Source organism: Moschus berezovskii, chromosome 1 (assembly GCF_049115385.1).
Source record: "Moschus berezovskii isolate FMDL1 chromosome 1, NW_MosBer_1.0, whole genome shotgun sequence".
Taxonomy (NCBI): Eukaryota; Metazoa; Chordata; class Mammalia; order Artiodactyla; family Moschidae; genus Moschus; species Moschus berezovskii.
Genome location: NC_142460.1, coordinates 75,333,549 through 75,405,637, shown reverse-complemented (window position 1 = coordinate 75,405,637; position 72,089 = coordinate 75,333,549).

Here is a 72,089-nt window from a genome sequence, read left to right as displayed (position 1 = left end):
AATGGAAGCTCATTTGCATGGAGCACCTTAATTTGTATCAGCATTTCTTTTTGAGGAGTCCATAACTGCTTTGTTATGTCAACTTTGAGACCAAGAGTGAACTTCTGCTAATTTTCTAAAGTTATGTAAATCATCTTAAAAAAAAAAAAAGAACACAAGGCAAGACTACTTATGAACATCACCAGATAGTCGTACTGAAATCAGATAGATTATATTCTTTGCAGTCAAAGATGGAGAAGCTCTATACAGTCAGCAAAAACAAGACTGGGAGCTGACTATCGTTCAGATCGTGAACTCCTTATTGCCAAATTCAGACTTAAATTGAAGAAAGTAGGGAAAACCATTAGACCATTCAAGTATGACTTAAATAAAATCCCCTTCAATCATACAGTGGAAGTGATAAATAGATTCAAGGGATTAGATCTGAAAGACAGAGTGCCTGAAGAACTATGGTGGAGGGTCATGACATTGCACACGAGGCAGTGATCAAGACCATCCGCGAGAGAAAGAAATACAAACTGGTTGTCTGATGAGGCCTTACAAATAGGTGAGAAGAAAAGTGAAAGGCAAAGGAGAAAAGGAAAGATATAAGCACCTGAATGCAGAGTTCCAAAGAATAACAAGGAGAGATAAGAAAGCCTTCCTCAGCAATCAATGCAAAGAAACAGAGGAAAACAGTAGAATGGGAAAGACTAGAGATCTCTTCAAGAAAATTAGAGATACCAAGGGAACACTTCATCCAAAGATGAGCAAAATAAAGGACAGAAATGGTATGGACCTAACAGAAGCAGAAGATATTAAGAAGAGATGGCAAGAATACACAGAAGAATTATACAAAAAAGATCTTCATGAGCCAGATAACCACAATGGTGTGATCACTCACCTAGAGCCAGACATCCTGGAATGTGAAGCCAAGTGGGCCTTAGGAAGCATCACTACAATCAAAGCCAGAGAAGGTGATGGAATTCCAGCTGAGTTATTTCAAATCCTAAGAGATGATGCTGTGAAAAAAGCTGCACTCAATATGCCAGCAAAACTGGAGAACTCAGCAGTGGCCACAAGATTAGAAAAGGTCAGATTTCATTCCAATCTCAAAGAAAGGCAATGTCAAAAAACGTTCAAACTACTGCACAATTGCACTCCTCTCACATGCTAGCAAAGTAATGCTCAAAATCCTCCAAGCCAGGCTTCAACAGTACGTGAACCATGAAATTCCAGATGTTCAAGTTGGATTTAGAAAATGCAGATGAACCAGAGATCAAACTGCCAACATCTGTTGGATCATCAAAAAAGCAAGAGTTCCAGAAAAATATCTACTTTTCTTTATTGCCTACCTAAAAGCCTTTGACTGTGTGGATCACAGCAAGCTGTGTGGAAAATTCTTAAAGAGGTGGGAATACCAGACTACCTGACCTGCTTCTTGAGAAATCTGTTTGCAGATCAGGAAGCAACAGTTAGAACTGGACATGGAACAACAGATTGGTTGCAAATCGGGAAAGGAGTACATCAAGGCTGTATATTGTCACTCTGCTTATTTTACATATATGCAGAGTATATCATGAGAAATGACAGGCTGGATGAAGCACAAGCTGGAATCAAGATTCCCAGGAGAAATATCAATAACCTCATATATATATGCAGATGACACCACCCTTATGGCAGAAAGTGTAGAACAACTAAAGAGCCTCTTGATGAAAGTGAAAGAGGAGAGTGAAAAAGCTGGCTTAAAACTTGACATTCAAAAAACTAAGATCATAGCATCCAGTCCTATCACTTCAGGGCAAATAGATGGGGAAGCAATGGAAATAGTGAGATACTTTATTTAGGGAGGCTCCAAAATCATTGCAGATGATGAATACAGCCTTGAAATTAAAAGAGGCTTGCTTCTTGGAAGAAAAGCTATGACCAATGTAGACAGCATATTAAAGAGAAGAGATATTGCTTTACCAACAAAGGTCCGTCAAGTCAAAGCTATGGTTTTTCCAGTAGTCATGTACGGATGTGAGAGTTGGACCATAAAGAAAGCTGAGCACTGAAGAATTGATGCTTTTGAAGTGTAGTTGTTGGAGAAGACTCTTGAGAGTCCTTTGGACAGTAAGGAGATCCAACCAGTCAATCCTAAAGGAAATCAGTCCTGAATATTCATTGGAAGGATTGATGCTGATGCTGAAACTCCACTACTTTGACCACATGATGTGAAGAACTGACTCATTGGAGAAGACCGTAATGCTAGGAAAGATTGAAGGCAGGAGGAGAAGGGGACGACAAAGGATGAGATGGCTGGATGCCATCACCAACACGATGGATGTGAGTTTGAGTAGGCTCTGGGAGTGGGTGACAGACAGGGAAGCCTGGCACAGTGCAGTCGACAGGGTCTCTAAGAGTCGTACACGACTGAGTGCCTGAACTCTACTGAATAATGAAAATTATTGTTGTTGTTGTTCAATCACTAAGTCATTTCTGACTGAGTTACCACATGACTGTAGCATGCCATGCTCCTCTATCCTCCAATATCTCGAAGTTTGCTCAAACTCATGTCCATTGAACTGGTGATGCTCTTTAACCATTTCATCCTCTGTTGCCCCCTCCTCCTTTTGCCTTCAGTCTTTCCCAGCATCAGGGTCTTTTCCAATGAGTTCACTGTTCACATCAGTTGGTCAAAGTATTGGAGCTTCAACCCTAGCATCAGTCCTTCTAATGAATAGTCCATGTTGATTTCCTTTAGGATTGACTGGCTTAATCTCTTTGCAGTCCAAGGGACTCTCAGGAGTCTTCTCAAGCACCACAGTTAGAAAATATCCATCCTTCAGCATGGTACAGTTCTCACATCCTTACATGACTATTGGAAAAACTATAGTTTTTTCCATGTGAACTATTTGCATTGCTTAATTTTTATTTGTCTAAAGCCCCAGTCTCAGTCAGGGGCAAATTTATGCCTCAGAGGACATCTGACATTGTCTGGTGACATTTTTGTTGTTGCACTCTTTACACGGAGGGAGGGGTGTGCTCCACTGCAATCTAGTGAGTGGAGACCAGGGATGCTGCTATACAACACACAGGACTGTCCCCCATGGCAAAGTATTCTCTGGCCCAAATCAATCTCTGATCTAGGTTAAGAATTTGTGCTTTTTTTTTTTTTCTAATATCTTCTCTGATCTGATTCAGGTCATAGATTGGAAAGCTTAGAAAAATAATGTGCAAAGTCCTAAACCTTCTTTCACCTAAGGTAGATTTAAAGATGATTTGCAAACAGAAGTGAAGAGGGAAACTGTACTGGTCATCAGCTCTCCTGGGAAGATGAAGGCACTCAGCTGTCTTTATGGTCCAACTCTAAGAAGTTACTAAGAAGTTCAGTGGCTATGGTCACAGGGAAGGGATTTGGCCATTATCTAGTTATAACTGGTCTGTATGTCACTTTTCATGCGTACATGTTGGCTTTCTATAAACCAGTGAAGAGGCTAAGATTTTTCATAGCCCTTTTAGAAAAAAAAAAAAATCACAATTTCAAAGTAGGTGCCAAAATAGTCATAAAAAATGGCAGAGAGTTCTCCCAACTTAAAGCTGTATGGTAGTGAACAATGTGCTTAATCTCTTTGTTCATACAGACCTGAGTTGAAGATTAAAATTGAGATAACACATGATGATGAGAATGAATTACCTTCTGCCCAAGTGTCCTTGTTATTCAATACACTGATGCCAACTATTTTCCTACCCCAAACCCAACATTAAGACTGTTTTAGGGATATCAGATATTCACTCAGTGTAAGAATAAAGTGAATTAGGGAGAAGGACTGGGTGAATTAGGAAGATATGGAAAGAAGACAGTGGTCAGAGAAAGCTCCAATCTGGTACAGAGTGGGAACCACTATTTCAAAGCCCAGAGAAACAGAATAGAGACATGTAAGAATGTTTTATCCAGATTCAACATGAATATGACTGATGACTACATGGAATGTTACATAGGACCAGGCAGTTCTACATGAGCATTTCATTACACTGATTTCAGAAACTAAGGATTGTGAATATGCTTAGAGTGGTTGCATAGACGACATGCCGTTTTGTAAGAATAGTAGGCAACCAAAGTTACCATGTTATGTCTCAACTCCTGCAGCTCAATTCCAGAAAAATAAATGACCCAATCAAAAAATGAGCCAAAGAACTAAACAGACATTTCTCCAAAGAAGACATACAGATGGCTAACAAACACATGAAAAGATGCTCAACATAACTCATAATCAGAGAAATGCAAATTAAAACCACAATAAGGTACCATCTCACGCCAGTCATAAGGACTGCTATCCAAAAGTCTACAAGCAAGAGGGGGTGTGGAGAAAAGGGAACTCTCTTACACTGATGGTGGGAATGCAAACTAGTACAGCCACTATGGAGAACAGTGTGGAGACTCCTTAAAAAACTGGAAAGAGAACTGCCATATGATCCAGCAATCCCACTGCTGGGCATACACACTGAGGAAACCAGAATTGAAAGAGACATGTGTACCGCAATATTCGTCACAGCACTGTTTATAATAGCCAGGACATGGAAGCAACCTAGATGTCCATCAGCAGACGAATGGATAAGAAAGCTGTGGTACATTTACACAATGGAGTACTACTCAGCAATTAAAAAGAATACATTTGAATTAGTTCTAATGAGGTGGATGAAACTGGAGACTATTATACAGAGTGAAGTAAGCCAGAAAGAAAAACACCAGTACAGTATATTAAGGCATATATATAGGATAAAGCAAGAGGATAACGATAACCCTCTATTGAGACAACAGCAGAAACTCGGATGTGTGGAGCAGTCTTTCGGACTCTGTGGGAGAGGGCGAGGGTGGGATAATTTGGGAGAATGGATTGAAACATGTATATTATCATATGTGAAATGAATCTGACGTGGTTGGCGGTTCCCCACCTCAACACTCTGTGGATTTAAGAGGCCGTTCCTTCCCAAAGTGTATAAATTAGCCTGGGATAGAACCTGCACATTGAATTTCAGTTCAGTTCAGTCGCTCAGTCGTGTCCGACTCTCCACGACCCCATGAATCACAGCACGCCAGGCCTCCCTGTCCATCACCAACTCCCGGAGTTCACTCAAACTCATGTCCACAGAGTCGATGATGCCATCCAGCCATCTCATTCTCTGTCGTCCCCTTCTCCTCCCGCCCCCAACCTTTCCCAGCATCAGAGTCTTTTCCAGTGAGTCAACTCGTCGCATGAGGTGGCCAAAGTATTGCAATTTCAGCTTTAGCATCAGTCCTTCCAATGAACACCCAGGATTGATCTCCTTTAGAATGGACTGGTTGGATCTCCTTGCACACTGAATTTACTAATTAAGAAATGAGAAACCAGAACTATAAAGGTGGCATAGAAATACAAGAAACCATTCTTAAGTAATCTTTTAAAACTTTGAACAGAGTTACAGATTTTACCATTTGTTATAAACTGGTATATATAATTTAACCAGAACCATAGGAAAATTAGTATTGTGTGAATTCTGAAGCACTTTCAACATGTTGTAGGAATAACATTCTTGAGTTTTACACATTCATAAGTAAATGGTCTGTATCTTGTGCCTTTGTTGGTTTTCTGTGAGCTGTAGTTTCTGGGAAGTGAGCAGCTCTCATTCCTGTAACTCTTGTAATCCAGTCATTCATGTGCCTCCTTCATGTGGATTCAGTATGGCTGTAGTGCTGTTATCCCTCTGATAGGAACTCTAACTCAGTGTAAAGTCCCAAAGGTCTGTTACTTATTTTTATTTTATATTGTACTATATTTTATTTACAGTTTTGTGTTTGTTTCAGGTGTATAGCAAAGTGATACAGTCATATATATATCATTTGGTGAAATTTTAACTGTTAATGTTTTCGGCATTGTGCTTTGTACCATTTATTAAATAAAAATTAAAATAAATTAAAAAAAAAACAAAGTTACCATTAATGTCTCAATTTTATCAACACACAAAATCACTAGAGTAACAAAAAGGAGTATATATGTTGGGAATTTTATTTTTTTAATTTAACTGATAATGTGTTTATAAAAATTAACAGTTTGAACTAGGGAAAGATGTAACAGTGGATTCTTTGAAATGTAGATTATATAGATTTGAAAGTAAAAAAAAAAATAATTGGACATGGGCATCTGCAAAACTAAATAACAGGATTCAAAATGTGCTGTAATGTGCTTGTAAAAATTGATATAGCTATGGCTGGGGAGGAGTGCTGTCCCAGTAGATTCCTTGGGATGTAGAATACGTAGGTTTGAAATGAAGAGCAATTGAATGTGGTTGTATCTGGAGAGCTAACTGACAGGATTCAGATGCTTAATAGGTTTTCCAAAGCTTTAACCTAGCCAAAATAGCTGAGATGGATGCTGCATGCCAGGGCTGCTAGGGATTCCTGGAGAGGCTGTCACTTTCAGGGAGGACCAGGTGAACTGGGCACAGTACTAAGAACAAAAGAGATTCTAAGAAGGATGCTGCTGCTGCTGCTAAGTCACTTCAGTGGTGTCTGACTCTGTGCGACCACATAGACAGCAGCCCACCAGGCTCCCCCGTCCCTGGGATTCTCCAGGCAAGAACACTGGAGTGGGTTGCCATTTCTAAGAAGGATGGTGGAGACCAAAAACAAAACTGTACTGAGAAAGGACAGAAGTCAGTGTGTGTGCCCTGCCATCAGATGGAGTCCCCATATGGCTCCATGTCAAGGAGTGATGACTAGAACAGGACATTGAACATTTAAAAAGAAAGATCTTACAGTGGCACCAGGCTTAGTAAAAAAGTGGTTTAAGGCTGGTGATTGAATTTTTCACTACAGGAGAGAATGCGGTTCATGGCTCAACTATATCAGAAGAATTACCTGGGTATACATTTAAAGCTTAGGTAGATGAGCTCCACAACCAGTCTGAGTCAGCAGCTCCTTGCTGTGTATTGTAAAAAGCTTTTACAAGTTTCCAGTGTGACTGATGTGCACACTCAAGAATGAGATGTACCTTAGATGAGAAAGACCACAGAGTGGTCAGTGGTCCAAGACCTACATGAGCTGGTCAAGGATAGAGCCAGAGGGGATCTGAAGCCTCTACTTTTGGGGCACTACATGAATCCCTGACCATCAAGGTCCTCCCAGGAGCCTGGTGAGAATCATACCTTATATAAGTGATTTTTTCAGTTTATTTTTTTTATGTTACAATACAATGTAATGTGAAATAGAAAGTATCTCATAACCATGCCATTTTAGAGGCCATAACGTAATTTAATGACTTGATTTCATGAGTTTTCTTTTCTTTAGAAAGCATATATCTGGAATATATGCTATCTTCTACGTTGTCGTTGTTTTCTAACGTTCTATGTTTTTTCCATTTCCTAGATAGACTGTAAGTTTCTTGAGGGAAAGAATATGCTAATATTTCTCTACACTCAAAATAAGCTCAATAAATACTTGTCTGAAAGAACTAACAGTATTAGAGAAAATTATGGAAGAAAAAGAAGATGCCTGGTTAAAAAATAATACAATGTAAAGGATGGAACACTATCTTATATTCAAATCAGTTCAGTTCAGTTCAGTTCATTTCAGTCGCTCAGTCGTGTCTGACTCTTAGCGACCCCATGAACCACAGCACGCCAGGCCTCCCTGTCCATCACCAACTCCCGGAGTTCACTCAAACTCATGTCCATCGAGTCAGTGATGCCATCCAGCCATCTCATTCTCTGTCGTCCCCTTCTCCTCCTACCCTCAATCGCTCCCAGCATCAGAGTCTTTTCCAGTGAGTCAACTCGTCGCATGAGGTGGGCAAAATATTGGAGCTTCAGCTTTAGCATCAGTCCTTCCAATGTTCACCCAGGACTGATTTCCTCTAGAATGGACTGGTTGGATCTCCTTGCAGTCCAAGGGACTCTCAAGAGTCTTCTCCAGCATCACAGTTCAAAAGCATCAATTCTTCGGCGATCAGCTTTCTTCACAGTCCAACTCTCACATCCATACATGACCATGGGAAAAACCATAGCCTTGACTAGACGGGCCTTGGTTGACAAAGTAATGTCTCTGCTTTTTAATATGCTATCTAGGCTGGTCATAACTTTCCTTCCAAGGAGTAAGCGTCTTTTAATTTCATGGCTGCAATCAGCATCCGCAGTGATTTTGGAGCCCAAAAAAATAAAGTCTGACACTGTTTCCACTGTTTCCCCATCTATTTCCTATGAAGTGATGGGACCAGATGCCATGATCTTTGTTTTATGAATGTTGAGCTTCAAGCCAACCTTTTCACTCTCCTCTTTCACTTTCATCAAGAGGCCGTTGAGTTCCTCTTCACTTTCTGCCATAAGGGTGGTGTCATCTGCATATCTGAGGTTATTGATATTTCTCCCGGCAATCTTGATTCCAGCTTGTGATTCTTCCAGCCCAGCGTTCCTCATGATGTACTCTGCATAGAAGTTAAATAAGCAGGGTGAAAATATACAACCTTGACATACTCCTTTTCCTATTTGGAACCAGACTGTTGTTCCATGTCCAGTTCTAACTGTTGCTTCCTGACCTGCATACAGGTTTCTCAAGAGGCAGGTCAGGTGGTCTGGGATTCCCATCTCTTTCAGAATTTTCCACAGTTTATTGTGATCCACACAGTCAAAGGACTTGGCATAGTCAATGAAGCAGAAATAGATGTTTTTCTGGAACTCTCTTGCTTTCTCCATAATCCAGCGGATGTTGGCAATTTGATCTCTGGTTCCTCTGCCTTTTCTAAAACCTGCTTGAACATCAGGAAGTTCACGATTCACATCAAATAAGAACCAGTTAATAAATAGGAAAATTTTCATTCAAAAGTATAAGAAGGAAATCAAACCAAAAAATAATAATAATCTAAGATAAAAAATGTTCAGACCTTTTGTGAAGAAAAAGTCAACATTCTAATAAGAAGAATAAAAAATGATTAATAGAAGGATATCTTATTCTTAGTAAGATATAGTATTAAAAACTTATAAATGTCACCAATCCTAACAAAAACTGCAAATAGGTCTCTACTTTTTTTATCTTTCCTAGAAACAGCTTTATTATGGTCAGATATATATAACATAAAATTCACCAATTTAACCATTTTTAAGTATATGGTTCACTGGCATTACGTACATTTACAGTTATGTGCAACCATCATCACCATCCACCTTCAGAACTTTTATTTTCTCAAACTAAAATGTATTAAACATAATTCTACATTTTTCTGCACCTTCCAACCCCTAGCATCTCCCATTATACTTTCTCTCTTTATTAATTTGACTTATTCTAGGTATCTCAATGAAGTGGAATCATATACAATATTTGTCATTTTGCCACTGACTTATTCCACCTAGCATAAAATGTTCAAGGTTTATCCATGTCGTAGTATGTGTCAGAATTTTCTTCCTTATTAAAGATGAAATATTCCATTGTATGTATATACCACATTTTTTTTACCCATCCATCGATGGACACTTGGGATATTTCTGACTTTTGGCTATTGTGAATAATGTTGTTATGAACATCTATGCAAAACTATCCGTTTGAGCCCTGCTTTCTATTCCTTGTGGTGTATACCCAGAAATGAAATGGTCAGATCATATGTTAATTCTATTACCTTCAGAATAATCAATTTCAGATTAATGAATTCATTTTTTAAGGAACCATCATACCATTTTGCCAGTGGCTGAACCACTTTATATTCCCAAAAGCAATGCATAAGGGTTCCAATTTCTCCAAATCTTCAACAACATTTGCATCTTCTGTTTTTCATAGTAGCCATCTGAATGGATGTGAAGTTGTATCTCACCATAGTTTTGATTCGCATTTCCCTAATTATACCTGATATTGAACATCTTTTCATGTTCTTATTGCCCATTTATATACTTCTTTTGGAGAAAAGTCTGTTCACATTCTTTAATCAGTTTGGTTCAGTCGCTAAGTTGTGTCCAACTCCCTGTGACCCATGGATTACAGCACTCCAGGCTTCCCTGTCCATCACCAACTCCCAGAGCTTGCTCAAAGTCACATCCATTGAGTCGGTATGATATCCGGCCATCACATCCTCTGTCATCCTCTTCTCCTGCCTTCACCTTTCCCAGCATCAGGGTCTTTTCCAGTGAGTCAGTTCTTCACATCAGGTGGCCAAAGTACTGGAATTTCACCTTCAGTTTAAGTCCTTCCAATGGATATTCAGAACTGACTTCCTTTAGGATTGACTGGTTGGATCTCCTTGCAGTCCAAAGGACTCAAGAGTTTTCTCCAACAACATAGTTCAAAAGCATCTGTTCTTCAGCACTGAGTTTTCTTTATACTCCAATTCTCACATCCATACATGACTACTGCAAAATCCATATCTTTGACTGGACGGACCTTTGTAGGCAAAGTAATGTCTTTACTTTTTAATATGCTGTCTCTGTTCAGTTTAGTCGCTCAGTCGTGTCCAACTCTTTGCAACCCCATTAACTGCAGAACACCAGGCCTCCCTGTCCATCACCAACTCCCAGAGCCTATACAAACTCATGTCCTTCGAGCCGGTGATACCATCCAACCATCTCACCCTCATCCATCTCATCCTTCTTCTCCTGCCCTCAATCTTTCCCAGCATCAGGGTCTTTTCAAATGAGTCAGCCCTTCCCAACAGGTGGCCAAAGTATTGGAGTTTCAGCTCCAACATCAGTCCTTCCAATGAACACCCAGGACTGATCTCCTTTAGGATGGACTGGTTGGATATCCTTGCAGTCCAAGGGACTCTCAAGAGTCTTCTCCAACACCACAGTTCAAAAGCATCAAATATTCGGCGCTAGCTTTCTTTATGGCCCAACTCTCACATCCATACATGACTACTGGAAAAACCATTGCCCTGACTAGATGGAACTTTGTTGGCAAAGTAATTTCTCTGCTTTTTAATGTGCTGTCTAGGTTGGTCACAACTTTTCTCCCAAGGAGTAAGTGTCTTTTAATTTCATGACTGCAATCACCATCTGCAGTGACTTTGGAGCACCAAAAAATAAAATCAGACACTGTTTCCACTGTTTCCCCGTCTATTTGCCATGAAGTGATGGGACCGGTTGCCATGATCTTACATTTCTGAATGTAGAACCTTAAGCCAACTTTTTCACTTTTCACTTTCACTTTCATCAAGAGGCTCTTTAGTTCTTCTTCACTTTTTGCCATTAGGGTGGTGTCATCTGCATATCTGAGGTTATTGATATTTCTCCCGGCAATCTTGATTCCAGCTTGTGCTTCTTCCAGCCTGGCTTTTCTCATGATGTACTCTGCATATAAGTTAAATAAGCAGGGTGACAACATACAACCTTGCCGTACTCCTTTTCCTATTTGGAACCAGTCTGTTGTTCCATGTCCAGTTCTAACTGTTGCTTCCTGATCTGCATACAGGTTTCTCAGGAGGCAGGTCAGGTGGTCTGGGATTCCCATCTCTTCCAGAATGTTCCACAGTTTGTTGTGATCCACACAGTCAAAGGCTTTGGCATAGTCAATGAAGCAGAAATAGATGTTTTTCTGGAACTCTCTTGCTTAATCCATGATCCAGCGGATGTTGGCAATTTGATCTCTAGTGCCTCTGCCTTTTCTAAAACCAGCTTGAACATCTAGAAGTTCATGGTTCACATATTGCTAAAGTCTGGCTTGGAGAATTTTGAGCATGACTTTACTAGCATGTGAGATGACTGCAACTGTGCAGTAGTTTGAGCATTCTTTGGCATTGACTTTCTTTGGGATTGGAATGAAAACTGCCCTTTTCCAATCCTGTGGCCACTGCTGAGTTTTCCAAATTCGCTGGCATATTGAGTGCAACACTTTCACAGCATCATCTTTCAGGATTTGAAATAGCTCAACTGGAATTTCATCACCTCTACTAGCTTTGTTCAAACATCAAAAAGGTTTTGATAAATATCAAAAAGGTTTAGAACACTCAGTCAGATAGGATTATAGGTAATTGTCAAACAATAGCTATTCACTTAGCCAAAGTAACAATAAAGGATTTTATAACAGGTCATTTAAGAAATAAAAAAACTTAAATCTATTGTCAAAGAAAGTTCAATATTGAAGAAAAGATGTCCTCTTAACAGAGAGAAAAGCTAAATTCAAGTTTTTGCACCCGCTTACTTTATTAAAAGGTCAACATAATTTATTTTAAGTTTGGTCCTAACCATGTACAAAGCTCTTTCCTCATGGTTCACTGTTCACAAACCTTATCACTTTCTGTACCCATTAGAGTGTTCTTCCATCCTAAAAAGCAACCTGTAAGTCAAGCTTACTTCCTTTTCCTTAAACAAAATGCAATTCCATTTCTCATACCTTCTTTACCAAAGGCACACTTCCTAATTCCCTTAGGCCACCAAAAACTGACTTTTATATTAGCATTTTATATATTTGTGAGCATAAATTCCACTGACAATTTCTAAAATCTTTGTTTCCTTAGAAAGAACATTTTATAATGGCACCAAACATCATTTATTTTTGATCCCAAATCTCTTTAGGTTCTCTGTAAGAGGAAATCAGTGTTTAGTAGCAAATGTTTCAAAATCTTATTTTATTTGGAAATGATTTAGCTATTCAAGAGAATTCCAACACTTAGTTCAGCACAACCCTTAGAATTTCAAGTTACCTCAATCTGGAGAGACTATTTTAGACACATATTCCTAAAAAGCATAATTATTTTTAATAAAATCTATCTAAAGACTCATATCTTATTTACATTTTTTGTAGAAGTTTTTGAAGAAGTTTCTATTGAAGAAGTTTCTTCATTTGAGGTAATTTCCTTGCTGACAAATGTAATAGATATAATAATATTTAACTTATATTAAACCTGCTGCTGCTGCCGCTGCTAAGTCGCTTCAGTCGTGTCCGACTCTGTGCGACCCCATAGACGGCAGTCTACCAGGCTTCTGCGTTCCTGGGATTCTCCAGGCAAAAACACTGGAGTGGGTTACCATTTCCTCTCCAATGCATGAAAGTGAAAAGTGAAGTCATTCAGTTGTGTCCCACTTGTAGCGACCCCATGGACTGCAGCCTATCAGGCTCCTCTGCCCATGGGATTTTCCAGGCAAGAGTACTCGAGTTGGGTGCCATTGCCTTCTCCGATACTAAACCTAAGTGCAATGAAAATATTCTGCTTAATGTTAATTACTCTTAGACATGTCTACATTAGTTAGATCAACAAACAAACATAAATATCAGGTATTTAATACTGAATATTTCCCAGTTCATGTGAACCTGAAATTCGTTTAGGTTAATTTCTCTTGTATTTAGAATTATTTGATCTGTATGTACTTACTTTAAAAAATGTAGAGCTCATTTACAAAGTAATCCCAGCAATCAGCAATATTATTAAAAAAAAAAAAAGACACATTGAGACATACATATATCCAAATAGACACTTGAGATCCTATAGTTTTGTTTTCCAAACTTAGTTATGAATGAAAAATGGTTGGAATAAGATTTTAAAAGGCTTAGTTCCCCCTTTTTTTCCCTTTTGGTTTCAGGAATTAGAGATGGTCTAGATAAGTGATCCAGAGGGCTCTGGTCTAAAGGTATAGGAGGAGTTATTTCCTCAGGGCAAGAATTATTAAAGAGATAATTTTTTCCTTCAAGCTCCCTCTGCATTCTAAAGAATAGTGTGGCTTTGTAGTAGAGCCTGAAGTCCGGCAGGTTGATTCCCCCAGTTCCATTCTTCTTCCTCAAGATTGCTTTGGCTATTCAAAGTTTTTTGTATTTCCATACAAATTGTGAGATTATTTGTTCTAGCTCTGTGAAAAATATTGTTGGTAGCTTGATAGGGATTGCATTGAATGTATAAATTACTTTGGATAGTATACTCATTTTCATAATATTCATTCTTCCAATCCATGAACATGGTATATTTCTCCATCTATCAATGTCCTCTTTGATTACTTTCAGCAGTGTTTTATAGTTTTCTATGTACAGGTCTTTTGTTTCCTTAGGTAGATATATTCCTAAGTATTTAATTCTTTTCATTGCAACAGTGAATGGTATAGCTTCCTTAATTTCTCTTTCTATTTTCTCCTTATTAGTGTATAGGAAGGCAAGGGATTTCTGTGTGTTGATTTTATATCCTGCAACTTTACTGTATTCATTGATTAGCTCTAGTAGTTTTCTGGTAGAGTCTTTAGATGGTATGGTACTGGCATAAAGACAGAAATATAGAACAAGTGGTGCTGGGAAAACTGGTCAGCCACTTGTAGAAGAATGAAACTAGATCACTTCCTAACACCATACACCAAAATAAACTCAAAATGAATTAAAGAGCTAAATGTAAGACCAGAAACTATAAAACTCCTAGAGAACATAGGCAAAACACTCTCCAACATAAATCACAGCAGAATCCTCCATGACCCACCTCCCAGAATAATGGAAATAAAAGCGAAAATAAATGAATGGGACCTAATTAAAATCAAAAGCTTCTGCACAGCAAAGGAAACTATAAGCAAGGTGAAAAGACAGCCTTCAGAATGGGAGAAAATAATAGCAAATGAAAAACTGACAAAGAATTAAACTCCAAAATTTACAAGCAGTTCTTGCAGCTCAATTCCAGAAAAATAAACGACCCAATCAAAAAATGGGCCGAAGAACTAAACAGACATTTCTCCAAAGAAGACATACAGATGGCTAACAAACACATGAAAAAATACTCAACATCCGTCATAATCAGAGACATGCAAATCAAAACCACAATGAGGTACCATTACACACCAGTCAGAATGGCTGCTATCCAAAAGTCTACATGCAATAAATGCTGGAGAGGGTGTGGAGAAAAGGGAACCCTCTTACACTATTGGTGGGAATGTAAACTAGTACAGCCACTATGGAGAACAGTGTGGAGATTCCTCAAAAAACTGGAAATAGAACTGCCATATGACCCAGCAATCGCACTCCTGGGCATACACACCGAGGAAACCAGAATTGAAAGAAACACATGTACTCCAATGTTCACTGAAGCATTGTTTATAATAGCAAGGACATGAAAGCAACCTAGATGTCCATCTGCAGACGAATGGATGAGAAGGCTTTGGTACATATACACAATGGAGTATTACCCAGCCATTAAAAAGAATACATTTGAATCAGTTATAATGAGGTGGATGAAACTGGAGCCTATTATACAGGGTGAAGTAAGCCAGAAAGAAAAACACCAATACAGTATACTAACGCATATATATGGAATTTAGAAAGATGGTAACCTTAACCCTGCATTCGAGACAGCAAAAGAGACACAGGTGTATAGAACAGTCTTTGGGACTCTGTGGGAGAAGGTGAGGGTGGGATGATTTGAGAGAATGGCATTGAAACATGTATATTATCATATGTGAAACGAATCACCAGTCCAGGCTCGACGCATGATACAGGATGCTCGAGGCTGGTGCACTGGGATGAACCAGAGGGATGGGATGGGGAGGGAGGTGGGAGGGGGGTTCAAGATGAGGAACGCATGTACACCCGGGGCAGATTCATGTCAATGTATGGCAAAACCAACCAATAAAATATTGTAAAGTAATTAGCCTCCAATAAAGAAAATTTTTAAAAAATAAAGAATAGTGTGACCATATTGTCAAAAATCCTATTTTTTTGTGACCATAGTTTTATAGCCAAAATTTAGACCAGATTGTGCTCAACTTGGCCCTGATAACAAGGGCAGATTGGTCCCAGCAGGGATTGTCCCTCTGGGGAAGTAGGGGTCTTAGTTTGATCAGCCCCAGGCTGTTGATTACAGGAGGAAGTCCCAGACATAAGGGAATTTCAGTCCATTTTACTATCCTATGTCAATAAAGATCAAATATTTTTAGGCCATTTTTCTTGTCATTGGATCATAGCTATAAATTTACCAGCTATAGATCCCCCTCCCCGCCCCCACGCAAAGGGTTCCCAGGTGGAGTGTGGAACCTTAGAGTGAGCAATCCCCATATTAACTTGAGTAGTTTGTACCAGGTGTCTGTGCACTCAAACCAAACCAATAAAACCAAACTGAACCAGAACTTCACCAGGCAGGAATCATACTCCAAATGAAACAAAAGGCAATGATAGGCCAAGAAACCAAAAGCCAAGTGGCAAGAGTGCCCACAAAAGATGGTAAAGTGATGCCCAGAAATCAAAAGCCAAGTGGCATAAATGCCAAAAGTGACTTCCCAGTTCCACTAGACCTGTGACCTGGCAAAAGTCAGTGTTAGCAGTCTTTTTTTAGTTCTGATAAGGTTTCAAGCAATTTCTTGTTGGTTTCCTGCGAAGTTACTCTATCATTTCCAGTTTTGGAAACTTCTAGATACCAGTCAAAGTAAGCATGACTGGCATTTTCTGATTGTGCATGCAAAAATATCAATTTTGGAATATCAAAAGAACCCCAATTTGGCCATTTTAGATTGAGATCTCTTTTAGTATAATTTCTCCAATTAACTAGGTACTTATAAAGTATGAGCTCCATATGTATTGCACACGAATCTGACTGAAGTGTTAGTGGGAGGCTGGCTTTCTGACACCTCTTTGTTTCTGTTTTTGAGAGATTCTGTTTCCCATTTTAAGCTGAATTTGTCTGTGATAAAAATCACTAGTAAACTTGTGTAGTGGGCCCATGTGCTGCTTGTGAGCCTAACTCCTCCAGCAATCACCCCATATTCATTTCAGCTCATCTTACGTGTCTCAGATTCTGTCTCTAGCAATCTAAGACCACCGTGGCTGCTCAGGTCGCTGAATGGCCAGTTCTTATGTGCGACCCCTGGAGGAGCAAGTATTTTAATTAATGAGTGGATTTCCCTACGGGACCACTGCACGGGATGAGGAATAGGCCTCCACCACTCCTTTAAGTTTCTCAGTCACCTGAGAAAACCAAAACCGGCCAGGAAGAGTCTTGTCCCTTTTTCTTCAGAGCAAAGCTCTCATATATTTTCCTCACTTTTATCCTGACAAATTCTATAATAGCAGTCAAATTGAGGAAAAGTGTCAGATAAGCCTCTTACTTAACCACTCAGCCAAGACTATTCAGTACCCTATAACAGAGCGACCTTGGCATCTTTCAGCCGAGCCCCAGGTATTCCTTGATTTTTTCCCAATCGAGCCCCGCTACCTAGTACCTTTCCACTGGGTGGGCAATTCTCCTGGCATTTTTCAGTCAGCCCCCAAACCAGTACCTTTTGACTGGGTAGGAATTTCTCCGTATCTTTCAACCGAGCCCCACTCATTGTCTAGACCATTAGTGGGTATGCCCTGGATGTTTCACCTGGGCCCCCACCAGTATCTTTCCTATTGGGAGGGGGCAGATAACCTGCTCTACCACCAAATAAAACTCAGAATCTCAACCAATACGGGAGATTCAAGAACCAGGAGAGATTTACCCAAATTTGTCTGCACTCCCTGAGGAGGCGGATGGGCGCAACGGGCCGCTCTTGGTACCAAAGCTCTGGTTCCTCATGGAGTCCAGTCGAAGGAAGGAAGTCCACTCTGGGTAGCTTTGTTGGTCGCCATAACTGTCGACTAAAACAATATGTACAACTTGAGAGTTGTGAGTTAAGTTTTATTTGGGGCAAAATGAGGATTGCAACCCAGGAGGCAACATCTCAGACAGCTCTCAGAGACTGCTCCAAAGCGGCAGTGGGGGAAAGTCAATATATAAGGTTTTGGTGAAAGGGGAGTTCAATACCATGAAGCACTCATTTTACAAAAGGTTTTTTGTTGGTAATGAAGATCTGATGTCACCATGAAGGGATTTAGTGCTTCTCTAAATCTGAGGAGATGCAGGGATTGAGATCATAAAATCAGTTCTTAAAAACATCCAACTATCTAAAGACCTATCTTACCAGATTTCCTGGAGCACAGAGTGCCTCACTGCACCCTGAACTTCCTCAGAGGTTGTTGAAGGTCAACAGCTATAGCAGCATAGGGTTCAATGTCCATAGAGGCAGATGGCAAATGCCTTTGCTCTTCAGTCCTTGGCAATGCCCTTAGTAAGTGCCAATTTGTAATTGATAGAATGTCCCACCTTTTTTTTTCTAATGGTAAATGAATTCTAAAATTCATCTGGAAAAATAAACATGCACAAAAATAAATTCAAATTATTTAAAGACTTAAACATAAGGCCTGAAACCATAAAATTCCTAGGAGAAAACCTAAGCAATGTACTCTTTGACTTCAGTCTTAGCAATTTTTTTTTTTGGTCCTCTTTCCTCAGGCAAGGTAAACAAAAGAAAAAATAAACAAATAAACAAATTGGATTAACATAAAACTAAAAGGCTTTTGCAGGGCAAAGGAAACTATCAACAAAATGAAAGGCCATCTACTGAGAGGAAGGTATTTGCAAATGATATATCCGATAAGGGGTTAATATCCAAAATATACAAAGAACTCATACAACTCAACATCAGTAAATAGACAAGCCAACTAAAAAAATGGTCGAAAGCTCAGAATAAACTTTTTCCAAAAAAAATATATAAATGGCCAACAGACACATGAGAAGATGTTTAATATCACTAATAATCAGGGAATGAAAACCGAAACCACAGTGAGACATCAACTCACACCGCTCAAAATGGTTAATGTCAGACAACAAATAACAAGTATTGGTAAGGATGTGGAGTAAGAAAACCCTAATGTTGGGAATGCAAATTAGTGCACCCACTATGGAAAACAATATAGTTTCCTCAAAAAATTAAAAGTATTATGGAACAACCCAATGATCCAGCAATTTCATTCCTCAGTATTTATCCTAAAAAAAACCACTAATTCAAAAAGATATATGTACCCTTATGTTGAATGAAAGATTACTTACTATAGCCAAGATATGAAAGCTACCTAAATGTTCCTCAATAGTTAAGTGAATAAAGGAGTTCTGTTTGTGTACATATATATGTTTGTGAGTGTGTATGTGCGTGTGTGTACATATGTATATATATAATGGAATACTACTCAGCCATAAAAGAATGAAATTTTGCCTCTTGGAACAACATAGATGGACCTAGAGGACATTATGCTAAGGGAAATAAGTCAGACAAAGAAATACTCTATGATTTCACTTATATGTCAGATCTTAGGAAAAATAAATGAAGAAACATAAAATATAAACAGCGTTATAGATGCAAAGAACAAACAGGTGTTTGCCAAAAGGGATGAGAGTAGTGGGGAGAGAAAAATAGGTGAGGTAGATTAAGAGGTACAAATTTCCAGTTGCAAAATAAATGAGACATGGATTATGAAAGGTTCAGAGTGGGGAATATAGTCAATAACAATAATTATGCAATATCTTTGTATGGTGACAAAACATAACTAGCTTTATCATGGTGATCAGTTTAAAATATATAGAAATATTGACTCTGTTGTGTGATTCACTAACAGAGTGTTATATGTCAATTATACTTTTAAAAACAAACAAACATTAAAAACCAAATAAGATTTACGATTATCAGAAGTGGGGGCAGGGTGTGGGGAAGAACTGGATGAAGGATTCAAAAAGTACAAACTTCCAGCTATAAGATAAATGAGTACCAGAGATATAATATTCAACATGTTAAATGTAATTATTAATAACACTGCTGTATATTATGTGTAAAGTCTTTGGGGAGAGTATGTTCTGGAAGTTCTCATCACAAGAAAAAAATTATTTTTCTATTTCTTTAATTTTGTACCTATGTGAAATGGTGACTGGACTTGTGATAATCACTTCATGATGTATGTGGATCAAATGATTATACTGTACACCTTGAACTTGTACAGTAGTGTATGTTAATTATGTCTCAATAAAACTGAAAGGAAAAAACCATGGCATAAACCTCTATGTACTGGTAAGGAATGAGGTTCAAGTCTTAAAAGTTTAAAAAGCAAGATGTTAGTATTGTTATACTAGGATCCCATTTGTGGAATAATATAGGTGTCTGTGTGCATGTATTTATGTGTACATATTTGTATACACATATATGTATACATATATTTATTTATCCATATATATTTGTATTATGCATAGAAAATCTGGAAGGTAACCTTAACTGCACAAGGGACTTTGATGAGTGGTATGATATGACAATTTTATAATTAAAATTATTTTTATAATTAAAAATAAATACCTTGTGCTGGGTACAGTAGAGTTTCCATTCTTGAAACAAACTCAGCAAATGAGATCTTTATTGAAGAGTGTGGAATGAAAAAATAAAGGTACATTTCAGGAATATGGCCAGCTCTACATTTAAAAGTACAAAATGTTCTAATTGGCTTATATTTGGGCAAATCACTTTTCTTCAATTTATTCTCCTTATTGGTAATACATAGAGGACTGGACTAGAGGATGACTAAGGTCTCTTACAAAGTGACTAAGGTTCCTTATAAATTATGAGCCAGAGCAACTAGAAGACCAAATGCATGGCAAAGGATAAAGATGCTGTACTAGAGACATAAATTGTCAATGTGATGTGTTTCTCCAGGAAATATCAGCTCTTGGAGTCTGTAGCCAGACGTTGAATATTGTGGTAATAATATGAGAACAGACTTTTCAAGACAGCTGCCCTCAGTTCCACTTAATAGTAAACAACTTCTGTTTTGCTTCAAAGTAAGATGTAAGAAATTTCAATTTATTTAATTTTCAAGTTCTTCAAATAAATGTCCTTACCATTTTCCCATTTCAAACATCTTTTTTTCATTTCCACTCTTTGGAATACAACCCATTTAAAAAAAAAAAAAATATATGAATACATCAGCATAAAACAGACCAAAAAAGCAAATCACAAGCACACATATTCACCTCACATTTCAGCTTTCTCCAACCTGCTGACACTGCTAATATTGTTGACTCAATAAATAAACATCTTGCATGTGGCATAGAATATATTTCACAAGCTTTAAATTTGTAGGTAAAAATATTATCACAATTCAAGTATTTTTTTCTCTAGTGTCAATGTAGGCAATTCTCAAGTGTCTCAAGGGCTGTGTCCCAAAATTTGTTTTTTAATCTCCTAATATAGAAGTAGGAATATATTCTCCTACAGAAACAGTATTATAAATGCTTCATGTGTTCTCAGTCTAAACCACAATGACCTACTTAATCCATAGTGTACCCAAATCAGGGTATTTCTGAGGGACTGTGGAACCTAAGAAAGAAAACCCTTTGGAGTCAGAACCAGACTTTGGTTCTGTCACTTCCCAATTGAGTAAGTCACTTAAGGCCAATGAGCTTCAGTTTATTCCTATGTAAAACAGTGCTCATAATTTATTTCCCAGAGTTTCCCAAAGGATTATCTGAGATTAGGTAAGTGGTCAATTCTTTATCCCTGATTCCCCTGCTAGCTTCCTCTTTATGTTAAGTTTTTGCTGTTTACTTGAAACCAGGGGAGGTTTTTTCATTTTGTTTGCTCTGCACCATAATTATGGTATTAATATTAACTAAACTATGAAAATGGGCTGGCCTAATTCTATTCACAACCTCAAGCAGCATCTGAAAGATGGGTATGGCTCTAACTCTGGAGGAGCCAGACAACAGAGCCTTGGAGTTCCTGTCATGCTTGGGCAGTGATGGCTTCTATAACACAGTGGTACCTACACTCATCAGTTATTAACATGACAGGCTCTGGAGTCAGAAGGATCAAGTTTAAAATCCTGGATTTACCACTTACCAGGTATGTGAACTTGACCAATTTATTTAACTTCTGTGCCTCAATTTCTTATTCGTGAAGTGAGAATAGTAATAATACCTCCTACCTAAGATCTGTTTAAAGATTAAAAGAAGAAATGCATGTAAAATATTTACAATAATACCTTTATGATAAGATTTTTCTGTAGTTTAAACTTACTAATTATGGTTTCAGTATTTTCCAACCAAAAGAAAAGTCAAAAGAAAAAAGAAAGCATATATATACTGCTGAATACAGATGGGTAAAATGTTACAATTAATTTTCCAACAGTTTCTCTGTTTTTTTAAGGGATACTTTTTTCGCCTTAATTGATAATACTTTACTGCTGGACTTCCCTGGCAGCCCGATGGTTAAGACTCTGCATTTCCACTGCAGGAGGTACAGGTTCAATCCCTGATTGGGGAACTAAAATAGCATGTGCCATGAGATGCAGTAAAAAAAAAATTTTTTTTAATATTTCATTGTTAAAAAATTATAACCATCACCTGAAACTTCAGCGAGTTGCTTTTTTTTTTTTTTTTTTTGCTGGTGGAGGGTATGCTTTGATGTTGATGGCTGCAGACTGCCAGGGATAGTGGTTGCTCCAGGTTGCTCCAGGTTTGACGATTTCATAAAATAAGACAGTAATGAAACTTGCTGGGTCAACTGACTCTTTCTTTCATGAAAAATTTCCTCAGAGCATGCAATACTATTTGAAAAAATTTTATCCACAAAACAACTTCTTTCAAAATTAGAATCAATCCTCTCTAACCTGATGATGCTTTATCAATTAAATTTATATACTATTTTATACCTTTTCTTGTCATTTCAGCAATCTTTCCAGTATCATCGGAAGTAGATTCTATCTCAAGAAACCCCTTTTTTTGCTTTGCCTTAAGAAGCAACTCATCTGTTCAAGTTTATCATGAGGTTGCAGCAATTCAGTCACATCTTCAGGCTCCACTTCTAACTCTCTTGCTATTTCCACCACACCCAGAGTTACTTCCTCCACTGAGGCCTTGAGCCCCTTAAAGTCACCCATGAGGATTGCAATCAACTTTTAAACTCCTGTTAATGGTAATATTTTGACCTCTTCATGAATCATAAATGTTCTTAATGGCCTCTAGGATAATGAATCCTTTCCAAAAGGTTTTAAATTTACTGTGCTCAGATCCATGAGAGGAGTCACTTATATACATCAGTTATAGCCTCACAAAGTTTATTTCTTAAATAATAAGACTTAAAAGTCAAAATTACACCTTCACCCATGGGCTGCAGAATGAATGTTGTGTTGGCACACATGAAATCTCATTGTAATACCTCCCTCGGAGCTCTTGGGTGCATTGTCCATGAGCGGTAATATTTTTAAAGGAATTAAAGGACAGTTTTCTTATTGATGAAATCAAAATTCAATGCTTTATGTCTTTTCAGGGCACACTAATGAATCAGTGCAAAAGGATTACTCTTAGTTCACAAGTCAGGTGTGAAAATTCTACTTCATTTTCTATCAGTCAGTCAGTTCAGTCACTCAGTCGTGTCCAACTCTTTGCAACCCCATGAACCGCAGCATGCCAGGTCTCCCTGTCCATCACCAACTCCCAGAGTCCACTCAAACCCATGTCCATTGAGTTGGTGATGCCATAGAACCATCTCATCTTCTGTTGTCTCCTTCTCCTCCTACCCTCAATCTTTCCCAGCATCAGGGTCTTTTCAAATGAGTCAGTTCTTCCCATCAAGTGGCCAAAGTATTGGAGTTTCAGCTTCAACATCAGTCCCTCCAATGAACACCCAGGACTGATCTCCTTTAGGATGGACTGGTTGGATTTCCTTGCAGTCCAAGGGACTCTCAAAGAGCCTTCTCCAACACCACAGTTGAAAAGCATCAATTCTTCAGCTCTCAGCATTCTTTATAGTCCAACTCTCAAATCCATACATGATTACTGGAAAAACCATTGCCTTGACTAGATGGACCTTTGTTGGCAAAGTAATGTCTCTGCTTTTTAATATGCTGTCTAGGTTGGTCATAACTTTCCTTCCAAGGAGTAAGTGTCTTTTAATTTCATGTCTGCAATCACCATCTGCAGTGATTTTGGAGCACAGAAAAATAAAGTCAGCCATTGTGTCCACTGTTTCCCCATCTATTTGCAATGAAGTGATGCGACCAGATGCCGTGATCTTAGTTTTCTGAATGTTGAGCATTAAGCCAACTTTTTCACTCTCCTCTTTCACTTTCATCAAGAGCCTCTTTAGTTCCTCTTTACTTTCTGCCATAAGGGTTGTGTTATCTGCATATCTGAGGTTATTGATATTTCTCACGGCAATCTTGATTCCAGCTTGTGCTTCATCAAGCCCAGCATTTCTCATGATGTACTCTGCATATAAGTTAAATAAGCAGGGTGACAATATACAGCCTTGACATACTCCTTTTCCTATTTGGAACCAGTCTGTTGTTCCATGACCTCAAGAGGCAGGTCAGGTGGTCTGGTATTCCCATCTCTTTCAGAATTTTCCACAGTTTATTATTAAATTTTAATTTTTTGTATAGTCCTGTTTCTTCCAGCATGACAGCAACTTGATCTCTGTATTTTGAGTTTTCTAGGAAAAGCATCCAGTTTATTAGAGGCTTCACACAGTCCCCAGACATCAGGCTGAGGCATCTCGTGCTTGCTGTCATCTGGCCACATAGGCGTGTGCTGAAATGTCTGGTTGGGTTCTTAGTCATCACTTGTCAAGGGCTGCCAGTAAAACAGTCCCCATCTCAGTGTACTGGTCTCTTCAAAACACTTCTATGCCTCACTTGAATCCCTCTGCCCCTTTCATGTCATGCTGGGGCTCCCTAATTGCTACCTGGCTGTCTAAAATCCTCGACACACCAAGCAGCCTCTCCTTTGGTCAGGGACCAGATCAGAGAGAGTCAGGTTAGGGACCTACTTTCTCACTTCATTTCTCTTCCATCTCTATCCTTCAATGATGTTTTAAATCATGAGAAAGACTTCCAAGTGATGCTAACCAAAATGTATGAAAAATCCTTGAGGGCACTTGAGTGTGAGGACAATGGTTTCTTCACATGAGGATGAAAAGAGGAGGGTGTCTGTGTGGTGATATAAGGAAGAGAGCAGTGGAAAAGAAAAGTAGCAGATATTTGCATGTTCAGGTCATTTCTAAGCTGTGTCTGTAATAAACTGCTTTTTCTCTTATTCCATTCCTTGATTTTCCCTTTTCTAATTCTGTTTTTCAGTTGATGCTGTGCTACATAATCTTTTAGTATCTTTTGGAGACCTTTCTGGGTCTCCTTGCTTTGATTTTATTTATTTATATCCCACCTTGTTCCAGAGTTTTTTAGCAAGACTATGCATACTGACACCCTTTATAACATCATTTATCTCTGCCTTCATCCTCTTAATGATCCTAGATTCTTTTTCTTGGCTCTTTATCTTATCTTTCTTGATTGGGAGCCTCTCAGGATCCTTTTATATTATGTCTCTATTTTTACTAACATTGTTAAGCTAGTTTTTAGTTCATGTGGCTCTGTTATTTTCCAGGTCAATTTGATTTATATTTACAGCTTTGTGAGAAACAATATCAAATGCTTTCTCCCATTTTGACATTCTAAGGAATCTTATCATATTTCCCTGAAAGACCAAGGACAACTTGAAGATATTTCTCAATTTTTGCCATCTTTTTCTGAGGCAGTGCTATACTGTCACTACTGAATTTCAATGTGAATAGCTTGGAGCCTCATCTTTTGAAACTCTTTGGAAATAAGTGCATTAGGTTATCTTGTTCCTGGCCACAGGGAACATTTTAGAAAATAAAAGCTCCAAATCCTAAATGACAGGTATTTCCATTTCTAATGATGGTATTTTCTCTATGAAGTCTTATTTAAATAATATATTATTATTGGTATATTTATAGAGATGCAGAATCTAACAGTTATGGTTTGCTTTTAATTCAAAAGCTACTACACAAACTAGAATAGGTTCCCAGGGACAGAACCTGAAAGAAATAAATTCAGATTTTTTTTAAAGGCTCTGACACAGATTACTTACAGTAAAACAAGACAAGAATATCATATTTCCTCAAGCCATCAATACTCAGCACTTTAGGTTAATGACTGCCCTCCATTTTGGTACTCTACCAGATTATGCATTCTGTCCTTTTAAGGACAGATCGTGTTGTTTTTTACTACAAACCATGTCAAAGATGAATAAAGCTCCAGTTTGGGTTTAGGTTTAGAAACTAACAGAAGTATTTTTAAAGCCACTGAATAGGAGAGACAAAAAGAGGAAGTTGTTGTTTCAAATATCAGTATTTATGCTGACTTTTCATAGAGTGTGATATAAAAGACACACCCAGATGAAGCAGGAAAGGTGACAAGGAAAGCAAAAAAAAAAAAATCACTGTGCTTATTATACAATCATTTACAATAAAATTGATTAACAACCAATAAAACATATAAATTGATAGCCATCTTCCAAGTTTTCCCTGCAGTTTTCCCTGGTTTGTGACTTATTTATTTCATGAAATATGAAGTCCATGCAAACACAGAGGTTGGGATTTATTTATTTATTTTTTTTTTGAAAAAAAAGACAGGCTGATTATTTAAGAAATCTCTGTTCTCATCAGACCTTTGGCATGAACAAACACAACAACAGAGTATTCTCTTCATCAGAAAGAGAATAGTAATCTGCCCGTTGACCTACAACATTTGCTGTTAACCCAATTAATCCTGTTCCAGATATGGTAAACACAGAGAGGCAATTTCCTGGACTGCCCTGGATAAGCAGTAAGTCTAACTGATTACTTTATAATTTTCCCATAATTAAATGTCAAACCTCTTCTGAAAGGCAGATTCAGAGTAGTGGTTTCATGTTCTAACCTCAAAGAGGGAGCTCATAGTATTTTGCTGCCACACTGGAAATACCCACCTACCCTCTCCAGATTGGTCTCTTGGGAACCATAGCACAGTCAGGCCTTCTGGAGGGCCAGAGAGGGAGGCAGACCTGGATCTGGGTGAGGCTAACAGACCCTGAGAGAAGGGAACTAAGATCCTGCAAGCTGCACAGTGCAGCCAAGAGGAAAGAAAAAAAAAAGGAAAAGAATTTATTAACTTGCCTATAAATACTGGATCAAGGAACTGGAGGTTCCAATGAAGTCAATGAATAGAAATGCAGTGAGAGTTGTAGCTGAAACAACTAATAGTATTCACCAAACCCATCCTACTTTTCTTCCTTTCAGAAATAGCACATCCCAATTTTTGGCTGTACACAGGAAGCTTAGCTAGGAACTACATTTCCTTATGTTCCTTTTAGTTAGGTGCTACATGAATCAAGGCAAATTGGAAGTGGTCAAACAGGAGATGGCAAGAGTGAACGTCGACATTTTAGGAATCAGTGAACTAAAATGGACTGGAATGGGTGAATTTAACTCAGATGACCATTATATCTACTACTGTGGGCAGGAATCCCTTAGAAGAAATGGAGTAGCCATCATGGTCAACAAAAGGGTCCAAAAGGCAGTACTTGGATGCAATCTTAAAAACGACAGAATGATTTCTGTTCGTTTCCAAGACAAACCATTCAATATTACAGTAATCCAGGCCTATGCCCCAACCAGTAACGATGAAGAAGCCAAAGTTGCACGGTTCTATGAAGACCTACAAGACCTTTTAGAACTAACACCCAAAAAAGATGTCCTTTTCATTATAGGGGACTGGAATGCAAAAGTAGGAAGTCAAGAAACACCTGGTTCAGTTCAGTTCAGTTCACTCGCTCAGTCGTGTCCGACTCTCTGCGACCCCATGATCACAGCACGCCAGGCCTCCCTATTCATCACCAACTCCCAGAGTTCACTCAAATTCATGTCCACAGAGTCGGTGATGCAATCCAACCATCTCACTCTCGGTCGTCCCCTTCTTCTCCCGCCCCCAACCTTTCCCAGCATCAGAGTCTTTTCCAGTGAGTCAACTCGTCGCATGAGGTGGCCAAAGTATTGCAGTTTCAGCTTTAGCATCACTCCTTCCAGAGAACACCCAGGATGGATCTCCCTTAGAATGGACTGGTTGGATCTCCTTGAAGTCCAAGGGACTCTCAAGAATCTTCTCCAACACCACAGTTCAAAAGAATCAATTCTTCGGCGATCAGCTTTCTTCACAGTCCAACTCTCACATCCATACATGACCACGGGAAAAACCATTGCCTTGAATAGACGAACCTTTGTTGGCAAAGTAATGTCTCTGCTTTTTAATATACTATCAAGGTTGGTCATAACCTTCCTTTCAAGTAGTAAGAGTCTTTTAATTTCATGGCTGCAATCAGCATCTGCAGTGATTTTGGAGCCCAAAAAAACAAAGTCTGACACTGTTTCCACTGTTTTTCCATCTATTTCCCATGAAGTGATGGGACCAGATGCCATGATCTTTGTTTTCTGAATGTTGAGCTTCAAGCCAACCTTTTCACTCTCCTCTTTCACTTTCATCAAGAGGCTTTTGAGTTCCTCTTCACTTTCTGCCATAAGGGTGGTGTCATCTGCATATCTGAGATTATTGATATTTCTCCTGGCAATCTTGATTCCAGCTTGTGCTTCTTCCAGCCTAGCGTTCCTCATGATGTACTCTGCATATAAGTTAAATAAGGAGTAAAGTAAAGTCGCTCAGTTGTGTCCGACTCTTTGCAACCCCATGGACGGTAGCCTACCAGGCTTTTCTGTCCATGGGATTCTCCAGGCAAGAATACTGGAGTGGGTTACCATTTCCTTCTCCAGGGGATCTTCCCGACACAGGGATCGAACCCAGCTCTCCCGCATTGGAGGCAGACGCTTTAACCTCTGAGCCACCAGGAAGCCCAAGTTAAATAAGCAAGGTGACAATATACAGCCTTGACGTACTCCTTTTCCTATTTGGAACCAGTCGGTTGTTCCATGTCCAGTTCTGATTGTTGCTTCCTGAGCCGCATACAGGTTTCTTAAGAGGCAGGTCAGGTGGTCTGGGATTCCCATCTCTGTCAGAATGTTCCACAGTTTGTTGTGATCCACACAGTCAAAGACTTTGGCATAGTCAATGAAGCAGAAATAGATGTTTTTCTGGAACTCTCTTGCTTTCTCCATGCTCTAGCGGATGTTGGCAATTTGATCTCTGGTGCCTCTGCCTTTTCTAAAACCTGCTTGAACATCTGGGAGTTCACGGTTCACATATTGCTGAAGCCTGGCTTGGAGAATTTTGAGCATGACTTTACTAGCGTGTGAGATGAGTGCAATTGTGCGGTAGTTTGAGCATTCTTTGGCATTGCCTTTCTTTGGGATTGGAATGAAGACTGACCTTTTCCAGTCCTGTGGCCACTGCTGAGTTTTCCAAATCTGCTGGCATATTGAGTGCAGCACTTTCACAGCATCATCTTTCAAGATTTGAAATAGCTCAACTGGCATTCCATCACCACCACTAGCTTTGTTCATAGTGATGCTTTCTAAGGCCCACTTGACTTCACATTCCAAGATGTCTGGCTCTAGGTCAGTGATCACGTTATTGTGACTATCTTGGTCGTGAAGATCTTTTTTGTACAGTTCTTCTGTGTATTCTTGCCACCTCTTCTTAATATCTTCTGCTTCTGTTAGGTCCATACCATTTCTGTCCTTTATCGAGCCCATCTTTGCATGAAATGTTCCCTTGGTATCTCTAATTTTCTTGAAAAGATCTCTAGTCTTTCCTATTCTGTTGTACTCCTCTTTTTTTTTTTTTTTTTTTTGCATTGATCACTGAGGAAGGCTTTCTTATCTCTCCTTGTTATTCTTTGGAACTCTTCATTCTGATGCTTATATCTTTCCTTTTCTCCTTTACTTTTTGCTTCTCTTCTTTTCACAGCTATTTGTAAGACCTCCTCAGACAGCCATTTTCCTTTTTTGCATTTCTTTTCCAAGGCAAACCATTCAATATTACAGTAATCCAGGCCTATGCCCCAACCAGTAACGCTGAAGAAGCCGAAGATGAATGGTTCTATGAAGACCTACAAGACCTTTTAGAACAACACCCAAAAAAGATGTCCTTTTCATTATAGGGGACTGGAATGCAAAAGTAGGAAGTCAAGAAACACCTGGAGTAACAGGCAAATTTGGCCTTGGAGCACGGAATGAAGCAGGGCAAAGGCTAATACTGTTTTGCCAAGAGAACGCACTGGTCATAGAAAACACCCTCTCCCAACAACACAAGGGAAGACTCTACACATGGACATCACCAGATGGTCAACACGAAAATCAGACTGATTATATTCTTTGCAGCCAAAGATGGAGAAGCTCTATACAGTTAGGAAAAACAAGACAAAGAGCAGACTGTGGCTTAGATCATGAACTACTTATTGCCAAGTTCAGACTTAAATTGAAGAAAGTAGGGAAAACCATTAGTCCATTCGGATATGACCTAAATCAAATCCCTTATGATTATACAGTGGAAGTAAGAAATAGATTTAAGGGTCTAGATCTGATAGATAGAGTGCCTGATGAACTATGGACGGAGGTTTGTGACATTGTACAGGAGGCAGGGACCAAGACCATCCCCATGGAAAAGAAATGCAAAAAAGCAAAATGGCTGTCTGAGGAGGCCTTACAAATAGCTGTGAAAAGAAGAGAAGCGAAAAGCAAAGGAGAAAAGGAAAGATATGAGCATCTGAATGCAGAGTTTCAAAGAATAGCAAGGAGAGATAAGAAAGCCTTCCTCAGCGATCAATGCAAAGAAAGAGGAAAACAACAGAATAGGAAAAACAAGAGATCTCTTCAAGAAAATTAGAGATATCAAGGGAACATTTCATGCAAAGATGGGCTCGATAAAGGACAGAAATGGTAGAGACCTAATAGAAGCAGAAGATATTAAGATGAGGTGGCAAGAACACACAGAAGAACTGTGCAAAAAAGATCTTCACGACGAAGACAATCACGATGGCCTGATCACTCACCTGGAACCAAACATCTTGGAATGTGAAGTCAAGTGGGCCTTAGAGAGCATCACTACGAACAAAGCTAGTGGAGGTGATGGAATTCCAATTAAGCTATTTCAAATACTGAAAGCTCCTTGCTATATGATGCATATTGATGCACTCAATATGCCAGCAAATTTGGAAAACTCAGCAGTGGCCACAGGACTGGAAAAGGTCAGTCTTCATTCCAATCCCAAAGAAAGGCAATGCCAAAGAATGCTCAAACTACCGCACAATTGCACTCATCTCACACACTAGTAAAGTCATGCTCAAAATTCTCCAAGCTAGGCTTCAGCAATATGTGAATCGTGAACTCCCAGATGTTCAAGCAGGTTTTAGAAAAGGCAGAGGCACCAGAGATCAAATTGCCAACATCCGCTGGATCATGGAGAAAGCAAGAGATTTCCAGAAAAACATCTATTTCTGCTTCATTGACTATGCCAAAGCCTTTGACTGTGTGGATCACAACAAACTGTGGAAAATTCTGACAGAGATGGGAATACCAGACTACCTAACCTGCCTCTTGAAAAACCTGTATGCAGATCAGGAAGAAACAGTTAGAACTGGACATGGAAAAACAGACTGGTTCCAAATAGGAAAAGGAGTACGTCAAGGTTGTATATTGTCACTCTGCTTATTTAACTTATATGCAGAGTACATCATGAGGAACGCTGGGCTGGAAGAAGCACAAGCTGGAATCAAGATTGCTGGGAGAAATATCAATAACCTCAGATATGCAGATGACACCACCCTTATGGCAGAAAGTGAAGAGGAACTCAAAGGCCTTTTGATGAAAGTGAAAGAGGAGAGTGAAAAGGTTGGCTTGAAGCTCAACATTCAGAAAACAAAGATCATGGCATCTGGTCCCATCACTTCATGGGAAATAGATGGAAAAACAGTAGAAACAGTGTCAGACTTTATTTTTTTGGGCTCCAAAATCACTGCAGATGCTGATTGCAGCCATGAAATTAAAAGACGCTTACTCCTTGGAAGGAAAGTTATGACCAACCTAGACAGAATATTAAAAAGCAGAGACATTACTTTGCCAACAAAGGTCCATCTAGTCAAGGCTATGGTTTTACCCATAGTCATGTATGGATGTGAGAGTTGGACTGTGAAGAAAGCTGATCGCCAAAGAATTGATGCTTTTGAACTGTGGTGCTGGAGAAGACTCTTGAGAGTCCCTTGGACTGCTAGGAGATCCAACCAGTCCATCCTAAAGGAGATCAATCCTGGGTGTTCACTGGAAGGACTGCTGCTAAAGCTGAAACTGCAATACTTTGGCCACCTCATGCGACGAGTTGACTCACTGGAAAAGAGTCTGATGCTGGGAGGAATTGGGGGTCGGAGGAGATGGGGACAACAGAGAATGAGATGGCTGGATGGCATCACCGACTCGATGGACATGAGTTTGAGTGACCTCTGGGAGTTGGTGATGGACAGGGAGGCCTGGCGTGCTGTGGTTCATGGGGTTGCAAAGAGTCGGACACGACTGAGTGACTGAACTGAACTGAACTGAACAGACTGAATGCTTATGCTGTCTCAGAATTTTTATGGTCAAACCTAATCTCGAATGTGAAGGCATTAGGAATTGAAGCTCTCGGGAGGTGCTTAGGTCATGAGAGCAGACCCTTCACAAGTTGTGTTAGTACCCTTATTAAAGAGACCCTAGAAAGCTCCCTGGCTTCTACCATGTGAAAGCACAGAAAAATAAAAAATAAAAAAAACCCAGCCATCTGTAAACTAGGAAGCATGCTCTCACCAGACACAAAATCTACCAGCACCTTGATCTTAAATTTCCCAACCTCCAAAACTAAGACAAATAAATTTTTGTCATTCAGTAGCCACGCAATCTATGGTATTTTGTTACTGAATCCTGTATGTACTAAGATACTAGGTATGACCATGTGACCAAGCATTAACCAATGAGATATGGGTATAAGAAACATATACAACTTTGGGGTCACATCTTTTAATGAGAAAGCTGCTAGTCCTTTATTTCTTTTTTCCAAGTTCTGGAAAATATGTATGACAGTAGTAAACCAGTTTCAAATATGTGAACAAAAACAGGACCCCTCAAGGGCAGTAGAACTATGAGATAGAAGGAACTTGAGTCCCTTGATGACCTTGTAGAATGGAGTCCTTTGCCATCCTTGACCACCCACTTCCTACCTGTTACATGAGATGAGGAAGAGCCCTTGGATTTGAATCTGTCCACTTCAACAGTTTATTGTTGTTCAGTCACTCAGTTATGTCTGACTCTGTGACCCCATGGACTGCAGTACACCAGGCTTCCCTGTCCTTCACTGTTTCACAGAGTTTGCTCAAACACATGTCCATTGAATCAATGATGCCATCCAACCATCTCATCCTCCATCACCCCCTTCTCCTCCTGTCCTCAGTCAACAGCTTATTACCCTGTAGCTAATTTAGGTAGAATAAAGATGCGCAACCTGAAAGAATAGGATTATAAACATAGATTAAGATATCAGATTTTGTGACTTTATATATGGTGTAGTTTGGGGGAACAAATGTTCAAATTGGGATCATGGGAATTGTCTGCTGAAAGCAAAGATGGAAAGAAAATCTGAATCTAGCAAATAGGGTTAACAAACTGTATGGTTATAAATTCACCTGGATGAAAACAGGAATGGGGATAGCAAGACAAAAAAACAATAAACCATATGACAAAGTGATCAATAGATGTTGGAAAACCTTGAACATCATAAATAAGAGGGACATGGAAGAAAGAAGATTGCTATAGTGGATTGACATGAGGCTCAAGGTCACAGGGATATTTTCCCCAGAGTGGAGGAATAATATTATAGAAGTAGTCATACCGATTACCAGTGATTCTAGTCCAGATACTATCATTAACTAGCTTAGCAAATAATTTTACATCTCTTGGTCAAAAAACTCTCACCTGTGAAAGGAGAAAAATGGGTTAGATTATATCTAGCTTCCTTACAGCTCTAACATTTCATGATTTTAACTTAGAATTGAATCCAAATTCCCTAATTCTAATAACAAGCCAATCTTCCACTTGCTTTAAAACCATGTCACTACACCTTTAATGGAACATAAACCCAGGGCTAGTGCCTCTTGGGGAGAGTGATGAAATGGTACATAAACAAGTCACTTCCCTTCTCTCTCCAGCAGAGATGCTCAACTTTAAATTCATTCTCTTTGTATCTGTGAGCTGTGGTTCACATCTGTGTGAGCTGATTCCCTATTATCTATCGTGATTTGCAGAAAAATCTAAGCCCAGAATGTAATGGGGCCTATGGGAGAATCTAGGCCCAGGACGGTCAGGCGGTGTCTTGGGTGACCTCTTTCTGACCTGTGCAATTTTATTACCCAGCTGCTGGTGGAGGGTGGCTGCTTACAAGATAACATTTCCCTTTTCTTCATTTATTTGGATGTTTCCTCTTTACTTTGGTTTTTTCTTTCTTTTGGTTTCTATAATTTCTCTTTCAAATTGCTTATTTCAAATCATATGTATATTGTGTGTGTAAATTTCACATAGATGTATACAACATAATATTACTAATTTCCCAAACTTTCAAAGAATCTAAGCACTATTTTGATAATTGAGTGCTAAAAGTAAGATGCTCTAGTACTCTGCTGATGAGTCCCAAGCCTTTCATTTTGGCTTCCTTTATCTTTGGCAATGCTACTTTGCATCTTCCCAAGTCTCTGAGTTTCTAATACTTCCCTTTTTGTGCTTGACCCAGCCAACTTGGGTGCAGGGATCTTGCTGCACCTGGTCCACCATCTGTCTTTTTCTTCCTTTTCCGATATGACAAACAGCAGCAAAAGACAGAGCTAGAATCTATTATTCAGGCAAAGATATATGTTCTATTGAATTGAGCTTGTCTTTAGTAACCATGGAATAAGACTATTTCAGATCTATTTTCTTTTCCATTCTTTTCTACTTCTGACTCTCATATGGGGGGAATCACTGTTTCTTAGGGATCATGATATAAACACTGAAGTGAGATTCCCCGCACACCAAAGATCTTCCTGATTCTTTCATTGGTTCCCATACCTATGTAAGGGTCTACAAGGTGAACTTCAATGCTTTAATTGGGAGGGGAAAAAAAAAAAAAACTGGTTAGTTGGGAAAGAGATGTTGATTATTATTTACTTGTTCTGTACCTAATGCTATCTTCTTTGTTTTGTGTTGATTTTCTACGAAAGAGGGAAATGTTAGTTGTGAAGCTAAGGCTAACAGAATTTAACATCCTCTAACCCATGAGATTAGACTAGGTCTGTCATTGCTATTTTTTCTCAGCATCTGTATATATCATTGTAGTGCTTATTACAGTGGTAAGTTAGTCACTTGAGTTCATTTATTTAAAGTAGGACCTGCTAGCTTGCAATCTCCTTCAAGGCTTGAACATAGTATTTTTATTTTTCAGCACTCTATCATGACTTGCAGTTTCTAGATATCGAAAATATTGAGGGACTTCCCTTGTGGTCCAGTGGCTAAGAAGCTACACTCCCAGCACAGGGAGTCCAGATTCAATCTCTGTTCCAGGAATTAGATCCCACATGCAATTAAAAAAAAAAAATCCCATACGGCAACCAAGACCTGGCTCAGCTAAATAAATAAATATTTTTAAAAATTTGAGTGAATGAATGTAAGCAGCATTATATTGAGTAATATTTCTCAGAGTTTAAGTGTTCGTGCCTTTAAGGCACTTAGTTTCCAGAAGTTCCTGCCTAAGTGTTAAAACCTGAAAATAATAATAGGTAAGAATTGAAAGAGAATTGTTACAACACTCATGACTGCATTGGTAATGTTCACAGTATTAGGAAAGAACCTACAGCACAAAGAATATACATTCAGAATATTTTCTTTTTCTTTCTTTTCTTTTTTGTTTAAACTCAGCAGGCACTCCAGGGTCACTTGGTTAACATCAATTATCTCTACATTCAAAATATGTGGAAGTGCAGCTAGGAAATTCACAGTTAACATCTTGCCATGTAAACCAGGCTTTACCAGAAAATGTAATACTAAAGTGTCCCTAAACATAATCAGTCAGAGAAGGCAATGGCAAGCCACTCCAGTACTCTTGCCTAGAAAATCCCATGGATGGAGGAGTCCAGGAGGCTGCAGTCCATGGGGTTGCTACTAGTCAGACACGACTGAGCGACTTCACTTTCACTTTTCACTTTCACACATTGGAGAAGGAAATGGCAACCCACTCCAGTGTTCTTGCCTGGAGAATCCCAGGGATGGGGGAGCCTGGTGGGATTCTGTCTATGGGGTCACACAGAGTCGGATATGACTGAAGTGACTTAGCCACAGCAGCAGTAGCAAACATAATCACTCATCTGTCCCTCACACATCACACTATGCATTCAGTTCAGTTCAGTTCAGTCGCTCAGTCGTGTCCGACTCTTTGCGACACCATGAATCACAGCACGCCAGGCCTCCCTGTCCACACCAACTCCCGGAGTTCACTCAAACTCATGTCCATCGAGTCGGTGATGCCTTCCAGCCATCTCATTCTCTGTCATCCCCGTCTCCTCCTGCCCCCAATCCCTCCCACAATCAGGATCTTTTCCAATGAGTCAAATCTTCGCATGAGGTGGCCAAAGTATTGGAGTTTCAGCTTTAGCATCAGTCCTTCCAATGAACACCCAGGATTGATCTCCTTTAGAATGGACTGGTTGGATCTCCTTGCAGTCCAAAGGACTCTCAAGAGTCTTCTCCAACACCACAGTTCAAAAGCATCAATTCTTCTGCGATCAGCTTTCTTCACAATCCAACTTTCACATCCATACATGACCACGGGAAAAACCGTAGCCTTGACTAGACAGACCTTTCTTGGCAAAGTAATGTCTCTGCTTTTTAATATACTATCTAGGTTGGTCATAAGTTTCCTTCCAAGGAGTAAGCGCCTTAAAATTTCCTGGCTGCAATCACCGTCTGTAGTGATTTTGAAGCTCAGAAAAATAAAGTCTGACAGTTTCCACTGTTTCCCCATCTATTTCCCATGAAGTGATGGAACCAGATGCCATGATCTTAGTTTTCTGAATGTTGAGCATTAAGCCAACATTTTCACTCTCCTCTTTCACTTTCATCAAGAGGCTTTTGACTTCCTCTTCACTTTCTGCCATAAGGGTGGTGTCATCTGCATATCTGAGGTGATTTCTCCCGGGATTCTTGATTCCAGCTTGTGCTTCTTCCAGCCAAGTGTTTCTCATGATGTACTCTGCATATAAGTTCAATAAGGGGGACAATATACAGCCTTAACATACTCCTTTTCCTATTTGGAACCAGTCTGTTGTTCCATGTCCAGTTCTAACAGTTGCTTCCTGACCTGCATACAGATTTCTCAAGAGGCAGGTCAGGTGGTCTGGGATTCCCATCTCTTTCAGAATTTTCCACGTTATTGTGATCTACACAGTCAAAGGCTTTGTCATAGTCAATAAAGCAGAAGTAGATTTTTTGTGGAACTCTCTTGCTTTTTCCATGATCCAACATGTGTTGGCAATTTGATCTCTGGTTCCTCTGCCTTTTCTAAAACCAGCTTGAACATCTGGAAGTTCATGGTTCATGTATTGCTGAAGCCTGGCTTGGAGAATTTTGAGCATGACTTTACTAGCATGTGAGATGAGTACTTTGGCCACCTCATGCAACGAGTTGACTCACTGGAAAGACTCTGATGCTGGGAAAGGTTGGGGGCGGAGGAGAAGGGGACGACGGAGAATGAGATGGCTGGATGGCATCACCGACTCTGTGGACATGAGTTTGAGTGTACTCCGGGAGTTGGTGATGGACAGGGAGGCCTGGCGTGCTGTGATTCATGGGGTCGTGGAGAGTCGGACACGACTGAGCGACTGATCTGATCTGATCTGATCTGAGATGAGTGCAATTGTGCAGTAGTTTGAGCATTCTTTGGCATTGCCTTTCTTTGGGATTGTAATGAAGACTGCCCTTTTCCAGTCCTGTGGCCACTGCTGAGTTTTCCAAGTTTGCTTGCATATTGAGTGCAGCACTTTCACATCATCATCTTTCAGGGTTTGATATCGCTCAACTGGAATTCCATCACCTCCACTAGCTTTGTTCATAGTGATGCTTTTTAAGGCCCACTTGACTTCACATTTCAGGATGTCTGGATTCTAGGTGAGGGAACACACCATTGTGATTATCTGGGTCGTTAAGATCTTTTTTGTACAGTCCTTCTGTGTATTCTTGCCACCTCATCTTAATATCTTCTGCTTCTGTTAGGTCCATACAATTTCTGTCCTTTATCGAGCCCATCTTTGCATGAAATGTTCCCTTTGTATCTCTAATTTTCTTGAAAAGATCTCTAGTCTTTCCTATTCTGTTGTTCTCCTCTTTTTTTTTTTTTTTTTTTTTTTTGCATTGATCACTGAGGAAGGCTTTCTTATCTCTCCTTGCTATTCTTTGGAACTCTGCATTCAGATGCTTATTTCTTTCCTTTTCTCCTTTGCTTTTTGCTTCTCTTCTTTTCAGAACTACTTGTAATGCCTCCCCAGACAGCCATTTCACTTTTTTGCATTTCTTTTCCATGGGGATGGTCTTGATCCCTGTCTCCTGTACAATGTCACCAACCTCCGTCCAGAGTTCATCAGGTACTCTATCAGTTCTAGTCCTTTAAATCTATTTCTCACTTCCACTGTATAATCATATGGGATTTGATACATGTGTCTATTCTTTCTCAAATTTTTTTCCCATTTAGGTTATTTGAAAACACTGAGCAGCATTCCCTGTGCTATATAGTAGGTCCTTGTTGATTATCTATTTAACTTTTTAATTTATTTTTTTTGCCTCTCTGCACAGATGCAGGATCTTAGTTCCCCAACCGGGGATCCAACCTGTGCCCCCTGCAATGGGAGTGCACAGTCTTAACCACTGGACCACCCAAGAAATCCCTACACTGCCTTTAAACTACATTTTCCAATTTATATATGTATTTTTATTGTTGTTGTTTAGTCACTAAGTCATGTCTGACTCTTTTGTGACTCCATGGACTATGGCCCATTGAGCTCTTCTATCCATAGGATTTCCCAGGCTAGAATACTGGAGTGGGTTGCCATTTCCTTCTACAGGGGATCTTCCTGACCCAGGGATCCAACCCGCATCTCCTGCTTTGCAGGTGGATTCTTTGCCACTGAACCATGTTGGAAGCCCTTATATATATCATTTTTAGATATTTTTTCCATTATAGGTTATTATAAGATATTGAATACTTTCCTATGCTATACAATAGTAACATGTCTTGTCTTCCTCAACCGTATTGCAAAGGGAGGAATCAATCTCAGGCTTATATTCTATTGTTTTCAATTCTGTTTGAATATATAGTAGAAAATAAATGCTTATAAATGTGGATATACCATGATACATTTTTTCTATTTATGTTTAATAAATATTCTCTTTTTTTCTTGCTTCATTCTTCCTTCTGCTGCTACCATCACCCCACCACCCAAAACATCCATATGTTTCATTTGAGTTAGAAGATTTTTCTCTCTGAGCTCCTCTGCCATTCTTTCCTGCAAATTATCAAATATTCTGTATAAGTGTTAAACCTTCAGACTTTTTAACTTAATTTATAGCAATTTGCTGGTCAAATGTATCATCTTCATCCATATCATTTAAAGTAATTACATAGAAAACACTGCTGCTGTTTGCCACATTCAACTTGGACATAAATGAAGATGACTCTATCCTGACATTACTGGGTTGGCTCTTGGATAAGTAGGAACATATGTGGCATGTCCAAAGTAAATGGATGACTTACTCTCCCAGATAACTTGATTTGGCAAAAATAAAACAAGGTTTCCTGGCTCTTTTTTTGTTGTTGTCCAATAAAAATAAACCTTTGAGACAGCTTTTCTCCCATTGACACTCCATTAACAGCCTATATTGCCAGAGCAACACTGTTATAAATATGCAAAGTGTAATATATGTAGGCCTATTTTGCATGCTGTGCCTGTGTCCCCAGCTGCCTGTTATTTTTGTTCAAGTCCAGCATGTTTTGATGTGCTTATTTTGTTGTTTTGTTTTGAATTCTGTGATACTGAATGATTAAAAACAGTTTCTAAAGAATCATCAGATATCCAAATGTTGCTGAAATATGTCCAAAATCTAACCTCCTGTTTGGATATAAATATCGATGTTAACATGACAGTAACACAGAAATGTGTGTTTCATAAAATTCTTCAGACAGGATTTAAATGATACCTAAATCACATAGACAATGTGCATATAAATTCAAACATGTCAGTGTGTGTGACTGAGCTATGTAATGACAGAGCAGAATGGAAATTCAGAGATATTAGGATTCAACCTTTTCATGTATGAAGAACCTGAAGCCAAGGTATATTTGGGCATTTGTTCACAGCTACACAGCCAACTTAATGACAAACTACACCGAGCCACACTACTAGTGACTCTTGGTTCAGAGTTCTTTTCTAATAAAAAAAAATCAGATGTAGTAGTTGTGTCATCCAGAAGAGGACAGGGTGGACTTTATCCCAGAGTGCCTTATTCTCCATGTGTTGGGATGAGCTGTCCTACTGAGATACGTCAGCCTTGGTCTTTCCATACACCCAGGTATAAGTAAGTCCCTAGAGGCAGAATCTAACTACATGAAAGCTATTTAACACTAAGGTAGTCACAAGAATGAAATTTTATAATTAACATTGAGAAATAGCAAATTTTATAAACTGAAAGAGTCGAGAAAGCATTGCATCACAGCCAAAGCTAGATATGCATCACTTTATTCATTAGCCATGAGGAATTACCACAGGTATCAATTCATTCTTAAATCACCAGAGAATTTCCCTCTAGGTTCAGAAGGTACAAACTCAAAAACCTATAGGGGCTGGCAGTTAAGTTGCAGAAACAGCTGTGTGTAATACCACAGGGAATGGTAACGAGTCTGGTAAAATAGAATATAAATATCCTATTTAAAGGGAGCAGCTGTTCCTCGTCTCTAGACAGTACCTATCAACTAAAAATTTGAACTTATTATAAAAACTTTCTATTTTTGGAGAGGAAGCAAAATCAATTAAAACTACATTCCCACATTTCTCTAAAGAAGGCATACACATACACAAAAGGCACATGAAAAGATGCTCAGTATTGCTAACTGTTCAGCTTAGCTCCGTTCAGTTCAGTAGCTCAGTCGTGTCCGACTATTTGCGACCCCATGAATCACAGCACGCCAAGCCTCCCTGTCCATCACCAACTCCTGGAGTTCACTCAAACCCACTTTCATCAAGTTAGTGATGCCATCCAGCCATCTCATTCTCTGTCGTTCCTTTCTCCTCCTGCCCCCAATCCCTCCCAGCATCAGGATCTTTTCCAGTGAGTTAACACGTCGCATGAGGTGGCCAAAGTATTGGAGTTTCGGCTTTAGCATCAGTCCTTCCAATGAACACCCAGAATTGATCTCCTTTAGGGTGGACTGGTTGGATCTCCTTGCAGTCCAAGGGACTCTCAAGAGTCTTCTCCAGCACCATAATTCAAAAGCATCAATTCTTCTGCGATCAGCTTTCTTCACAGTCCAACTCTCACATCCATACATGACCACGGGAAAAACCATAGCCTTGACTAGACGGACCTTGGTTGGCAAAGTAGTGTCTCTACTTTTTAATATGCTATCTAGGTTGGTCATAACTTTCCTTCCAAGAAGTAAGAGTCTTTTAATTTCCTGGCTTCAATCAGCATCTGCAGTGATTTTGGAGCCCAAAAAAATAAAGTCTGACACTGTTTCCACTGCTTTTCCATCTATTTCCCATGAAGTGATGGGACCAGATGCCATGATCTTCGTTTTCTGAATGTTGAACTTCAAGCCAACCTTTTCACTCTCCTCTTTCACTTTCATTAAGAGGCCTTTGAGTTCCTCTTCACTTTCTGCCATAAGGGTGGTGTCATCTGTATATCTGAGGTTATTGATATTTCTCCCAGCAATCTTGATTCCAGCTTGTGCTTCTTCCAGCCCAGCATTCCTCATGATGTACTCTGCATATAAGTTAAATAAGCAGGGTGACAATTACAACCTTGACATACTCCTTTTCCTATTTGGAACCAGTCTGTTTTTCCATGTCCAGTTCTAACTGTTGCTTCCTGACCTGCATACAGGTTTCTCAAGAGGCAGGTCAGGTGGTCTGGTATTCCCATCTCTTTCAGAATGTTCCACAGTTTGTTGTCATCCACCCAGTCAAAGGCTTTGGCATAGTCAATGAGGCAGAAATAGATACAGAGAAATTCAAATTGAAACTATTTCATACAGAACAGTATCACTTCACACCAGCTGAATGGCCATCGTTACAAAGTATACAAATAACAAATGTTGGAGGGGGTGTGGAGAAAAAGGAATCCTCCTATACTGTTGGTGGGAATATAAATTCAGGCAACCACTATGGAGAACAGTATGAAAGTATCTTTAAAAACTAAAAATAGTGTTACCATATGATCCAGCAATTCCACTCCTAGGCATGGATCAGAAAGGATGAAAAATCTAATTCAGAAAAACACATTTGCTCAATTTTCATAGCAGCACCATTTACATTAGCCAGGATATGGAAGCAACTTAAGTGTCCATTAACAACATGTGAATAAAGAAGATGTGGTATATATACACAGTGGATTATTACTCATCCATTAAAAAGAATGAAATCATGCCATTTATCGCAACATAGATGGACCTAAAGGTTTTCATACTAAATGAAGTAAATCAGACAGAAAAAGACAAATATCATATGATATCACTTATACATGGAATCTAAAAAAGATATAAATGAATTTATTTACAAAACAGAAATATACTCACAGACAGAGAAAACAAACTTATGATTACCAAAGGCAATAGCAGGCATAGCAGGGTGTAAAGGTGGGGGAGATAAATTAGGAGTTTGGGATTAACATAAATGCACTACTATGTATAAAACAGATAAACTACAAAGGCTTACTTTATAGTACAGGGAACTATATTCAATATCTTGCAATAACCTATAATGGAAAAGAATATGAAAAAGAATATATATATACATATATGTGCATATGCGTGTATATATATAGAGAAAGAATATATAACAATCACTTTGCTGTACATCTGAAGCCAACATAACATTGTAACTTAACTATACTTCAATAAAAATGGTTTTAAGAAAACAACTTTCCCATTTTTTATATGCTCACAACTATTTATGAATCTTTATTTTAATTACATGAGACAAAAGTTTTGGTCTAGCAAAAGACACACAGTCTTTTGAACTCTGTGGGAGAAGGCGAGGGTGGGATGATTTGAGAGTATAGCATTGAAACATGTATACTATCATATGTGAAACAGATCACCAGTCCAGGATCGATGCATGAGACAGGGTGCTCAGGACTGGTACACTGGATAACCCTGAGGGATGGGATGGGGAGGGAAGTGGAAGGGGGGTTCAGGATGGGAACACATGTACACCCATGGCTGATTCATGTCAATGTATGGCATAAACCACTACAATATTGTAATTAGCCTCCAATTAAAATAAATAAATTAAATTTTAAAAAAAGTTTTGGTCTAAATTTATCTCTGGGTCTTCACTTTAGATTTCCTATGCAGAATTACATAGGAAGTCAAGTCATAACCAGATGTTTGCTTACCTATAATAGGGTCAGAACAATAAGAGTTATGATCATTTAATGTCTCCAGTCTAATAAAGTCCCATATAGAGTATCCATTAGGGATAACGTTACCAATGAGGAAAAGAAATACTATAAATTCACTCTCCATTCCTTGCACCTATGTCCAAACCAAGGATGGACTTGTCCTTGACCCAGATATATTCTTGCTCTAATAGTTGAGAATCTTTTTCTCTTGTATTGTACATATGGCTATATCCTAATTTACCTCAACAACTCTCCACTTTTTCTGTGTTTCTGATTGGCCAATCCTCCACTGATTAAACTGAAATTCTTCTATCAGTTCAGTTCAGTTCAGTTCAGTCGCTCAGTCATGTCCAACTCTTTGTGACCCCATGTACTGCAGCACACCAGGCCTCTCTGCCATTCACCAACTCCTGGAGTTCACTCAAGCACATGTCCATTGAGTTGGTGATGCTATCCAACCATCACATCCTCTGTCATCCCCCTTTCCTCCTGCCGTCAATCTTTCCCAGCATCAAGGTCTTTTGAAATGAGTCAGTTCTTTGCATCACGTGGCCAAAATATTGGAGTTTCAGCTTCAGCATCAGTACTTCCAATGAACACTCAGGACTGATTTTCTTTAGGATAGATTGGTTGGATCTCTTTGCAGCCCAAGGGTCTCTCAAGAGTTTTCCCCAACACCACAGTTCAAAAGCATCAAATCTTTGGTGCTCAGCTTTCTTTATTGTCCAACTCTCACACCCATACTACTGGAAAAACCATAGCCTTGACTAGATGGACCTTTGCTGGCAAAGTAATGTCTCTGCTTTTTAATATTCTGTCTTGGTTGGTCAAAACTTTTCTCCCAAGGAGTAAGCATCTTTTAATTTCATGGCTGCAGTCAGTCACCATCTGCAGTGATTTTGGAGACCCCAAAAATAAAGTCAGCCACTGTTTCCACTGTTTCCCCATTTTTTTCCGTGAAGTGATGGGACCAGATGCCATGATCTTAGTTTTCTGAATGTTGAGCTTCAAGCCAACTTTTTCACTTTCTTCTTTCACTTTCATCCAGAGGCTCCTTAGTTCTTCTTCACTTTCTGCCATAAGGGTGGTTTCATCTGTGTATCAGAGGTTTTTGATGTTTCTCCTGGCAATCTTGATTCCAGCTTGTGCTTCATCCAGCCCAGTGTTTCTCACAATGTACTCTGCATGTAAGTTAAATAAACAGGGTGACAATATACTGCCTTGACGTACTCCTTTCCCTATCCGGATCCAGTTTGTTGTTCCATGTCCAGTTCTAACTGTTGCTTCTTGACCTGCATACAGATTTCTCAAGAGGCATGTTAGGTGGCCTGATATTCCCACATCTTGAATTTTCCACAGTTTTTTGTGACCCACACAATCAAAGGCTTTGGCATAGACAATAAAGCAGAAGTAGATGTTTTTCTGGAACTCTCTTGCTTTTTTGATGATCCAACATGTGTTGGCAATTTGATCTCTGGTTCCTCTGCCTTTTCTAGGCAGCTTGAACATCTGAAGTTCACATTTCACATACTGTTGAAGCCTGGCTTGGAGAATTTTGAGCATTACTTTACTAGTGTGTGTGATGAGAGCAATTGTACAGTAGTTTGAGTATTCTTTGGCACTGTCTTTCTTTGGGATTGGAATGAAAACTGACCTTTTCCAGTCCTATGGCCACTGCTGAGTTTTCCAAATGTGCTGGCATATTGAGTGCAGCACTTTCACAGCATCATCTTTTAGGATCTGAAATAGCTCAACTGGAATTCTACCACCTCCACTAGCTTTGTTTGTAGTGATGCTTCCTAAGGCCCACTTGACTATGCATTCCAGGATGTCTGGCTCTAGGTTGGTCATCACACCATTGTGATTATCTGGGTCATGAAGATCTTTTTTGTATAGTTCTTCTGTGTATTCTTGCCACCACTTCTTAATATCTTCTGTTTCTGTTAGGTCCATACCATTTCTGTCCTTTACTGTGCCCATCTTTGCATGAAATGTTCCCTTGGTATCTCTAATTTTCTTGAAGAAATCTCTAGACTTCCCCATTCTATTGTTTTCCTCTATTTCTTTGCATTGATGACCAATTGCTTCCTGTATGATGTCACAAACCTCTGTCCGTATTTCTTCAGGCACTTTGTCTATCAGATATAATCCCTTGAATCTATTTCTCACTTCCACTGTATAATCGTAAGGGATTTGATTTAGGTCATACCTGAATTGTCTAGTGGTTTTCCCTACTTTCTTCCATTTAAGTCTAAATTTGGAAGTGAGTTCATGGTCTTTGCCACAGTCAGCTCCCGGTCTTGTTTTTGCTGACTATATAGAACTTCTCCATCATTGGCTGCAAAGAATATAATCTATCTGATTTCAGTATTGACCATCTGATGATGCCCATGTGTAGAGTCTTCTCTTGTGTTGTTAGAAGAGGGTGTTTGTTCAGTGACATAAATCAAAGCAAGATCCTCTATGACACATCTCCTGGAGGAATGGAAGTGAAAACAAAAGTAAACAAGTGGGACCTGATTAAACTTAAAAAGTTTGCACAGAAAAGGAAACGATAAGCAAGATGAAAAGACAGCACTCAGTATGGGAGAAAATAATAGCAAATGAAACAACCGACAAAGGATAATTTCCAAAATATATAAGCAGCTCATACAACTCAATACCAGAAAAGCAAATAACCCAATCAAAAAAAGGGGGAAAGACCTAAATAGACGTTTCTCCAAAGAAGACATACAAATGGCTAACAAACACCTGAAAAGATGTTCCCATCGCTCATTATTAGAGAAATATAAATCAAAACTACAATGAGACAGTACACTCATTGTACAACTACAATCACCTCACACTGGACAGAATGCCATCATCAAAAAGTCTACAAACAAAAAGTGCTGAGAGGGTGTAGAGAAAAGGAAACACTTGCACTGTTGGTGGAAATGTAAATTGATACAGCCACTAAGGAAGACAGTATGGAGATTCCTTTAAAAACTAGGAATAAAACCACTATATGACGCAGCAATCCCACTCCTAGGCATATACCATGAGGAAACCAAAACTGAAAATGACACACATATCCCCTTGTTCATTTCAGAACTATTTACAAAGCTAGAACATGGAAACAACCCAAATGTCCATCAACAGATGAATGGATAAAGAAGTTTTGGTACAGATACACAAGAGAATATTACTTTGCCATAAAAAGGAATGCATTTGAGTCAGTTCTAATGAGGTGGATGAACACAGAGCCTATTATACAGAATGAAGTAGGTCAGAAAGAGAAAGATAAGTATCACATCCGTTCCGTCACTCAGTCTTGTCCGACTCTTTGCGACCCCGTGGACTGTAGCCTACCAGGCTTTCTCCGTCCATGGGATTCTTCAGGCAAGAATACTGGAGTGGGTTACCATTTCCTTCTCCAGGGGATCTGCCCGACCCAGGGATCGAACCCGGATCTCCCGCATTGGAGGCAGACGCTTTAACCTCTGAGCCATACTAACGCATATATATGGAATCTAGAAAGATGGTACCAAAGAATTTATCTGCAGGGCAGCAGTGGAGAAACAGACACAGAGAACAGACTTACAGACGTGGGAAGAAGGGAGGGGAGGGTGAGATGTATGGAGAGAGCTACATAGAAACTTACATTACCATGTGTAATATACATATACAATGGGAATTAGCTGTATGTCTCAGGAAACTCAAACAGGGGCTCTGTATCAACCGAGAAGAGTGGGATGGGGAGGGAGATGGGAGGGAGTTTCAAGAGGGAGGATATATATGTATATCTATGGCTGAGTCATCTTGAAGTTTGACAGGAAACAACAAAATACTGTAAAACTATTATCCTTCAATGTAAAAAATAAATAGAAAGCTAAAAATAAATAAATAAATGAGATATTAAAAAAAAAGAAGAGGGTGTTTGCTATGACCAGCGCGTTCTCTAGGCAAAACACTATTAGCTTTTGTTCTGCTTCATTCTGTACTCCAAGGTATCTCTTGACTTCCTTCTTTTACATCCCAGTCCTGTATGATGAAAGGGACATCTTTTTTGGTTGTTAGTTCTAGAAGGTCTTGTAGGTCTTCAGAGAACAGTTCAGTTCAGCTTCTTCAGCATTACTGTTTGGGGCATAGACGTGGATTACTGTGATATTGAATGGTTTACCATGGAAACAAACAGAGATCGTTCTGTAGTTTTTGAAATTGCATCCAAGTACTGCATTTCGGACTCTTTTGTAGACTATGATGGCTACTCCATGTCTTTTAAGGGACTATTGCCCACAGTAGTAGATATAATGATCATCTGAGTTAAATTCACCCATCCCGGCCCATCTTAGTTTGCTGATTTCTAAAATGTCTATATTCACTCTTGTCTTCACTTGTATGACCACTTCCAATTTGCCTTGATTTATGGACCTAAAATTCCAGGTTCCTATGCAATATTGCTCTTTACAGCATTGGACTTTACTTCCACCACTAGTCATATTAATCACATTGACCTGGCACCCAAATTACTGCCTCAATTTTTCCTCATTCTTGACGCAAAAAATGAGCATATAACAGAGGGAACAAATAATTTGATTTTCAAACAGGAGAAGCCATCTTCCCTATGAGATACTGAGCTGGTAGAGTCATGAGCTAGTAGTTCAGGGGAAGTGACAATGCTATCCCATTCTCCTTGCTTAGGCACCAAGAAGTATGTCATGGGTACCACTTGCCAGACAGCAGCAGCTCCAAGTTTCCGACCAGTGCCTCCAGAGATGAGAGTCAGATAGGCAGGAGGTATCTCAGTTGCCTTTCAGTTCAGTTCAGTTCAGTCGCTCAGTCGTGTCCGACTCTCCGCGACCCCATGAATCACAGCACGCCAGGCCTCCCTGTCCATCACCAACTCCCGGAGTTCACTCAAACTCATGTCCACAGAGTCGGTGATGCCATCCAGCCATCTCATTCTCCGTCGTCCCCTTCTCCTCCCGCCCCCAACCTTTCCCAGCATCAGAGTCTTTTCCAGTGAGTCAACTCGTCGCATGAGGTGGCCAAAGTATTGCAGTTTCAGCTTTAGCATCAGTCCCTCCAATGAACATCCAGGATTGATCTCCTCTAGAATGGACTGGTTGGATCTCCTTGCAGTATAAGGGACTCTCAAGAGTCTTCTCCAACACCACAGTTCAAAAGCATCGATTCTTCGGCGGTCAGCCTTCTTCACAGTCCAACTCTCACATCCATACATGACCACGGGAAAAACCATTGCCTTGACTAGACGGACCTTGGTTGGCAAAGTAATGTCTCTGCTTTTTAATATACTATCAAGGTTGGTCATAACTTTCCTTCCAAGGAGCAAGCGTCTTTTAATTTCATGGCTGCAATCAGCATCTGCAGTGATTTTGGAGCCCAAAAAAACAAAGTCTGACACTGTTTCCACTGTTTTTCCATCTATTTCCCATGAAGTGATGGGACCAGATGCCATGATCTTTGTTTTCTGAATGTTGAGCTTCAAGCCAACCTTTTCACTCTCCTCTTTCACTTTCATCAAGAGGCTTTTGAGTTCCTCTTCACTTTCTGCCATAAGGGTAGTGTCATCTGCAGTTGCCTTTAATAAAGCTCCAAAAATCTTTTACCTATAATCAGCTTATATCAGCTCTAATTATTCTGTCCCATTAATTAAGAACTATATAGCCTTCCCCCACTTTGCACTTAACCTTGAAAACTATACTTAGACACAGTATAATATAATGATATGGATTCCAAATTAAAACTGTCTTCACAGTTTGTATGGCACCTAAAAGTCCTGTGCCTTAATTTCTTCATTTCTCAGAAACATATTAATGTAAGATCTATGTCATAAAGGGTTTTTAATTATTAAATGAGTTAATGTCTGATATTTAGGATAGTATCTGGCATATGATAAGCACTATAGTCATTTTATTTAACTATTTTTAATTATCACCTACATTACCATCTCTGCAGCTGTGTCTTTGTAATTGTTTCCTGATGATTCTATCCCATTGCCTTCGTAATTTCATACATATTTATCAAGCAGATGTCCGAATTCCTGGTTCAGAAAATATGCTCATCATAACTAAAGAATATTTATTTCTAAAATAGTACAGTCATTCAGTTTTCCTATCCTTAAATGCCAGCTGCAGAGGCCCCCAGCAGGAAATATCTCTTGATGTCTTAGTCCCTAGTACTCTGTCCCTCTTCTGTGTCTTGGTCCATAAAGAGGTAATTTCTTTAGACAATTTTGCTCCAAATCAAATCTCAAATGTCAAACAATGAGTACTTATTTTTTTAAGTCACAAAAGGATATTCAGCAAGCTGATCCAAGTTCCTTTGATTCTAGATTGTGTACTTATTCCAAATTAATGAGACATTTTAAATTCCACTGTCATTTTCATTTTTTCTCTCTTCAGGATAACTAGACTTCTGGTCATTAAAAATAATTTTCAGAAAAACTCCATTGTATCAGAGATCATTGTTACTTTAATAAGCTAGTCTATCCAGTAAGTTACATGGGCTTTATTACTTTTCACATATTGCTTTCATTTTTCAAAATATTTAAGGAAGATATAATGTTACCTCTTGTTATAGAGGTAACATTTTCAGCTATCCATTGCTGTGTAATAAATCACCTCAAAATTTAGTGGCTTATGATAATAGCCATATTACCATCTCTCATGTTTCCTTAAACATCAATTGGATAGTCCTTCTGTGCTATAGGATATTGGCTGGGTCTATAGTTGTCTACCAGAGAAGGCAACGGCAAGCCACTCCAGTACTCTTGCCTGGAGAATCCCAGGGACGGGGGAGCCTGGTGGGCTGCCGTCTATGGTGTCGCACAGAGTCAGACACGACTGAAGAGACTTAGCAGCAGCAGCATAGTTGTCTACGGGCTCAACTGCACTGAGACAGGCAAAATGGCTGACTCTCAGGCTGGCAGTTGATATTGGATGTCCACAAGCAACATACCTTGGGCTGTGGATCAAGGCACCTCTGGTCTCATGGGACTTATGGCATGACAGCTGGAGTTTTTGAAGGAATATCACAAGAGTGAGTATTCCAAGAGGAAAGGAAGAGAAGCTATTAGTCCTTTTAAGACCTGAACTCAGAAGATCCAGGACATTCTATTGGTCAAACCCGTCACAGTGTAGCCCAGATTCAAAGGGACAGAATATAGTCTTTTCCTGTGAAGAATGACATACAGTGCAGAGAAGGGAGGGAATGCCAAGAGCCATCTTCGGAGACTGGCTACCATGGTAACCAAAACCATCCTCTTCCCCATGGATTTCTTCTGTCTGTTGATAGACAACAAATGGAATAAGAATTGAGAATGTAGTTCAATAGGTTATTGTTCTTTATTTTATATAAAGTAGTTATATAATCTGTTAATTCAAAACTCCTAATTTGCCCTACTGTATAGCACAGGGAACTATATCTAGTATCTTGTAATAACCTATAATGGAACAGAATTTGAAAAAGAATAAATATGTATGTATAATTGAATCACTTCTTTGTTGCACACCTGAAACAAATACAACATTGTTGATAAACTATACTTCAGCTTTTTAAAAATTAAAAAGATAGTAGCTCAAAATACAAAATAATTTACAAACAATGTCTTTAAATTTCATTGAAATTAAATAGAAAGAAATATGGTCTTGGAATCAGAATACTGGGGTTCAAGTCCAGGCTCTATAATTTGTAAGCTAAATGTGACCTAGAAAAATTCATCTAAACTGAATATCTTAGATTATTCTCCTACAAGAACAGATGGAGAGAAAATGGGTAAGAAACTGATCCTGGGAAGGAAGGGAAAATAACTGATAAATGGCCAACATGTAACCTTCAAAGAGATAATTAGACTTAGGGAGACAAGCTCAGTGTCTCAACATAGTCTCAGGGTACTGTCAGGCTCCTCTGATCATTGTCATAACCACAAAACATAAAAGCCACATGTATGGGTCAAATCCCAAGGAAGGTAAAAGACAAAAGGCAAAAACTTACCAGAATTGACCAAGGAACAGGGGTGCAGGCACAGGTCAGACAACAGGCAGAGATACAGAGATTAGCATAGCCCTAATCTCTCTGCATTTTTATCCAGATATTCTGAATTAATAAGCAATTCTAAATTTTAAAATTTCAACTTTAGTTCTACACCAGAACTGTCTGTGAAACTTAAAAAAGCCTAAGTCCACATTGTATACACTATCTCTCCACCTGGAGTATAGTTTTCTCCTGGTTAATTACAACCCATTTTTTTAGTTTCACTCAGTAGTCCCATCTCCCAAAGGACTCCCCAGAGACCCCCTCCACTCAGGTTCAGTTCAGTTCAGTTCAGTCGCTCAGTTGTGTCCAACTCTCCGCGACCCCATGAATCACAGTATGCCAGGCCTCCCTGTCCATCACCAACTCCCAGAGGTCACTCAAACTCATGTCCACAGAGTCGGTGATGCCATCTAGCCATCTCATTCTCTGCGTCCCCTTCTCCTCCCACCCCCAACCTTTCCCAGCATCAGAGTCTTTTCCAGTGAGTCAACTCGTCGCATGAGGTGGCCAAAGTATTGCAGTTTCAGCTTTAGCATCAGTCCTCCCAATGAACACCCAGGATTGATCTCCTTTAGAATGGACTGGTTGGATCTCCTTGCAGTACAAGGGACTCTCAAGAGGCTTCTCCAACACCACAGTTCAAAAGCATCAATTCTTCGGCAATCAGCTTTCTTCACAGTCCAACTCTCACATCCATACATGACCACGGGAAAAACCATAGCCTTGACTAGATGGACCTTGGTTGGCAAAGTAATGTCTCTGCTTTTTAATATACTATCAAGGTCGGTCATAACTTTCCTTCCAAGGAGTAAGCGTCTTTTAATTTCATGGCTGCAATCAGCATCTGCAGTGATTTTGGAGCCCAAAAAAATAAAGTGTGACACTGTTTCTACTGTTTTTCCATCTATTTCCCATGAAGTGATGGGACCAGATGCCATGATCTTTGTTTTCTGAATGTTGAGCTTCAAACCAACCTTGTACAAAAAAGATCTTCACGACCAAGATAGTCATGATAACGTGATCACTGACCTAGAGCCAGACATCTTGGAATGTGAACTCAAGTGGGCCTTAGAAAGCATCACTACGAACAAAGCTAGTGGAGGTGATGAATTCCAGTTGAGCTATTTCAAATCTTGAAAAATGATGCTGTGAAAATGCTGCACTCAATATGCCAGCAAATTTGGAAAACTCAGCAGTGGCCACAGGACTGGAAAAGGTCAGTCTTCATTCCAATCCCAAAGAACGGCAATGCCAAAGAATCCTCAAACTACCACACAATTGCATTCATCTCACACGCTAGTAAAGTCATGCTCAAAATTCTCCAAGCCAGGCTTCAGCAATATGTGAACCGTGAACTCCCAGATGTTCAAGCAGGTTTTAGAAAAGGCAGAGGCACCAGAGATCAAATTGCCAACATCCGCTGGATCATGGAGAAAGCAAGAGAGTTCCAGAAAAACATCTATCTCCGCTCAGGTTAGAGTCTGCATATTCCCTTGTTTTCCCAAAGATTATAGCATTTAGCATGTCCTGTTTTCTTGTTTCTCTTCTTCAGTTCAGTTCAGTTCAGTTCAGTCACTCAGTCGTGTCCGACTCTCTGCGACCCCATGAATCACAGCACGCCAGTCCTCCCTGTCCATCACCAACTCCCGGAGTTCACTCAAACTCATGTCCACAGAGTCGGTGATGCCATCCAGCCATCTCATTCTCGGTCGTCCCCTTCTCCTCCCACCCCCAACCTTTCTCAGCATCAGAGTCTTTTCCAGTGAGTCAACTCGTCGTATGAGGTGGCCAAAGTATTGCAGTTTCAGCTGAACTGAACTGAACACAATGCCACTACCTTCTACCTCCAAGACATATGATAGCTGGATAATGGGAAAGAGTCAATTCCTAGGCAGATTGATAAGAAGTCCAGGGTCCTCAAGGAGGAGAAAGGGGTCTGGGGCTCTCGAAGTGGAGATAGGGTCTGGAATTCTCAAGGAGGAGAAACTTTTTTCCCTCTACATTCCTTCAGTTCAGTTCAGTTCAGTCGCTCATTCATGCCCGACTCTTTGCGACACCATGAATCATAGCACACCAGGCCTCCCTGTCCATTACCAACTCCCGGAGTTCACTCAAACTCAACTCCATCGAGTCGGTGATGCCATCCAGCCATCTCATTCTCCGTCATCCCCTTCTCCTCCTGCCCCCAATCCGTCCCAGCGTCAGAGTCTTTTCCAGTGAGTCAACTCTTCGCATGAGGTGGCCAAAGTATTGGAGCTTCAGCTTCAGCATCAGTCCTTCCAATGAACACCCAGGACTGATCTCCTTTAGAATGGACTGGTTGGATCTCCTTGCAGTCCAGGGACTCTCAAGAGTCTTCTCCAACACCACAGCTCAAAAGCATCATCCTTAGTCTTAGTAAATTACACAACTCAGTTTAAACTCTGTACTAGGGATTATACAACAATGTATCCTGCTGGAGAATATCTTCTCCTTCCTGAAAACCTTCTGACCATCCAGATATCTTAGAATGTATATTATGGGAGTGGATACGGTAGGGTCTTTCTATTGTTAAATGCTAATCTTATTATCCTAAAATGTAAATTGTGGGAAGGGTCTGTTAAAATGTTCACAAACTTGAGACATTCTTTTGATTCATTGTAATAACTAATTAAAAGGTATATAACTCCATTGCTAACACTAATAATGAGGTACTCTTTCTGCCCCCTTCTGATGTCTATGTCAGAAGCTTTATCTATCCCTATTATACTTTCAGTTCAGTTCAGTCGCTCAGTCGTGTCCGACTCTTTGCAACTCCATGAATCACAGCACGCCAGGCCTCCCTGTCCATCACCAACTCCCGGAGTTCACTCAAACTCAACTCCATCTAGTCGGTGATGCCATCCAGGCATCTCATTCTCTGTCGTCCCCATTTCCTCCCACCCCCAATCCCTCCCAGCATCAGACTCTTTTCCAGTGAGTCAACTCCTCGCATGAGGTGATCAAAGTATTGCAGTTTCAGCTTTAGAATCAGTCCTTCCAATGAACACCCAGGATTGATCTCCTTTAGAATGGACTGGTTGGATCTCCTTGCAGTCCAAGAGACTCTCAAGAGGCTTATCCAACACCACAGTTCAAAAGCATCAATTCTTCGGTGATCAGCTTTCTTCACAGTCCAACTCTCACATCCATACATGACCACGGGAAAAACCATAGCCTTGACTAGACGGACCTTGGTTGGCAAAGTAATGTCTCTGCTTTTTAATATGCTATCTAGGTTGGTCATAACTTTCTTTCCAAGGAGTAAGCGTCTTTTAATTTCATGGCTTCAATCAGTATCAGCAGTGATTTTGGAGCCCCCAAAAATAAAGTCTGACACTGTTTCCACTGTTTCCCCATCTACTTCCCATGAAGTGATGGGACCAGATGCCATGATCTTCATTTTCTGAATGTTGAGCTTCAAGCCAAGCTTTTCACTCTCCTCTTTCACTTTCATCAAGAGGCCTTTGAGTTCCTCTTCACTTTCTGCCATAAGGGTGGTGTCATCTGCATATCTGAGGTTATTGATATTTCTCCTGGCAATCTTGATTCCAGCTTGTGCTTCCTCCAACCCAGAGTTCCTCATGATGTACTCTGCATATAAATTAAATAAGCAGGGTGACAATATGCAACTTTGACGTACTCCTTTTCCTATTTGGAACCAGTCTGTTGTTCCATATCCAGTTTTAACTATTGCTTCCTGATCTTCACACAGGTTTCTCAAGAAGCAGGTCAGGTGGTCTGGTATTCCCATCTCTGTCAGAATGTTCCACAGTTTATTGTGTTCCACACAGTCAAAGGCTTTGGCATAGTCAATGAAGCAGAAATAGATGTTTTTCTGGAAATCTCTTGCTTTCTCCATGATCTAACGGATGTTGGCAATTTGATCTCTGGTGCCTCTGCCTTTTCTAAAACCTGCTTGAACATCTGGGAGTTCACGGTTCACATACTGATGAAGCCTGGCTTGGAGAATTTTGAGCATGACTTTACTAGCGTGTGAGATGAATGCAATTGTGTGGTAGCTTGAGCATTCTTTGGCATTGCCGTTCTTTGGGATTGGAATGAAGACTGACCTTTTCCAGTCCTGTGGCCACTGCTGGGTTTTCCAAATTTGCTGGTATATTGAGTGCAGCACTTTCACAGCATCATCTTTCAAGATTTGAAATAGTTCAACTGGAATTCCACCACCTCCACTAGCTTTGTTCGTAGTGATGCTTTCTAAGGCCCACTTGAGTTCACATTCCAAGATGTCTGGCTCTAGGTCAGTGATCACATTATCGTGACTATCCTGGTCATGAAGATCTTTTTTGTACACTTCTTCTGTGTATTCTTGCTACCTCTTCTTAAACTTTAATAAATCTCTATTGCAGAAGAGCCCTGAGCGATCAATCCTTGTCTCTGGCCCTGGATTGAATTCTTCTCCTCCAGAGGCCAAGAATCCCGGCATCTTTAGTGGTTCAGCAACAACCTTTCAAATGGATGGGAGAAAAGGAAGAAGGAGGAAAAGATGGAAGGAAGGAGAGGGGAGTAAAAGCAGGAAGGAAGGAAGGGAGGGAGGAAGATCACATACCCAGTTTTTTTCTACCATTTCCAATAAACACATGAATACACGTTTATATCTTGGCCACTTGCCAAGAGATTCTAAATCAATGGATATATATTTTTATAGGTTTTATTCCTGATGTATGGTCAGGGTTGATATTTATTGCTTTATTCTTGATACGCAAAAAGTCAGCTTTTACTGGCATATTGATCCAAATTTTAAGATCTGACATATATACACTATTGATACTATGTAAAAAAACAGATAACTAATGAGACATTTGGAGAAGGAAATGGCAACCCACTCCAGTGTTCTTGCCTGGAGAATCCCAGGGACGGGGGAGCCTGGTGGGCTTCCGTCTATGGGGTCGCACAGAGTCGGACACGACTGAAGTGACTTAGCAGCAATGAGACATTACTGTGTAGCACAGAGAACTCTACTCAATGCTCTGTAGTGACCTAAATGGTAAGGAAATCCAAAAGATATATATATATATCTGATTCACTTTGCTGTACAGCAGAAAATCACAAAAGTTTGTAAAGCAGATATACTTCAATAAAAAGATTTTTAAACATTAAATTAAATTTTTAGAATGCTGGGCATGAAATCCAAGGGTAGGAATACCATATGTTTCTCCTGGTCCAGATATTAAAACCAAGGAAACCAGCTAATGTTTTGTTTTGGTTTTTTGTTTTTTGTTTTTTTTTTTCGGCATTCATTACCTGTCAAGCAGTGTTCCAATGTCCTCAATATACTTTATTCTCACTGTAATTACAACAATAGTATCTTACTGTCTCCATTTTTACTGATAAAGAAGTTGGGGAATGATACAGAAAGAATAAGTAATTCAGCAAGGAGCATGTAGAGCCTGGTACACAAAAAACAACTACAGCAGCTTAGGGACTGTTTCCCATTAGATTCTCTGTATACTTCTATATACAAAACTGTGCACAGACTGATGTTCAATACATATTTATTAGCAAATAATGATAAATGGGGTTTACCTTGTCTCCTGTCATAGTCAGAAAACATACTAGAACATATTAGTGCATATAAAATGATTAAACCATAAAAATAAGTAACAAGGTAATAAGTATATATTCAGCTACAGTGCTACCTTTGGGTGTAGCAAGATGGCAAAAGATGGTACATGAAGCAATACAGCAGAAAAAGTAATGATGAATTGAGTAAAGCGTTTTCTAAGTAACAGGTGAGACCCTTTCAAGAGGCATTCAGATGTGTTCTCTTTCCTTCTCACAAAATCCAATACCAGGGCCAACTTATGGGGCACAACTTGTGCAGTTGCACAGAACCCATGGTTAGAAGGCAAACTCTTCTGCTGTCACTATCCTGAAAGTTTTAATAAATTTTGAACAACAATCCACCCATTTTCAATTTACACTTAGCCCCATCAACTTCGTAGTCAGTCCTGTCCAGGAGAAGGGGGCAGCAGATGATGAGATGGTTAGAGAGCATCACTGACTCAAAGGACATAAATCTAAGCAAACTCCAGGAGATAGTGGAGAACAGGGAAGCCAGGCATGCTGCAATCCATGGGTTTACGGAGTCAAGACATGACTTAGCAACTGAACAACAGCAACCTATCCATGAAATCCTACAAAGCCCCTCACTGAACAGCAATATGTAAAGGAGGCATTTTATAATAGGTGGCTACCATCAACATGGTTGCAAAAATGGCAGAAATTGGGTAAATATCTGCAATAATAAACAAGAAGAGAATTGTTAGACTAATAGAAACACAGACAGAGTCTTAAAAATCCTGTAATCAGCATATCAACCTTAAATCAAAGAAGTGACAAGGCTGACATGAATCAGTTTAGATCAGCAGGTATCAGCCCAGCATGGACTACAGAAATGGATCAATGGACAACAACAAGCAAGGACAGTGAAAAAACAGACATGGATGAAAATTAGAAGGACAATATCCTTAGCAGTAGTGGCAGAGTGTTTTTTCAAAACCTCTTGAAAAACAAATTGGTAATAAATGTGGGGGAGGGAATTCATTTATCTGGATACCATTTCAACTGTGTTATGCTTAAGTGAACTGCTTAGTAATCTGTACATAATTTAATTTCATGATGTGAATTTAGTCATTTCAATTAATCATTTTTGATGTCTTTGTAAACCACTGAGTTACAGAACCTCTTCCAGAATTATTAATCACAGGAAAATAACTGGATATCTGTGCTGACATTGCTATTACTCAGAAGGAACAAATGAAGCAAGAACAGAATGGCGCTAGTGGTAAACAATCTGCCTGCTAATACAGGAGATGAAAGAAATGCAAGCTCTATCCCTGGGTCAGGGAGATACACTGGAGAAGGAAATGGCAACCCACTCCAGTGTTCTTGCTTGGAAAATTCCATGGGCTGAGAGGCATGGTGGACTACAGTTCATAGGGTTTCAAGATTTGGTCATGACTGAGCAGAGCAGACACATGAAAACTCAAGACTTTCTGTATAAGTAAGTTAGTTGCTTAAGACATTCACTGGGAGGAAACAGGTACTCATAAAAATGTCCAATACTTGAGGATTTTTTGTGAATTATTCTTTTAACCCCTTTATGAATACTCTGTGAGGTAGATACTATTTTGATCCCCATATTTTTTTCATTCATTTATTTTATTTCATTTAATTTATTTATTTTTATATAAGTATCATTTCAGTTCAGTTCAGTTCAGTCGCTCAGTCGTGTCCAACTCTCCGCGACCCCATGAATCACAGCACGCCAGGCCTCCCTGTCCATCACCAACTCCCGGAGTTCACTCAAACTCAACTCCATCGAGTCGGTGATGCCATCCAGCCATCTCATTCTCGGTCGTCCCCTTCTCTTCCCGCCCCCAACCTTTCCTAGCATCAGAGTCTTTTCCAGTGAGTCAACTCACCGCATGAGGTGGCCAAAGTATTGCAGTTTCAGCTTTAGCATCAGTCCTTCCAATGAACACCCAGGATTGATCTCCTTTAGAATGGACTGGTTGGATCTCCTTGCAGTCCAAGGGACTCTCAAGAGTCTTCTCCAACACCACAGTTCAAAAGCATCAATTCTTCGGCAATCAACTTTCTTCATAGTCCAACTCTCACATCCATACATGACCACAGGAAAAACCATAGCCTTGACTAGACAAACCTTTGTTGGAAAAGTAATGTCTCTGCTTTTTAATATACTGTCTAGGTTGGTCATAACTTTCCTTCCAAGGAGTAAGCGTCTTTTAATTTCATGGCTGCAATCAGCATCTGCAGTGATTTTGGAGCCCAAAAAAACAAAGTCTGACACTGTTTCCACTGTTTTTCCATCTATTTCCCATGAAGTGATGGAACCAGATGCCATAATCTTTGTTTTCTGAATGTTGAGCTTCAAGCCAACCTTTTCACTCTCCTCTTTCACTTTCATCAAGAGGCTTTTGAGTTCCTCTTCACTTTCTGCCATAAGGGTAGTGTCATCTGCATATCTGAGGTTATTGATATTTCTCCCAGCAATCTTGATTCCAGCTTGTGCTTCTTCCAGCCCAGTGTTCCTCATGATGTACTCTGCATATAAGTTAAATAAGCAAGGTGACAATATACAGCCTTGACGTACTCCTTTTCCTATTTGGAACCAGTCTGTTGTTTCATGTCCAGTTCTGACTGTTGCTTCCTGAACTGCATACAGGTTTCTCAAGAGGCAGGTCAGGTGGTCTGGTATTCCCATCTCTTTCAGAATGTTCCACAGTTTATTGTGATCCACACAGTCAAAGGCTCTGGCATAGTCAATGAAGCAGAAATACATGTTTTTCTGGAAGTCTCTTGCTTTCTCCATGATCCAGCAGATGTTGGAAATTTGATCTCTGGTGCCTCTGCCTTTTCTAAAACCTGCTTGAGCATCTGGGAGTTCACGGTTCACACAGATTTATAATATTTCAAGTGTAGAGTAAAGTAACTCAGTCATATATATAAAATAAATAATGTATGTAATTTTCAGATTCTTTTCCATTATGTGTATGCGTGTGTGTGCTTAGTCACTCAGTTAGGTCTGACTCTCTGCAACTCCATGGACTGTAGCCTGCCAGGCTCCACTGTCCATGGGATTCTCCAGGCAGTAATACTGGAGTGGGTTGCTATTTACTCTTCAAGGGGATCTTCCCAGAGATTGAACCCACATCTCCTGTGTTTCCTGCATTGGCAGGCAGATTCTATATCACTGAACCACCTGGGAAGCCCTTCTTTACCATTATAGCTTATTACAAAATATTGAACATAGTTCTCTGTGCCATTCTCTTTAGAGTTCTCTTGTTGCTTATCTATTTTATACATTGTAGTATATATCTATTAATCTCAAATCCCCAGTGTATCCCTATCCCCCTTTCCCCTTTGGCAACCATAAGTTTCTTTTCTGTGTCTATGAGTCTATTTCTCTTGTAAATAAATTCATTTATACCATTTTTTAGATTCCTCATATAAGTGACATATTACTTGTCTTTCTCTGTCTGATTTACTTCACTTAGCTTGATAATTTCTTGATCCATCTATGTTGCTGCAAATTGCACAATTTCATTCTTTTTAATGGCTGAGTAGTATTCCATTATGTATAACACATCTTTTTTTAAATTAATTTATTTATTTTAATTGGAGGCTAATTACTTTACAATATTGTAGTGGTTTCTGGCATACATTGACATGAATCAGCCATGGTGAACATGTGTCCCCCATTCTGAACCACCCCCCACCTCCCTCCCCATCCCATCCCTCAGGGTCATCCCAGTGCACCAGCCCTGAGAACCCTGTCTCATGCACCGAACCTGGACTGGTGATCTGTTTCACGTATGATAATATACATGTTTCGATGATATTCTCTCAAATCATCCCACCCTCGCCTTCTCCCACAGAGTCCAAAAGATTGTTCTTTACATCTGTGTCCCTTTTGCTGTCTCACAAATAGGGTCATCATTCCCATCTTTCTAAATTCAATATATATGCATTAGTATACTGTATCGGTGTTTTTCTTTCTGACTGATTTCACTCTGTATAATAGGCTCCAGTTTCATCCACCTCATTAGAACTGATTCAAATGCATTCTTTTTAATGGCTGAACAATATTCCACTATGTATATATACCACAGCTTTCTTATCCATTCATCTGCAGATGGACATCTAGGTTGCTTCCACGTCCTGACTATTATAAACAGTGCTGCGATGAACATTGGAGTACATGTGTCTCTTTCAATTCTGGTTTCCTTGGTGTGCATGCGCAGCAGTAGGATTGCTGGGCCATATGGCCATTATATTTCCAGGTTTTTAAGGAATCTCCACACTGTTCTCCATAGTGGCTGTACTAGTTTGCATTCCCACCAACAGTGTAAGAGTGTTCCATTTTATCCACACCTTCTCCAGCATTTATTGTTTGTAAACTTTTTTATGGCATCACCGACTTGATGGACATGAGTTTGAGTGAACTCCAGGAGTTGCTGATGGACAGGGAGGCCTGGCGTGCTGTGATTCATGGGGTCACAAAGAGTCGGACACGACTGAGCGACTGAACTGAACTGAAACTTTTTGATAGCAGCCATTCTGACTGGCATGAGATGGTACCTCATTGTGGTTTTGATTTACATTTCCCTGATAATGAGTGATGTTGAGCATCTTTTCATGTGTTTATTAGCCATCTGTATGTCTTCTCTGAAGAAATGTCTGTTTCGTTCTTTGGGCCATTTTCTGATTGGGTTGTTTACTTTTCTGGAATTGAGCTGCAGGAGCTGCTTGTATATTTTTGAGATTGATTCTTTGTCAGTTGCTTCATTTGCTATTATTTTCTCCCATTCTGAAGGCTGTCTTTTCACCTTGCTTATAGTTACCTTCGTTGATAACACATCTTTATCCATCTTTCCATGGACACTTATGTTGCTTCCATGTCTTGGCTATTATAAATAGTGCTGCTTTGAACATTTGGTACAAGCATCTTTTTGAATTGGAGTTTTTATCCATATTTGGATATATGTTGAGGAATGGGGATTTCTGTGTCTTATGGTAACTCTTTTTAGTTTTTTGAGGAAATTCCTTACTGTTCTCTATAATGGCTATACCAATTTACATTCTCACCAAGAGTGTAGGAGGCTTAGCTTTTCTTCACACTTTCTCTAGCATCTGTTTGTAGACTTTTTGATGATAGCCATTCTGACCAGTGTGAGGTCTTTTCTTTAGTGAAATGTCAGGTCTAATATTTTGCCCATCATTTTTTGATGATCTATATATTTTCTAATTATGGAGCTTAAGGGTTCTTTACATATAAAAAATGTGAAGCTAAAACTTTACCTTATATCATACACAAAAATAAGCTCAAAATGTGTAATGACTTAAGTGAAATATCTAAAACTATGAAACTTCTAGAAAAAAAAAAAAAAACCTGGGTAGGCCCTTGGGTTAGACAAAGATTTCTTAAAGAAGAAAAATGTCTTAAATAGCTCAACCTCTAAAAGAAAGAAATTTGATAAACTGAATTTTATCAAAATTAAAATATCTTACTCTTTAAAAGACATTGATTTAAAAAATGAAAAGACAAGCCACAAACAAGGAGAAACTATAAATATGTATATTTTAAAGGGCTTGGGGTCTACAGTATATAAAGAACTCTTAAGCTCAATAATTAGAAGATAACAAATCATCAAAAAAAAATGGGCAAAATATTAGAACTGACACTTCACCAAAGAAAAGATATAAATGGTAAGTGAGCACATGAAGGATGATCAACATCATTAGCACCTGGCAGATAGAAATTAAAACTTCGATGAAAAACCACCAGGCCCTCACTAGAATGGTTAAGACTGTCCAATATCAAGTTTTGATGAGGATGTAGAACACCTGTAATTCTTATATATTGCCACTGAAAAAGCAAAATAGACATTTTTCCTTTTAGTCACTTTAGAAAACAGTTTAGCAGTTGCTTGGTAGCATTAAGCATATACTTATTATATGACTCAGCAATTTTACTTCTAGAAATGTTCCCAAGAGAAACAAAAATATGTGTACACACAAAGACTAATTCATAACAAATTTATTTATAATTGCCAAAACCTGGGAAGAACTGAAATATCCATCAACTTGTTAATGCACAAATAAATTATGGTACAGCTATACAAAGGATATTACTCAGCAATAAAAATACAGACACAAGCACAGCTTAATCTGAAAAGCATTATTAAATGAAAGAAGCCATATACAAAAGACTTTATACTCTTATTTACATAAAATGTCTTAAGAGGCAGACTGTAGATATGGAAAGTAGATGAGTGATGGCCAGAGGCTGAAGGAAATGACTGACTGAAGTGGATCTTAAAAGTATTCTTTGGGACAATGGATATGTTCTACATGATGATTGTGGCAACTACACACTGAACATATTTGCTAAAAATCATTAAATTGTACACTTGAATGTTAATTTACACAAATTATGCTTCAATAAAACTGACCAAAAAAAAGCTTTTTTAGTCAATCATAACATAGCAGATCTCTTAAACACTTACACGATACAAAGCTATGAACATAAATAAAATTATATTTGCACTGTCGTCATTTATCTGTAATTTTGACAGGGTAATTTCTTGTCCATTTATTGTTTCCAGTTCCACTGAAACCAACGCAATACTGTAAAGCAATTATCCTTCAAGTAAAAAACAAATGAATTGTAAACATTAAAAAGAAAAAACACAAATTACTTAACAAGTGTTTTCTGATTAAACACTTTTGCTTTGAAACACGTTGTTGTTGTTTAGTCACTAAGTCATCTCAGGCTCTTTTGCAACACCATGGACTGTAGCCCACTAGGCTCCTCTGTCTGTGGGATTTTCCAGGCAAGAATACTGGAGTGCATGGACATTTCATTCTCCAAGGGATCTTCCCAACCCAGGGATTAAATCTGCATCTCTTGCATTGGCAAGCGGATTCTTTTTCACTGAGTCACCAGGGAAACCCTTGAAACAAATATCTCATTAAATCACAGATACTAGATTTTATAAAGACGAAATGTTGTTTTTGCACTGCCAGCATTTAATCAGTTTATTGAGTCCAAGAGCTTCTTGATTTCCATCTATAAGATATTGAAGTCATTCCATCCTTTCAGGACCTCCACTTGTGGTGATTATTTATCCAAGTGGCTGCTGCCCAGATGAATTTTGTAAAATCTTTTTTTTTTGACACCAAAAATATTTTAGCAAAATCTTAAATGCTTATGATTCACCTTGAATCATTGTTTAACGTTTATGAATAAAATTTTGTCTGTTAAATTCCTTTCTTCCAAGCACGCAATGGCACCCCACTCCAGTACTCTTGCCTGGAGAATCCCGTGGTCGGAGGAGCCTGGTAGGCTGCAGTCCATGGGGTCGCTACCAGTCAGACACGACTGAGCGACTTCGTTTTCACTTTCATGCATTGGAGGAGGAAATGGCAACCCACTCCAGTATTCTTGCCTGGAGAATCCCAGTGACGCGGAAGCCTGGTGGACTGCCGTCTATGGGGTCGCACAGAGTCAGACACGACTGAAGCGACTTAGCAGCAGCAGCAGAAGCAGCAAGCACTCACATTTCAGATGAAGGAAGGTCTGAAAGCCCAGATACTTGTTTCCTGCTTCTTTTTGTTCCTTGTTTCCTCATCCAGGTCCACACATATGTAGATGTCAATAGTAGTCTGAACCTCCAGCTGGTCTTAAAAACGGACTTTCAGAGAACTGATTGAACCCCAAACTTAAACAAAATAGCTCTCATTACCTTTTCCAAATGTACCTTTTTAAAGTAATGTAGATAAAATAAAATGTTTCAAAGTTCAGCATAGAAAATAATAAATGTAAGAAAATTTTAAAATTCTTGTTGTGTTCCCTGCTTTGTTGTTGTTGCTCAGTGACTAAGTCGTGTCCAACTCTTTGAGACCCCATGGACTGCAGCATACCAGGTTTCTCTGTCCATCACAGTCTCCCCGAGTTTGCTCAAACTCATGTCCATGAAGTCGGTGACACCACCCAACCATTTCAACCTCTGTTGTCCCCTTCTTCTCTTGCCCTCAATCTTTCCCAGCATCAGGGTCTTTTCCAAGGAATCAGCTCTTTGCATCAGGTGGCCAAAGTATTGGAGCTTCATCTTCAGCATCAGTCCTGCCAATGAATATTCATTTCCTTTAGGATTAACTGGGTTTGATCTCCTTGCTGTCCAAGGGACTCTCAAGAGTCTTCTCCAGCTTAAAATGCCTTTTTCTGCATTATCTCAAATCAAACTAAAGCTTCCATGGATCAGCCATGATTTAATATTAACTCCTCAGAAATATTTTTTCTTTGAATACACAACATTTCTAGGAAGTTTCCTAACACCAGACTACCCTGAGACAGCTCAGTACAATGCACTCTTCACTGGATGACACACATCCTTCATTTATAAGCTGTGCATACTATTTCCAGAGTCTTCTCTGGTGGCTCAGATGGTAATGGATCTTCCTGCAATGTGGGAGATCCAGTTCAATCCCGGTGTCAGGAAGATCCCCTGGAGAAGGAAAGGGCAACCTACTCCATATTCTCGTCTGAAGAATTCCATGGAGCCTGGCAGGCTACAGTCCATGGGTCACAAAGAGTCAGACACAACTGAGCAACTAACACACATACCACTTCCACACATGAACTGCAAGGAAAAGGACCAAACCTCTGTGGTTGTTAGTGAGAATACACTTACAAGGGAGTTTTTAAAAATCAATTAAACTCATGTCATTTCCTAATACAACCAAGTTCCTACTGTTCCCAAACAGCTAATATCTCAAAGTGAAACATATTTGGCACAGCTAAACATAGAATACACTTTCAGGCTCCACTCCCTGGATTTCTTCCAGGAGGAAAGTCAATTTGCCTGACTAAAAGTGATGAGGTGCCACTGGGCACACAGACTTTAGAAAAAGTCAGTTCTAGGATCAATGATGAAGTAGGAAATGTTCCCATTGAGGGCGCGTAAGTGGAGATCTTGGGGTGTGCTTCACGACCTTGAAAATAAGGTGAATTTTAAATAATTAAATGAATATAATTCACATTTTCATATGCAGCAGTAAAGCAAAAGATTATCTGTTATAGTTGAAGAATTTAGACACATTAGAACTCTAACCAGGGTAACCTATTTTATTTGTTTTTCCTCCTTACAAAAGAATTTAAGGTAGCACACAGAAATATATACAATATAATAAGGGGTAATAGATAAATATAAATGTTGATACCTCTAAGTATTAGAATGGAGACTTGAGCACACAAATCTACTTTTGCTTTCTTCTCAAACCCCACAAAAATAATAGAATAGAGACTTTAAGTCCTAAAAGCAAAAGATGGAAGAATAGGAGGTAAGAGCAGCAAGATTCTGAAAGAGATGGGCTGGTGGTAATAACATAAACTACATGAGAAACTGAATCCTAAAGCAGTAGGGGCGGAAAAAGCCAAAAATAAATCTTATTTATTCAACAGAATCCTCAAAAGCCTCAGAAGTTGATAGCACCATTTCACTGTGGAAATGATGATAAAGAGAATCCTAAAATGAGAAGGATGACTTGAAGGAGCAGTTCTTCAGATCCTCTCTCCTAACTCAGCAAATCACTGAGATTTTATGTATTAGAGAAGTTTAAAAGACAAACAAACAAAAAAAGAGCTTCTGGATTTAAGAGGGGGTGATACAGGTGAGGGTAGAAGTATGACACCAAATCCAGAGAGATGAAGTATCACATCCTCATGGATTCTTAGACCCCAGTCTACTTTCCCTTTTCAGATCTCAGAACGCTGGCAGCTGATGGACCTTTACATCCAGTAGATATGACGAGTCTTCTTCAGAGACCCTTGCTAGTTAAGAGGAAAGACCTAAAAGACACCAACATTAGAGGTTGATCCAAAAAAAGGCCTAGCCCTATCATCCTATAGTAAAACTCATGGTATACCAGCCCTAACTTCACCCTCAGACCTTTGAAATGGCTTTTCAGACTTCTACTATTAAATGCGAGCAGCAAACAAAAATTACCAATATCTGAATAAAGCCTCTGACGAAAAAAATGACAATTTGGAGAAAACAAGGACTATACAAAGAGAAGAAAAGTCATTAATATACTCGAAGAGACAAGATAAACTGTTGCACAGAGACAGAAACAGTGCTTTTAGGAGCATTCCAAAAACAAGCTCCCAAAAAGGGCTCTGTGAAATCAAACATATGATCATAGAAGCGAAAAACTCAAAGTACTGAAAGATGAAATTCAGTAAATTTCTCAGAAAGAAGAACAGAAATATTAAGAGAAGAAAAATTAGAGAAATGACAAAAATAACTAGTTCAGGAGGTCTAATCTCTGAAAAAATTACAGAGAAAAAATAACATAGAAAATAAAGAGAAAAAATAATTAATAAAGTTTTCAAGAAAATGTCCCAAACTATAGGATTTGCTTTCTCAGATTGAAACACCCAGAACAGTGGATTAAAATATACCTACACTAAGGTATTTTATCATAAAAATTTCAGCTCCCTAGTGACAAAGAGAACAGTAAAAATCAGGTCACACCCAAACAATATCAACACACTTCAAGAGCCACAATTAGAACCTTAAATATAGAGAGAAGTAACTTTACCCAGCCAGGCTCAAAATTAAGACAGAAAATAAAAGCCATTTTGAATAAGTAGGATTTTTGAAGTTTACCCCCAACACCGTCTCCTTTCTATGAGAGTATGCTCTTCACAAAAATAAAGGAGTAAACCAAGAAAGTGGAAAACAAGAAACCAACAAAGAGGAAAACAAGAAACTAAGGAAAAAGTACATACTCACTGGAGTCAAAAGGAATTCTCAAGTGATGGTAAAGTGAAAGTGAAGTCGCTCAGTCGTGTCTGACTCTTTGCAACCCCATGGACTTAGTCTACCAGGCTCCTCCGTCCATGGGATTCTCCAGGCAAGAGTACTGGAGTGGGTTGCCGCTTCCTTAAAGGAAGTTTCTATAGTAACAGCTTTCCCCCCGCAAAGAAGGAAAACAATCCAGACTGGAACACAGCAGAAAATTCATTTGGGAGAGATTTCCTTAAGATGATGAAAATGATAGAACACCTGACATAGTTCAACATCTTGAGAGGCTATTCAGACAATATGACTGTGAGGGACTACATAAAGTGCAAGGAAAGCAAAATTATCAAGATTCACTACATGGCTCAACTGTCAACTGTATTTATCAAAAGGACATGGTCTGGGAAGTGGCATTTGTGCTGTGGAGACCAGGAGTGGTTAAAAAGAGCTAAAGCTGCAAATTTCCTAGTTGGAAATCAGTAAGTCATGCCTAAAATTAACAAACCAAGAAGTGGCAATAAAGTGTGATATTCAGTGACATAGAAATATATCCCGAAATAATCCACATAAAGCAAGGCAAAGTACACTGCTGGTTTTCATAACAAACCTTGTAAGAACTAATGGTCTCTTTAAACTTTGTGTATATATAACTTTGATAGGATTTAAAGCTAAAAGCAACATAGCAAGTGATTACTCATGGAGATACACCAACAGAACATATAAGAGCACCAACTTCCTAGTGTGATGCGAGTAACTATAGCAGAGGATGAATTTTCACTGACATCATATATAGAGTTCAGTTCAGTCGCTCAGTCGTGTCCGACTCTTTGCGACCCCATGAATCACAGAACGCCAGGCCTCCCTGTCCATCACCAAATCCCAGAGTTCACTCAAACTCATGTCCATCAAGTCGGTGATGCCATCCAGCCATCTCATTCTCTGTTGTCCCCTTCTCCTCCTGCCCCCAATCCTTCCCAGCATCAGACTCTTTTCCAGTGGGTCAGCTCGTCGCAAGAGGTGGCCAAAGTATTGGAGTTTCAGCTTTAGCATATATAGAGTTAGTTATATATATAATTAGATATATTATATATAATATATAAAATTAGCAAGTGTGTATCTCACAAAATTTAGACAGAACTGAGGAGGACATTGTCGAGTCACCAGCAGTCCAACACTTAAAGTGAACTCTGTTACACTCCACTCCTTTGCTATAATAACATGGAAACTGATGTAAGCCTTTTTCAAAATACTTGTATTTATAATAGAGGTACACAACACAACAAAAAAGATTCAGATTTAAAACTACCCAGTCATATCCTGGCTACTGTTAAGAAGTGCTGCAATGAACACTGGGTGCATGTGTTTTTCAATTATAGTTTTCTCCAAGTATATGCCTAGTAGTGGGATTGCTGGGTCAACTCTTATTTTTAGTTTTTTAAGGATTAGCCACACCATTCTTTGTAGTGGCTGTTTCAATCACATTCTCACCAACAGTGCAGCAGAGTCCCCTTTTCTTTACACCCTCTCCAGCATTTATTTTTTGTAGATTTTTTTTTTTATATATAATGGCCATTTTGACCGGTGTGAAGTGATACCTCATTGTACTTTTGATTTGCATTTCTCTAATTATTAGTGATGTTGATCATCTTTTAATGTGTTTTTTAACCATGTGTATGTCTTCTGTATGTTTTTCCAGTAGTCATGTATTGATGTGAGAGTTGGACCATAAAGAAGGCTGAGCACCAAAGGATTGATGCTTTTGAACTGTGGTGTTGGAGAAGACTCTTGAGAGTCCCTTGGACTGCAAGGGTATTGAACCAGTCAATCCTAAAGGAAATCAGTTCTGAATATTCATTGGAAGGACTGATGCTAAAGCTAAAACTCCAATACTTTGGCCACCTGATGCAAAGAGCTGACTCATTTGAAAAGACCTGATGCTGGGAAAGATTGAAGGCAGGAGAAGGGGACGACAGAGGATGATATAGTTGGATGGCATCACTGACTGACGACATGAGTTTGAGCAAACTCCAGGAGATGGTGATGGACAGAGAAGCCTGGCTTGCTTCAGTTCATGGCATCGCAGAGTCAGACATGACTTAGTCACTGAACAGCAACATCTTCTTTGGAGAAAAGTCTATTTAAATATTCTGGTTATTTTTTGATTGGGTTGTTTAGGTTTTTTGTTTGTTTGTTTACATTGAACTGCATGAGCTGTTTGCATATTTTGGCGGTCAATCCCTTGTCAGTTGCTTCATTTGCAAATACCTTCTCCCATTCTGAGGATTTCCTTTCATTTTGTTTATGGTTTTCTTCACTGTGAAAAAGCTTTTGAGTTTAATTAGATCCAATTTGTTTATTTTTGTTCTTATTTTCATTACTGTAGGATGTAGATCAGGATTTCCCTCGTAGTTCAGTCGGTAAAGAAACTGCCTGCAATGCAAGAGATCTGGGGTCAATTCCTGGGTCAGGAAAACCCCCTGGAGAAGGAAATGGCAACCCACTCCAGGATTTTTGCCTGGAGAATCCCATGAACAGAGGAACCTGACAGGCTACAGTCCATGGGGTTGCACGAGTCAGGCACAACTTAGCAACTAAAGGATGTGGATTGAACAGAGGAATGGAAAAGAAGACATGGTACATTTATACAATGGAATATTACTCAGCCATAAAATAGAACAACATAATGCCATTTGCAGCAACATGGACAAACCTAGAGATGGTCATACTGAGTGAAATAAGTCAGATTCAGAAAGACAAATATATGATATTGCTTATATGTGGAATTTAAAAAGGGTACAAATGAATGTATTTACAAAACAGAAGTAGAGTCACAGATATAGAAAACAAACTTATGGTTATAAGCGGATAAATGGGGGAGAGATAGATTGGGATTAACATATACAAACCACTATATATAAAATTGATAAGTAATAAGAACCTTCTGTATAGCATGAACAGCTCTACTCAATTCTCTGTAATGGCCTAAAAAGGAAAAGAATCTAAAAAAAATAATGAAATACTGGATATATGGATACGTATAACTGATTCACTTTGTTGTATACTTGAAACTAACACAATATTGTAAATCAATTATATTCCAATAAAATTTTTAAAAACTACCAAATCAATCTAAAGTAAACTTTCCTACTAATGAACTCACCACAGTCACACATATTTCTTTAAGTAGGAGTGTAAGGCCACACAGGTGGGTATCTGTGATGAACCATTGTGGGAATAAATGATTTTGCTTTTCTAAGGGGATGCTTGTGCATTGAAGCATTGAATCTGGTATAAAAGTTCTCCAAGGATTATTCCAGAGGCTCTGGATAGATTCTCAACCCCCAGGTATCAGGAGAATGAAGAAAGAGCATATATATCTTCCATAAGGACAACCATTGACATTGAGCTTCAAAGCTCAGGATGCTTATACTTAGTGAACTTTCTTTTGTATGATGGTCCTAAATATTATTTATGCATATTTTATCTCTTCTACCCTCACCAATCTGTCTTTCATGTTCTTATAAATTAAGAGACTGTTACGTTGACCCTGACAAGATGAGGCCCTAAGTATTGCCAGATCTACAGGTTGAAAAAGATACTGTGCTGTGATTAGAAGTGGATTAGGGTCATAATTCACACTTACATTCTATGGACATTTTCTGGAAAACTGTCTTTTGATTATAAAAGTATTGATGGCAAAGATGTATGTGAATACTTTGAACTAAATTTCTTCTTAAAACATGTAAAATCTAAAAAATAAAACAACTAAAGAAACCAAAAGCTTTAGTGGAATAAATTGATATTTCTAAATTAATAAACTATATATTTCTTTGTATATGTAAACAAAAACAAATGAATTACTTATACATTAAAAAAAAAAAAAATGCTCAGCAAGGCTGGATGCCCTGAAGAGACCTCTATACTGTTTTCTTCTCTATATCCAGAAAAGCAAACGATTTGCAAGAACAGGTTCTTGATTAATACAACTTCAAAATTTGTATTTGCAACCTTTTAAACTAAATTTGGCACAGCAAAAGCTGGAAAAAAAGGGGAGGGAAAATAGCCCTGGTGTTGTCCCCCCATTTCCAAATGCTGTCAGTGATGAGATGTTCACAGGAGAGAATGACCTGGCTTTGCGCCAGGCTTGTGACAGGTGCTGCCAGGAGTGGACTTAGGAGAGAAACACTATCTCCCACCCCTTTGCCCCAGGAAATATCAATGACCTCCGCATCCCCTGGTCCACTTCCCAGGCAATCCCAAGTTCAGTTCTGAGTACCCTCCCCCAACCCCAGTGTGCAGTGCAAACCAACCAACAATTTACTGGTGGAATGGCAATCAAAGGAAACAGTTAAACATCAAACAGTTTCTTAAAGCCAAAAACAGTTTTCATGGAGTTGAACATTTTTTGAGTGTTTTTCAAGTGTAAAAGCAGTGACTTTTTATTCAAACAGAAGCAGCATCTAGGAATTA